The sequence below is a fragment of the Protopterus annectens genome, chromosome 16.part0 (assembly GCF_019279795.1).
Source record: "Protopterus annectens isolate FY-2018-M chromosome 16.part0, PAN1.0, whole genome shotgun sequence".
Lineage (NCBI taxonomy): Eukaryota > Metazoa > Chordata > Ceratodontiformes > Protopteridae > Protopterus > Protopterus annectens.
Window position 1 is genome coordinate 539,298,419 of NC_056750.1, and position 72,089 is coordinate 539,370,507.

Here is a 72,089-nt window from a genome sequence, read left to right on the forward strand (position 1 = left end):
AAAGTTTTGGAATGGTCCAGCCACAGTCCAGACCTAAATCCAACAGAAAATCTGTGGGGTGATCTGAAAAGGGCTGTGCACAAGAGATGCCCTCGCAATCTGACAGATTTGGAGTACTTTTGCAAGGAAGAGTGGGCAAATATTGGCAAGTCAAGATGTGCCATGCTGATAGACTCTTACCCAAGAAGACTGAGTGTTGTAATTAAATCAAAAGGTGCTTCAACAAAGTATTAGTTTAAGGATGTGAACATGTATACAACCAGCTTATTGTACATTTTTTATTTTTTAAATTTTTTCCACTAACAGATTTGCTTGTTTTTCAATTGAATTGTACAGGTTATAGGTCACATTAAAGGTGGGACAATTTTGAAATGATTTAATGTGGTCTCATATTTTTATATCACAAAAACCTGGCATTTTAAAAGGGGTGTGTAAACTTTTTATATTCACTGTATTTGCTTCTCCCAACAACGCTAAATGCAAAAACTTATTTGCTGTAATCCCCCAAGAGGTGGAGTCACCCAGGGATGGTCTGATGCACCACTGGCCCCCAGGTATCTTCTATTCCTTTCCTTTAATGCCCCAATTCACCTGTTTCAACAGAAAGCATTTGCACTGAGGGTCAAAGTAATCCTCATTACCCCTTATTGGCCTCAGCAAGTGGAGTTTCTCTTCCTCTGGCCTCATTTAGTTCACCTTTCCTTGATGCTCAACATAGACCCAGATTGTCTGACTCATGTATCAGGGTCACCTCCCCTGAACCATTAGTTCCTCAGACTAATTGCATGGTTTCTCCAGTTCCAATGATAGTTCGACAGTCCAGGTTATCATCTTCAGTTGTATACATTTTATCTTCTTCCCAAAAGCCTTTGACTGGGAAAGTTTATAACAGCAAATGAAAATGGTCTTTAATTTGGGCCATTGAAGAGAATATCAATCCTTTCTCAGCCCTCCTCCACCATTTTTGGACTTTCTTGCACATCTATTCCAAAGTGTAGCTAGCTATTCCACAATCAGGGTACAGTTAACTGCTATATCTTCCTTTCATATAAGTGAAAATAATACACCCTTTGCTTTTCTCAGATTATCCAAAGCTTTCTTCTAAGGTAACATTTTACTACCGTCACCACTCAGAAAATCATTCCCTGTATGGACTATTACCATTGTGCTGCAGGCTTTGACTGGGCTCCATTTGAGTCTGCTGCTAAAGCTGACCTAAAATTTTGGCATGGAAGACTCTATTTCTGATGTATCTCTTCTGCCAGTAAGCCTCCATACCTAATTTTTCACCAAGACATGGTGTCTTTAAGAACTAACCTTTGTTTCCTGCCTAAGATGGCTTCTGAATAATCCATAAATCAGTCCATTAATCTTCCCTAATTTTTTAAATAAAGATGAATACACCATGCACTTACTTGCTGTCCATTATCAGTTGCATTTTTATTTACATAGGATGAGCACTTTCAGGAAATCTGATCAGTAATTTGTATCCTTTTTTTCAACTAAACTGAAAAAATCAGTCTCCAAAGTCACTGTTTCCCTCCTGTTATCACAGGGTTTTTTTCATTTGTTTATCAAGAAAGAAGGCTGACATTTACTTTGACTCCAAAAGTTTATTCCATCAGTTCCAAGGCTTCCTTTAAGCTTTCTTCTCTAGTGCTCCTTTTGATGACATATATGATGCACCTACCTGGTCCAAGGTACATACCTTCATTTCACAATATAAATTAGATATATGATTCCGATCTACAGCCACCTTTTGTTCAGCTGTGCTCCAGAATATTCTTCCATAAGGCCTCTCAAGTAAAAAGGTAGCTGGGGACTGTATTCCACGTGTTGAGGAAGAGATGGAAAAGACAACATCAGATGTAAAAGTTATGTACTCACCTTAATGATAGATCTGTGTTGTTCGTTTCTGACCGTCTTCAGCTACCTTCCCACCATCCCACTCCTAATTTTTTCTTATCATGTTGCCATTCTGATATGGTTTTAGCTGACCTCACCTTGGCTCTTGAAAGTTGTGTCTTTCCCTTTTTTCATTCTCCTTATTAGTCATACAGTGCTAAGGTTGCCTATGTTATTCATCTACTGATGCCTTTATATTTAAAAAAAAAATCTATCTTTTATTAGTGGGCAACTTGATCTGAGGTAACGCATTCCTTGTACAAAGGATTATGGGTAGGGGAGGAGCCAGACCACCAAATCCAAAGCTTCAGGATAGCTGAGGCCAGATCTAAGATCAGATCCAAAACCCACATGTTGTGGAAAGTTGGAAGCTGACAACACAGATCATTATGGTGAGTACATAACTTTTGTTTATTTGAGTGACATTCTATAATGAGGGTCTTGAGGGGTGTCAGACATACACACACACACACACACACACACACACACACACACACACACACACACACACACAAATTCAGAGTTATGTGCCATTTTGCCATTATCTGAAACACTTACCCGATTGATACACTAGCATTCACATCAGCATGCAAATCTGTTTATTAGCATTATTTTGAAGGTGCAGTTATTACTGATAACTCTGTGCATGCTGATAGCATAATGATAAAGCATAAAACATGTTGTAGTTTCTGTACAGGGTAAGGTATTGCAAGTGGACATGGAACTGGCTTTACTTGTCTGACCTGTCAACCACTGTATCTGAACACTGGGCTGTTGCCCCCTGGGAAGACAGAGTGATTCACTCTTCCAGTTCATTTGAATTTGAGGCCTTTATTTGAATTGCAGCTTGACAAATGGGGCAAATTGAACATGATGGGTTGTATCTTGTCTTCAGAGCTGAAAAAATAGAGACACAATTGAATCACATCATTGCAATGTGCAGTGACTTGTAGACAGAATCAAAACAGACAGCTAGTCCATATCATAGTATTATACTTTCAGATGTGTACGTTAATATTCTTGCACTGCATTCTCACTTTGTAGAGCTTAGTAATTGAAACTTGTCTGCCACAGAGCAAGATTATATTTGGATTTACTTCTTTTTTCATTATAATAAGTGTTATAGTGAGAATTCTCCACAAAATTCTGATATATATAATTTCAGAGAAAATACTTTGCATGAACACAACCATTTCCAGGATCAAAAAGGCAGTCCATACCATAAGTTAATTTCCCTGTTACAAATACTTTGGCATTTATTTTCTTTAGGAGATGTTTATTACCTTTAAAGAAATACCGTACTTCCTTGAATATTGCTGAAATTATAGCTTATTTTAGAAAACACCTGAATCTTTTTTTCTATGTTGTTTTCACGTTTTACATCTTGGCAGTCTACCTATGAAGAATGAATATATTTGTAAACATTTGCTACTTTGTGTTAATGTCAAGAAGTACTTTGTTGTGATACCTTACTGTTCATCATATTATCACAGTACATAGTATCATTTGTGTCAGAAGCTGAAAAGAAGCAGAAATAACTTGAAACAATTTCGCCCATATGAGTGTATTTTCAATTATATTTAGCAGACGAATTAGAGTCAACCATATTAAATAGAAAGCAGCACTAAATTAGCACTAGCACATTATAAATGTCATATAATAATTTTAATATGACATAGACCTGTGCTATACAGTTATGTTCACTGTGCTGTGTGTTGCTAAAATGCAACTTTATGATTCTTTTAAGATAGTAGAGTTAAGAATAAAAAAAAAGAAGTTATGCCTTACCATAACGTTCCATCTGTGCTGTAGATCTGCATTCATTCATTACTGATAGGACTTCGATTCTGTCTTTGGAACCGACATGGCTGGTACCAAGCTCGCGCCAGTCAAAAACTCTCAGCTAAGACCTACCCACAATGCCCCTCTCATAGTCTCTTCAGATCAAGTTTGCCTGCCCTTATAGTATAGGAGGCTCTGTTTGAGCAGATACCTTAACTAATAAGTAGATCCTAAAGTCCATCAGGAGTCCAGGCAGGGGGAAGGAGGGCAGGAAGTAATGAATGAATGATGATCTACAACACAGATGGAACATTATGGTAAGACATAACTTCTTTATCTGATGTTGTAAATCTTCATTAATTTCTTACTGAGAGGACCGAGTCCCCAGCTACTTGAGTCCTGGGTGGCCCTAAGGAAGGACATTCCTGAGCACCATAGAACCAAAAGATGCTCGTCCCCTGGAGGCCAAATCCAATTTGTAATGAGTGATAAAGGTGTGAGGTCTTGCCCAAGTGGCTGCTGTGCAGATGTCATCCATAGAGGCTCTGGAATGAAAGGCCACTGAAGTAGCTATCGATCTAGTAGAGTGGGCCTTTATTTTGGAAGGCAAGGACACTTTGTTTTGATGGTAGATGAAAGTAATGGCGTGTCTGAGCCAGGAGGATAACGTCATTTTGGAAACATGTCTGAGCCAGGAGGATAAAGTCATTTTGGAAACAGACTTACCCCTTCTGGGTCCTGCAAAGACCACAAACAATTGATCCATTTTTCTGAAAGATGTAGTTCTGTCCAAGTAGAAATGAAGTTGCCTATGAACATCGAGTGTATGCAGAAGGTATTCCCCTGTATTAGAATGATGGGAGAAGAAAAATGGTAGATCAATAGATTGGTTAATGAAAAAAATAGAAATGACGTAGAGAAACGCTTTCCCTATGAAAAATCAAGTATGGTCTCTTGACACTCAAGGCCTGCAACTCAGATACTCTTCTCACTGAGGTAAGGGCTACTAGAAGTAGAGTTTTCCAAGACAAAACTTTTATATCATAGGAATTAGAAGGCTCGAAGGGAGGACTTGTTATTGACTGAAGCACTAAAGTCAAGTCCCATGGCTCTACAGGTGGCTTGACTGGAGGTTTAATATGTAATACTCCTTTCATGAAGGTTTTGCACAGTCGGTGTGACATAACAGATGAATTGTCAATTCCATTTTGAAAGTTTGCAATATCTACTAAATGCACTGTAATTGTCGATGCTGAAGCTCCTGCATACAACAGGGCAGTGAGGTATTTTAAGATCTTCTGAACAGGCATGGGAAAGGGGTCTATGTTATGTTCTTTGGCCCATCTAGAGAACCTAGTCCACTTACTGGAATAAATCTTTCTGGTGGAAGGTTTGTGTGAAGCCAGAAGGATCTCGCAAACAGGGGATGAAATATCAGGTAGCCTGGCAATCATCGGAAGTGGAGAAACCAAACTGTGAGATTGAAACTGTGGAGATTGGGGTGAACCAGACCCTAAGGATGAGACAGTAGTCCTTGGGACTGATCCAGGATCCACGGGCTGTGAATCAGGTGAGGTCATAGGAATGGGATCCAGACCTGACGGGGCCAATAAGGGGCAATGAGGATCACTTTGCTTCTCAATCTTTGAGCTTTCTGTAGAAATTTTGGGATGAGGGGAAATGGGGGAAAGGCATACAGTAGACCTGGGGGCCAATCGTGCATCAGAGCATCCCTCAGTGACTCACCCTGAGGGGGGATCAGGGAAAAGTAGCTTCTGCATTTGTTGTTTAGGGGGTTAAGCAAACAGGTCACAACAAGGCCTGCCCCAGCGGTGGAAGATTTGAGCCATTATTATTGGATTGAGCAGTCGAGTGATGTTTGAAAGACATGCAGGTGGGTACTGCGTGAATGGGTGTGCCTTTTTTGAAGGTTGGGCGTCAGGCTGGCAACTTGGCACCGTAAAAAAAATCCACTGCCAATCATTAGCAGACCAGAATTCCACTGTGGCAACCCCTGTCCGGGAAAAGCCGAAATACCATTATTATTATCGGATTGAGGGACCATTCGTGAGGCATCAAAATGTTCCTGCTCAGATTGTCTGCAATAAGATTGGAACTCCCAGGAATGTGCATTGCTATGAGAAAGCAGATGGAACCCATCGGCCAATGCCAAATTCTCATGGCTTCCCTACACAGGGGGTAAGACCTAGTTCCGCCTTGTTTGTTGATGTACCAGATGACTGATATGTTGTCCAATTGGATTGCAATGGTCCTGGAAGGAAGGGAAGTGTGGGACACTTGCAATGCTAAGAGAACTTCCCTCAGTTTCAGGACATTTATGTGCACATTGGCCTCCAAGGGGGAGCAGATGCCTTGGACCATCTTTCCCTGGAAATGTCCACCCCACCCTAACAGGGAAGCATCCATGGTCACTGTAGTCCTAGGCTGGGGAAGACAGAATGGCCGACACCAAAGATTTGTTTCTGGCTTCATCCACCATAGCATTTACGGGTGGGTTAAGATCGACCATTGTGATTAAAGGAGCCACTATAATAGTCTCATGTGCAGCCTCACCAGTGGTACTAAGGTAATGATTGCTGCCATAGAGCCAAATAGTTGTAGTACAAGATGTGCTGGTACAAAAGTCTGCGGAAGGAGAACTTGAATGTGGTTTCTTTTTTTTGAAAGCCTGTGAGGTGGAAGGGAAGCTTGATAGGATGTTGTGTTAAAGATCGCTCCAATGAATTCCAGTGCTCTTGTTGAAGACGTGTGATTTGTCCATGTTGATCGTGATACCTAGGTGAAGAGCAAGGCCTTGAGTGTAGCAGAGACTGAGGATGAGAAGATTTCTGGTCATGGTGGTAAGGAGCCAATCGTCTAAATATGGAAACACCTAGAATCCTTGTAGTCGGAGATGAGTTACCATGACTGCCATACATTTGGTGAACACTCTAGAGGCTGTCAAGAGACCAAAGAGTAGTACCCTGAACTTATAGTGATTGGCTCCCAGCCAGAAGTGGAGAAATCTCTGGGAGAGTTTGTCCATCTTTATGTGGTAATACGCGTCCTGGAAGTCTATAGAGCACATCTAGTTGTCCTTTCCCAGAAAGGTGAGAATGGACTGCACCGTGACCATCCAGAATTTTTGAAGTTTGATAAATTTGTTTAGTAATCTGAGATCCAGGATTGGTCTCCTGTCCCCTGTCTTTTTTGGCACTAAAAAGAACCTCGAGTAAAACCCGGATCCTCTTTGGTCTGGTTGGACTGGTTGGATGACTCTTTTTCTTAGCAGCTTTTTGATTTCTAAGTCTGCAGCCTCCCTCTGACTGGGTGGAACATTGGGAATTTGTTTTATGGGTCTGGGAGTAAGGTCGAATGGGATATGGTAACCTCTGGATATTATTCTCTGCACCCACGCATTCATTGTTATGAGTTGCCAGGCCTGTAAGTGCAGAGAAAATCGACCCCCGTTTGCTTCCAGAGGAAAGCAATCTGGCCACTGTTCAGGAGCACTGGAAGGGTCGACCAGAGAAGGAATCTCTAGCTCCCTGGTTGTGTGGACCCCCTCTGCCCTGAAAGGAGCGTCTTCCAGATGAGTTGCCCCCCTCTGCCCTGGGGGGATTGCTCATCACGAGTGTCATGAAATGATCCTTGGGACTTCTTGAACCGCATTTTTCCTCCCCTCTGATTCCTGGAGTAGGATCTCTGGGGGGGTGGAAAAACGTACGCCCACAACAGACAAGGTCTTTCCATTCTTCTCACTACATGATAGTGTGTCTCTTATTTTGGGACCAAAACAGGAAGATTCGTCAACAGGTGCATTGACAAAGGAAGATTTAAAGGGGTCCACAAAGTCACACAAATGCATCCAAGCATGCCATCTCATGACCATGCCTGATGTGGCCGCTTCAGCTGCCCCCTCAATAGTGTGAGAAATCAAGCCCATCGAGATGGATTCTAAGGTAGCTAGCCAAGAGGCAACATTATCACACACCTCCTCAGGCAGTACCTCCACCAAAGAGGCAGACATTTCTGAGATTAGGTTTCTTTGGAGGTGAGTAAAGTGTGCCAGGTAATTCAGCGTATAAATGGCAAAGGTCACTGAAGCATAGGTCCACTTCCCCAGTCTGTCCATAGCCTGAGACTCCCTGTTCTGGGGATGAACAGTGGAACTATCTTCTGCCAGTCCCTCTTGGTGGCAGCCATGACCATGGAGTCAACTACCAGCTGTGTGGACCAGTTGGGTTGGTCTTCAGGAGTGGACAAAAGTTTATCTGGCCTCTAGGGAACAGGTTCTATGTTGTCCAGGGCTTTACAGGCATGCTCCACAATAAGCCTAATGAGCTTATCTGCAGGTGGGGTCACCCAGGATGTAGATGGTTGAGCATGGAAAGCCTGCAAGAACACCATTCCTCTGAAGAAGGGTTGGAGGGCTTCCAGTCTTCCCTCTGCTTGAGGATCTCGAGAATGTCTCCAAATGAGATGTATTCCAGGGAAGACTGTGGGGATCCTTCTCCCTCATTGTAATCAGTGTCTTTGGTGATGGATTCCTCAGGGGAATCAAGATGCTTCCTCTTGCAAAGTTTCTTCCAGGGTGGCTCCCCAGTGGGGTCTTCTGAGGAGGACTCCGGAGAAAGGGTTACTTTCAAGGGAAGGTCTTGTGGCTCCCTTGCTCGCGATCCCAGAGTAGAAGGTTGGGACAGCTACATGCTAGAGGGGGCTTCTGGTTCCGATACCAATGGTGGCAGCTGAGAGCCTGTTGAAGCAAAAATCCTCTCCATCACCTGGAAAGTAGGCCCACCCAAGGAGGGATGGGAGCCAAGAACCGAGAAGGACAACCCCAGAACCAGGATCGCACCCAGCCCCGAGGAACGTGCCTCCAGGTGAGCAGCTCCAAGAGGACCGGTAGCTGCCAGGAGAGCCGTTGCTGTAGACTTGGTGCCACGGTGCCGACAGCTCAATCACTGCCCCGAGAGTGTGCCAGTTCCAAAGGAGCCATGGCACCAAGAGTAATCGGTGCCAACAGGGAAGCCAATGCTGTTGGAGCCAAGACAGAGGGATGGCCAATGGTACCGAAGTCTCCGAGACCTGGGAGGAGGTCGGAGGAGGTTAGACAGGTGGAAACACTGTAAGAGCTTCTGTTCCAAGAGGGAGGGAAGACCTAGTTGGGTGGGTAATCCTCTAGCTGCCAAAAGCTGGTCCACAACCCTCACTACATCTTGTTCTGAAAGACTCCTGGTGGATCTGAAGGAAGCTGTCGATGGAGATTCTGGTCTCTCAAGAAATGTACTAAATTGTTGTCCCAGAAAGGGGTCATAAGAGGAATAATACCTGGTGCCAGGAAGGAGCTCCATCTTTGAGACTGTAGGTGGCATTATTGGTGGAGCCATGTAAGACATCGGCACGGTGGCTGGGGATGGTGCCGATGGAGGTACAGTAGTTGGAGCCTGAGTCATAAACCAGGTCGGCACTGAGGGGGATGGTGCCAAAACTGGTACAGTGGTAGGAGTCTGAGTCAGAATGAAGGACGGCACCGAGGGAGAAGACAAAGACCATGGTGCCAAAGCTGTCTGTGCTGATGGTGTGGGAAAAGCCTTTATGCTTTTTCACATCCTTATGCTTAGGAGGTGGTGAGACCTCCATCCAGAAAGAGCCTCCACGAAGGGTGATTTCAGCTTACCCTTCAGAATAAGTTTGTTCTTCCGTTCAGCCAATGTACGGTTGCTGAAGCTAGAACAAATGTCACAAGAAATGTTAATGTGGTCAGCACCCAAACAATTTACACACCTGGTGTGATCATCAGAATTGGGCATCTTACGCCCGCACTGACATTATTACACACTAGTACTAACCACACAAGAAAAACTATTTCACACAAGAAAAACTATATCTAGCAAATAAGAAGATAATGAAAAACTCTTTTCTTTTCTATCTCTCTCTTTTTTTTTGTTATATATACAGATAGGAAAGGAGTACCAACAATGGTACTAAGAAATACCAAAAGGTAAGAGAAGGGCCTACTAAGGTAGGGAAGAGGCAGTAGTACCAATGATGGTACGAAAGAACTACCAAGGTAGTGGGTAGGATTTAGTCAGAAAAAGAGAATATAGAAACGAGAAATAACCTTAGTGAGAAAAACTGGCTAATAAAATGCTAAACACTAGAAATAACCACAAAAAAGCTACACTTAGCTTGAGAGAAGAATTGGCACGTCTGATGAGGAATGCGGCAAATGAGATCTGAAGAGACTGTGAGGGGGCATTGTGGGTAGGTCTTAGCTGAGAGTTTTTGGCTGGTGCGAGCTTGGTACCGGCTATGTCAGTTCCGAGGACGGAGCCGAAGTCCTATCAGTAAGGAATGAATGAAGATTTACAACACCAGATTTAATTCTTCTTCTCTTGAATAAAGAACAACTGATATTCACTCCTTTGAGTTCCAGAAATTTATTATAACTGCATTTTACCAACAGTTATGGGAAAAAAGAAGTAATGCAATGCTGTTAAAATATAATTAGTATAAATATGATGTAAAATATTTTCAGTATTTTGTTGCTGGTTTGTCAACAATTTATCATTTCTGTCACATTATATGCATTGATAATTATAGCAATGAACATATTTTTATGAAAATATATAGCTGAGAAAGAGAATATATAGCTGAATGTGGTATATCTGAGACTCATCGTTTATGGTTTGACCTGAAGCATTATTAACAAATGAATCCATAACTTCTTTAAAGAGGATGCAGGAGAGTTCTGCAACATTCACATCTTAAGCATAAAGTCGTTGAACAGTCTTGAATGAAAATATATTTATTTGAAATAAGTATACAGTTTCATTCCGATATTCTCAAAACATGATGCATCTTGGAGAAAAGAAAAAACAGTCAAGGTTGTGGTGATCTTAAAGCGGAATGGTCATTTTATTTCCTATTTCTGTGATGCAGAACTATCTCTACCTTCATCTACATTTAATGCAACTGTTTTTGAAGATGCAATTTTGCTGAACAGACACAAATGAGATGCACTTTCTATCGAAAACACTGAAATGTGTATTATATTAACTTTATGACCTTTCTGTTGATTCATTTTGTATGTCTCGTAATGGCCTCTTAATTTTAGTAATTTGAATTATGTTTGCTTCAAATAAGTTAATGATTATTATCAGTTCATAATGCCACCAGAAGCTAAAATGTAATTTTTAACACTTTTTTGATGTTTGAAATTACACAAAAAAATGAAACAGTATTGACAGCATTATGTGCTGTTTATCTATACAAAAGTAAAAGCAGTACTTTTCCCTATAACAGATCTACTAGTGAATACAGAACAAATAATACTCATCTGAGTTCATTTGGAAGGCTCAATAGCATATTTTAACTGTTTCGTTATTGCATACATTCATTAGACCAGCAGCTGTTAAAAAATGCAATGCTGTTAAAATATAATTAGCATAAATATGATGCAAAATGTCAGTCTTCTGATTTAATAGAATACTGGCTTGTCAGCATCTTATCATTTCTATCACATTATATGCTTTGATAATTACAGCCATCTGCATATCTTATTGGAAAGTAAAAAAATGAGAAAGAGTGAAAGGGAATGTTACAAAACCAGTGCTAGTTTATGGCCCTACTTCAACTTCTGCATTAAGTATCCAAGTACTGTACATAAATAATGTAAAACAACAGGCAAAATATAAAAACTATACCAAGAGGCCATAAAATAAAATGAAATAGAACTTATAAACCAAGGTCAATCCACTTATAGCACTAAAGAAAATAAACATACATGTAAGGATCATATTTGTTATTAATAAGTATGTAAGTAGCATGTTACAGATATGGGGTACATTAACTATAGACCAGCTGAAAAAGTTAGGTCTTTATGGCATAGTTAAACCTACAAAGAGTTGAGAACCCCCCCCCCCGCCAGTCAACCAGGTTGCAAGATCCACTAATAAGGACCTTAGTAACCAAAGGCCCAAATTCCAGAAGACTCAAGCCAAATTGAGTGAGCTGTTGGCAGCTCCATTAGACTTATCATGGGGACTGAGCTGGCCTGTACCATGAAACAAAATCCCATAGATATATGGGACCTAAACCACAGAGGGCTAGATAGTCTAATACAAGAAACATTAAACACAGTGTACTATTTAACTGGCAGTCAGCAGCGCCAAACCCAACACTAGGCAACCAAGGCAGTTGCCTATGCCCTGCTGGCTGGGGGGGGGGGGGCTACCAGGCTACCACATCATTTAATTTTAATTAATCAATTTAAAAAATTACATCTCTTCTTTAAGGATGAAAGAACTAATAAGACTGTAGTATGCTGGAATTTACTGGAAACAACTGAAATGAGACTGGAAGGAAAGTCTTTATCTGTTAATTACCCAAACTTGTGCTGAATAGGTGCCAGTCTCTCCTTTAAGGGCCAAGTCTATTTGTACTTTCACAATAATGTCTGCAAAGATTGTGGTTTGGTTAATAATGCTTTATTAGATGCTAACATTATCCAAATACTGTCTTCAATAACAGTGGTGATAAACAATTGCAGTCTGTAGAAATTCTGGAATGATGGATAACAATAACTGTGCTGATAAATAATATCCAAAGTTTCTGCACTTATATTCTGGTTCTCCTGCATAATATCAGCTGAAACAGTCTTTTCTTCCTGAATAGTATGGATATTTGACCTGACTTCTGTACTCAGGCTCGAGTGTCTGTACTATAAAGACCCTTTTACATATCAGTCCAAAAGCTAACTTACTGACCTCACTGGCATGTCAGAAGTATTTTCTAATAATACTAAAACCTTGTAATGCTTTACATGCCTCTTTAGCCTTGGTTTTCAAGCCTTGTCTTGCATGTGCCTCACAGTTCTTTATCTAGCATACCATTGCAAGTACACATATCTTTCCCTTGAGAAAGGAACATTCTGTAGCTTTCCCTTGAAACTATTATTTCTGCACATCACATGCTTAGCAAGCAAGATTATCTTTTCGTTTCTGTGGAACTGGCTTTCCCTGAAACTGAATCCAAACATGAAAACACAAGTCTGACTCTATATTTTCAGGCCTATTATTTTACCTTATTGTACTATAGTTAACTCACTAAGGATACCCTCAGTCTAACAAAGGACTCACTCACATTTATGGTTGGTGTGTCTTTAGTACAAACCATGCAATCTGCATCTGTGTGTGCATCTCAATAGGATATGAATTCTCAAATGTACATTTCTTTTATAGGCCTGCCAAGAACTATGCTTTGCAGAAGGCCAATAGCACACACAGGATTGAATTCTCAAAGGCACATTTGGAACTACTTATAGGGCTGCCATGAACTTTGCTACCATCCTGTTCTGCCTTTGAACCGGGAGATGAGCAGAGCAGAGTGTTCACCAGGTTCTTTTGCTACCATACCATCCTTCGAAAGAGTACTGGTGTATGTGTAATGCCCTAGCTAGGGATGGCAGGTTAGTTAATTAGCTTACTCAGGCTCAAGCCCTGTACCTTGACTATAGTAGACAAGAGCCTTAATCCTCTGCACCAACTTCCACACTGCTCACTTGTCTTTTATTGGTTCGTACATTTTGTTTCACTGATTAATGGAAAAAAGAATCTTCAAAACTACAGGAATAGATGCATTTTCAATGAATGTGAGTTTCAGTGCATTTTCAAGGAATGTAAACTTCAAGGAAAGATAATTTTACTGTGGCTCATGCTAAGATTGTTTTCAATGAGTAACTGTTTTGTTTAGCAAATGTCTGTCAGTGCTTGTGCTATAAAGTTTGAAAGCAGTGTTAGTAGCACAACAGGTAGCATATTTGCCTTTGGTGCAGAAGGCTATGAGTGCTGTTCCCACACAATGTAGCTGGATTGCTGACTCTGCAGTGCACTTTGAGAAGGGGGGCTGTAGTTCACAATCCTGAGTGTGCCATCATTTGGATGAGATGTTAAACCAAGGCTCTATCTGTCTGCATTAATGGTAAATTTTGTGAGATCTTTTATATCCAGGTGCGCTATCAAAAAGTATGGGTCCTTTATTATAAATTTAGTTACAATTTTCATTTATATACAAGATTTATATACAATTTTTTTACAATTTATACACAATATCCATTGTTTGTTTTTACAGTCAAACATATTTTTTGATAACTATTCTCATTCATTTATCCCCTGACCCTCCACTCTTTCTTCCACAACCAAAATCTTATTTTTTTCCAAAATAATAGCTAAACCCCTTTTACAGTTATGCATAATTTCTGAAACTCTTTGATTCCATAAAACACATAATAAAATGAATAATTTTCTATTTTTTCTACATAATCTTTACTTTTATCTTATCTATTACTAATTTCGGATCCACTTTCTCTCTCCCCTTCCCCTTTCTTTATATTAATCACATTTTCTTCTTGATTAGTGTCATTGTTCTCTATTTTATCTTTTTGTTGTTCATCTTGTTGCAATTTTCAAAATTATGTACCTCTTCTCTATATCTCTATTTTGTCTTTCTAGATTATAGGTTCATAGGTTCATAGGTAGGTACTAGGCTATCTGCCTGAAGGCATTTATAAGCCTAGCTGGAATGTGTTGGCTTTTGCCGCCCCCTTAGATTAGTACCCTGTGCCTCTGTCCAGCAGAGCCATTGAAGTGATCCCTGGGGTAAACTTTCTGTTTCCCATCCACTCGTCAAGGTTTCTCTTGAAGATGGTTTGTGATGAGCTCTGCCTAATGTAGATTTGAATCTTGTTCCAGAGCATGGGAAATATCTGGGAAAGGAATCTATCCCTCCAGCACGTCCTATTTATTGTTGTGGTGAGGTTTAGATCCCTGGAGCTTGTGGCTCGAGGGGATATGGTTTTCTTTAGGTGGAGCATGTCCATCAATTCTGGGTTGGACATGGCCTTGTATGTCAGGCAGCGATCACCTCTGAGTAGGTGGTATGCAACCGAGTACAGCTGGAGATTCTTCAGTCGAACTGCATAGGGCATCTGCTTGAGGCCAGTGATCCTCTTGGTGAGGAGCTTCTGTGGTCTTTCCAGGTGTTGCAAGTGTCTTGTAAGGTACATCCCAAATGGGGCATTGTACTCTATGATGGGTCTGATGAGTGATGCACAGAGGGGCCCAATGACCTCTTTCGATCTGGATGCAAACCCTTTTGTGATTAGGTGGTCCACATAGGAGGATTTTCTAACCACTTTGGCAATGTGATTATCAAAGGAGAGGTTACTATCTGCTTGGGTCCCCAGATCCCTTATTAAGTCTTTTGTATTTAGGGGGCTACCACCTATGTGGTAGCTTGTGGGTACTTATTTTTTCCAAAGGGGATGACTATGCATATTTTGGCATTTAGCTTGATGCCATGGTTTTGACACCAGGTATCTGTCTCAGTGAGACCCTTTTGGAGGATGTCTGTGTCAGCCGGTGAGTCAATTATAGCCCCTAGTTTGCAGTCATCTGTGAACTTGGTCAGCCATAGTCCTCCTGTGCTTGCCTGTACCTCTGAGAAGTATATGCCGAACAGGAGGGGTCCTAGGACTGAGCCCTGAGGAATACCACTTGTAACTGGTATAGAGTCAGACCTAGCTCCTGCAACTCTTACCATGTGGGTTCTGTCTGTGAGCCAGTTGGCAACCCATCTCGTGACATAGGGGTTTATGTTCAGGCTGGTGAGCTTGTTTATAATACCTGAGTGGGGAATGGTGTTGAAGGCCTTTGTGAGGTCTAGGTAGGCTGTGTGGACCACCTTTCCCTCATCTATGGCCTTGGTAACTGTCTCAAAAATGTCCACCAGATTTAGGAGGCATTATCTGCCCTTAACAAAGCCAAACTGGGTGGGGTCCAGTGTTTGGAGGTTTCCAATGTCTCTGTTAATGAGATCCATGATGATGCGCTCCATAGCTTTGCAGACCAAGCTAGTCAGGCTTATAGGGCGATAGTTCCCGGGGTCCGTTGTGGCTCCACCTTTGTGGAGTGGAATAACTGTTGCTGTGTGCCACTCTGTGGGCACATAGCCTGTGGAGAGGCTGAGTTTAAACAGTGTGTTTAGGTGAGGGGTTAGTTCATCTTTGAGTTCATGTAGGACGCAGCCTGGGACACCATCCAGTCCCATTGATACTGTGTTTTTTGCTTTGGAGAGGGCTATTTTAACCTGAGTGTCTGTGATTTCAGGGGCACTACATTCTTCTGGTATAGTTATGGGTCCTTTTGGGGGTGAGAGGGGGGTGAAGTTTGCACTGAATCTGTCTGCCAGGATGTTGGCTATATTGGTCGGTTCAGTGTATTTTGTACCATTCTGCACTAACTCTGAGCAGATCTGAGAATTGCCACTTAGATTTTTGACATAGCTAAAGAATGCCTTGTGGTTATCTTTGGAGTCCATGGCAATTTTTCTTTCGAAGCTAGCCTTGGCTGATTTTATGAGGGAACATAGTTTCTTGCTGATACTGATCAGGGATGTCTTCCCTTCTTGGGATTTTACTCTTTTCTGTACTAGTTTCCTCCTTCTATTGTATAGCTTGTTTATGGCAGGGGTCCACCAGTTTGGTTTCCTTTTCTTGGAGGGGTGAGTCTTGGTTTTGTTTGGGATAGCACGATCCATGCATTCTTGTATGTGCCCGTAGAGTGCATTAGTAAAGGATTTTGCAGCTTTGACAGCATTATCCTTTAGCATGGGAGCTTTGAAACTTCCCACCTTGGTCTTAAGTAATGTGAAGTTTGCTTTTGAAAAGTTTTTCACGGTGGTTTCTTTGACTGGGGGTGGTGGCGGAATGTGGATATCCAGAGTGATTAGTTTATGGTCAGATCTAACCAGCGAGGGGTTGACCTCTGGTGTGGAACTCCGGTCGTCCATGTTGGTGATGACCAGGTCCAATATGTTGTCACCTCTGGTGGGGGTGTTGACCAGTTTATATTCTAAACTTCTCTCTTTCTCACAATCTATCCATAAATGTCCTTGGTTATTTGTATTTATAATATTTAATCTGATATTGTCAATTTTTCATCTCGTCGTCACATATGGCTCCGGATCTGATCCATCAGATCTGACTCAACTGTTACTAAGCTCGTGGCAACCAAAAAGTTCTTGCATGCCTCCCCTTACCCACAATGCATCTCTCCCTGTTACCTCAGATCTTGTTTGCCACTTTGCAAAGATGTGGTCCGATCAGCTAGCTCTTGGATTTTTAGGTTGTATTGTTATATTTCCTTCTATAGTCTTATTTCTATACTTTGTTAATGCATTTAGCCTTTTTTTATCTTCTCCTTGTTTTTGAAAACCCTTTTTTGACAGTAACTGCTTTTTATTAGGTTACTTTCACTTTCTATATTTCTCTCTCTTTCTCTCCCTTTCCCACTAGTAACCATTTTTTATAGGTTATTCCCTTCCCCTTTTACCTTTAAGGTATTCCTTAACTACTATAATTAGTTACCTCTTTTTTCTGCTTTCCATATATATATATATATATATATATATATATATATATATATATATATATATATATATATAACTTTTTTATTTTTTCTCTGTCTTTGGCCATAATGTGAGTGTGTGTGTGTGTGTGTGTGTGTGTGTGTGTGTGTGTGTGTGTGTGTGTGTGTGTGTGTGTGCATGTCTGAGTGTGAGTGTTTTTCTCTGTTCATATCTTTTACAACATGGCAGAGAAGCAAGATAAACCAGCAGGATTCAAAAAATGCACAAAGTGCGGTCATAAGTTTACTTTTAGTGCCTCGCACTCCCTGTGAATTTATTGTCTTGGGCCCCTTCATTTACAAGAAGATTGTGTGATCTGCCATTCTTTCAACTAGCAAGCTTTGGTTGAGAGAAAAAAATAAATTCCTTTTGAGGGACATGTTGCCATCTGCTTTTGAGGAGGCAATTTCAGGCAGTCAGTCTAAATCTGGATATTCTACTAAATCCAAATTGGCTTATTAGAGCGCTGCTTCTTCACTTTCTCCAAAACTGGTGACAGAGGAAAGAAGGGGCCTTCCTTGGCTCCGACAGACCCTTCACAGCTAAAAACTAAAACATCAAAATCTCTCATGTCTGTGGAGTCTGTGACTCGGTCAGAGCCATCAACATTGAGCACTCCTAGGTTAGATCCTGCTTCTTCAGTTCCAATTCTATCGAGTAAGGATAGATCAGATCCATTGATGTCAGATCCAAAAACAAGTCCATTCAAGCCAATATTGACACTTCCCAGGACTCTGTACTCCCCTACATTTGATCATCTTCTGTCAAGGGTACCGTCTCCATTCTTAGCTAGACCAAAATCCCTATCAGCGACTTCTTCCCATTCAACTAGGAGCCTTACTGAAGAAGATGTGGAACAGATGGTGCAGAAGATTTTGTGGGTGCAGGGCATGACTGTCTCCCTTGGCCTTGACCCGTGTCGTTCCAGGTCTGTCCAAGCCATTTTCTCCCCCTCTTCCTCCTCCTCCTCAGTCCAACTTCTGGGCAAGTTTCAGAGTCATTGGATCCAATACACATGGTGCCTTTCAGCTCTAATCCAAAGATGTTTTCTTCCTTGGATCAGTCTTTGCTTGGAGCTCTTTGGCCTTTCCAGAGCTGGAGATTTCTCAGAGCTGCAATGAACCCCATGAACCATGAGTGTCCTTAACTCCTAGGTCTTTGGAGCAGTCAATGCACCTCGAGGCTTAAGCAATAGTGAACTCAGCTCTGGTTTCTACCCCTGGCGAGCTGTCTTCTGGACTGGAGGGGAATCCCCTTCCAAAAGCATGGCTTGTTGGAGCTGAAATCCACCTCTATTCAGCAGCAGTCAGCCTTTGGGGATCTGGAGAGGGCTATAGCTGTCACTGCATCTAGAAAGCCACCTGCCCCCTTGGATCCTCAATCCATCAGGGTACCCTGTGTTCTTTTTCTGACCAGGATGTTCCACAGGGACAGTGGAACCTCAGGCACCAGGCTACCCATCCAGGTTCCCTTACCTCTCTTGATACTTCACCAGACTACCCCACTGAGGAGGTCCCATGAAGAGACTTTGCAAGAGGAAGCATTTGGACTCCACGAATGAGTCAGTCATAGAAGACACTGACCTCAATGAGAGAGAAGGATCCCCACTGTCATCTATTGAGGATGTTTCATTTGGGGAGACTCTGGAGATCCTGAAACAGAGTGATGATTGGCATTCCAGTAATCCTTCACCTGAGGAGTTGGTATACTTGGCAGGCTTTGGTTTCTGCCCATCTACCTCTTGGGTGACTCTGCCCACTGATGAGCTCATAAGGCTGTTCTCTTGGTGGGCATGGGAGACCCTGGATTCCATCAAACCTATTCCCTGGAGACTGAATAAAATAATCACCGTCCCATATGACAAGGCCTTCAAGATGAAAGGGGTTGCAGTAGATGCCATGGTCATGGCAGCGGTGACCAAGAAGGAACTTTCAGAGGAGAGTTCAACTATTCATCCTCCTAATAAAAATTCCAGGATGATGGATAGATGCAGGAAGTGAGTGCTTTCTTCAGCAACCTTTGCCTTGTGATCACTGAATTACTTTTCTCATTTTACCAGGTTACAAAGGGATCTGATCAAGGAACTGTCAGATACCCTTGAAGGAGCAGTAGCTGAGGGAGCAAGCGAGACAAGATAGCTTTCCATTTAGTAACCCTACATTCTGTAGCTAACTCTTCCATTAGACTCATCGTGCATGTAGTCAAAGGAATGAGAAAAGGGAGGTTCTGGCATCTCTATGAGGAGGCATGACTGATGCACCTATGAGATTTTGTGGAGCCTTTTAAGTCTTTGCTTGTCAATGCACAATTTGACGGCACTTCACTTTTTGGCCCGAAAATCAAAGATATGCTATCCAGGTGTGAAAAGGAAGATAAGACTCTTTCTGCCATGGGCATGCATTTTTCTGTTCCTCAGAGGCCTTACCCTAAAGGTCAGAGAGGCAGTGGAAAAATGTGTTTCAAAAAGTCTTAGGGGTCCTACCAAGACACACATGGAGAGTTTTCCCCCAGAGGCAAAGGAGGGAACAATAATGGAAGACTCCTCCCTCATGGCAGAAGACATCCAAAGAACCAAGGGTTTCATGCGTCTTTCTTCAGGAAACCCTTTCAGCATTCCTGAAAGGAGGCCTGATTGTCCACCTCTGGAGGCAATCAGGGGTTGACTATCCCTACACTGGACAACCTGGCAAAAGATAACTTCCGATACATGGGTGCAGAATATAATACCCAGGGGTTACCAAATTTCCTTTTCTCAACAGCCCCCCAACAATGAAATCCCAGATATTCCACCTAGTCAGAGGGATCAAGTAGTCATTCAAATTCAAAAACTGCTGGAAAAAAGAGTCATCCAAGAGGTTGCCTGAGATCAGAGAGGATTCAGAACTTATTCAAGGTTCTTTTTGATTCCAAAGAAAACAGGGGACTAGAGACCAATCCTGGATCTCAGCATATTGAACAAGTCAGTTCAATGTTGCAAGTTCTGAATGGTCATGGTGCAGTCCATACATCATTTTCTGGAACATGACGATTGGATATGTACTATAGATCTTCAGGATGCGTACTACCATATAAAAATGGACAGACACTCCAGAGGATACCTATGCTTCCTGCTGGGAGACAGTCATTACCAGTTCAAAGCACTGCCCTTTGGTCTAACCACCGCCCCCAAAGTGTTTACCAGATGCATGGTAGTGGTTGCAGCTCACCTGAGGCAACAAGGATTCTGGGTGTTTCCTTATTTAGATGACTGGCTCATATCCACCCTGACCAGGCATCTACTTATCCTCGAAAGAGACTCTGTTCTTCCAATCTGTACTGAACTAGGCATAACCATAAATTACCAAAAATCATGTCTGGAACTTTCTCAAACACTAGAGTTCATAGGAGCACTACTGAACACCACTCAGATGATTGTGAAACGTCCTCCCTCCAGCATGTTAATAATCAGATAACAAACATACAGATTAATCAGAAACAAGAAGGTAGCTGCTCATCATGTTCTACAGGCTTTAGGTTCAATGGCTGCGGCGATAGTGTTAGTTCCATTAGCCAGATGTCACATGCAGATACTGCAATGGCTACTGGATGCCCAATGGTTGAGTATCCACCAACTAGTATCTCACCAAATTCTCATAACAGACACATGCAAAAGTGACCTTTCATGGTTGATTCAGTCAGCATGGTTGATGCTAGGTTGACCCTTTATCCCACCTTAACCACAGGCTATGGTGAGCACAGATGTTTCCCAGATAAGGTGGGGGGGGGGGCATTATCTGGAGAAGACAATCCAAGGAACCTGGTCCACAGATGAGGCTAAACTCCACATAAACATCCTGAAGATGAGGGCAGTGCTTCTAGCATTACAGACATTTCAGGCTTCTCTTCCTCTGGGAACAATGGTGTGGTGATTCAATCAGACAAAATGTCAGTGGTCTGGTACAAAAACAAGCAAGGAGGAACCAGATCATACCCTCTGTGTTGAGAAACACTCAGAGTGTGGCAATGAGCGATCTCATCCAACCACTTTCTTATAGCAACGCACATTCTAGGAAAGTCCAACATCATAGTGGACAACTTGAGCAGAGCCATTCTTATGCCTCACGAGAGGACCCTCAACCAGACAGTAGCGGAAGACATTTTCCACAGATGGGGCCAGCCTTGCTGCAACCTCTTTGTATCTCCCCTAAATAACAAATGCAGCTAGTTTGTCCTAATCCCCCCACTGGGGCAGTCCCTGAGGGATGCTCCCATACATGATTGGCCTCCTAGTCTATTGTACAACTTTCCCCCAATTCCCTTGATTCCCAAATTCCTTTAGAAAGCCAACAGGTTTCTAGATCGGTGTTTGTGATATACCTTTAAGAAGCTTTCCAGTGAGTCAGCACATGCATATAAGTACTGAGCACGTGCAAGCAAGAGTGCCATTTTGAGTGAGCAGCCAGAGTGTGAGCATGCAAGTATGCAGTTAGTCAGTTAGATAATTTGTTTAAGTTTAATGTTCCTACCATCTCTCCTGATGTATTTGTATACAATAAACTACTTAAATGAACATCTGAGCCTCAACGTCTTCTTAATGCACATAAGAGCAACAAGGTTGAAGGGAACAGTAATCCTCATTGCCACACATTGGCCTCGACAAATCTGTTTTTTATTCCTCTGGCCTCATCTATAAAAGGAACCCTGGATTCTGGAACCTTTTCTGGACCTTCTGTCACATCCAACAGGAATGATTCATCCAAACCGTCACAACCTCAAACTGACAGCTTGGTTCCTCCAATTTCATTGATTGCCAGACAACCTATGCTCTCCTCACTGGTCCGTCATATTTTGATGTCCTCTTGTAAGTCATCCACTCAAAAACTCTATAGGGGTTAGTGGAAGAGGTTTGTAATTTGGGTTCAACAACATAATGAAGATCTCTCACAGCTCCTATTCACTCTATTCAAGAAGTTTTAGCCCACCTTTTTGATACTGGAGCAGCTGCAATTAGCAGCTATTTCAAATTTTCACATTCAGATAGATAATTAATCTCTCATTTCCCACAAATTTTGCAAAGCCTTCTTGAACGGGATCCTGTTGTAAAGGCAGCCCCAGAAGGATCCTTCTCCCCCATGGGACCTTAATTAGGTGCTATGTCCTATTGTTCAACCCCCATTTGAACCTACAGTGACTTGTGATAATTAAGTTTCTATTTTGGAAAATTATTTTTTTGGTGACTATCACATCTGCAATAGCAGAAATTCAGGCACTATCTTCCCATGCACCATATTTGATCATAGGATCATAACTGGTTAGTAGGCTAATGGCCCTGAGGCCCTTACAAGCCTAGCCAAGAGTTTATCCCCAAAAAGAAACCTCAGTCAGCACCTGTCACCCCTGTCAATGAGGACATAGGTGGAACCTCCGGGACAAATTTGTGGTTTCCCATCCACTCATCAAGGTTGTACTTGAAGAGAGTCAGCAAGGTACTCTGTTTGATGTGTATGGGAAGTCTATTCCAGAAACAGGGCAGCTTGTGGAGACAAACCTGTCTCTCCAGCAGGTTTTGTTGATGTTGCATATTAGATTCAGTCCTTTTGAGCGGGTAATGTACGAGGAGTTAGACTTACAGATATGGAGCATCTCCAGTAGGGCAGGATCTAAGACTGTCTTGTAGGCAAGACACAGATCACCTCTGAGCAATTTGTATGATACCGAGTACAGTGACAGTGATTTGAGCTTGTCCACATAGGACAGATGATGGAGGCTATGTATTCTCTTTGTGAGGTATTTCTGTGGCCTTTACAGTTGGTGCAGATGTTTGGAGAGGTACATACCAAACGATGCATTATACTCAATTATTGATCTAATGACGGAGGAGTATAGAGAAGTAATAACCTCCTTCTTTCTGGATGCAATCCCTTTACTTATGAGGTGAACCAAGTAAAAGGCTTTTCTGACCACTGCTGCTACATGATGGTCGAATGTGAGATTGTTATCAACCTGAGTACCCAGGTCTTTCACCACAAGTTGTGTGTTTAAGGGGTTGCCATTGGTGTGGTAATCAGTAGGGGCCATGTTTTTGCTGAATGGTATGAAATATTTTTTTGCATTTAGCCTGAGGCCATGACTTTTGCACCAATCATTAGTTGCTTTGAGACCCTCTTGTAGTATGTTAACATCATTTGGGGAGTCAATGACAGTACCCAACTTATAGTTGTCTGCAAACTTGGTCAGCCACAGGCTGGGGGACCTCCACTAGTGACTGGTCTGCTATCGGAAGTAGTGGCACCTATTTTGACCTTGAGGGTCCTGTTGGTGAGCTGGTTGGCCACCCAACTGATGAGATAGGGATTTATGCCAAGTTATGTTTGCTTTTCAATGATGCCTGAATAGGGAATTGTGTCAATGGCCTTGGCCAAGTCAAGGTAAGCTGTATGTACTGACTTTCCCTCATCCAGTGCCTTATGACAGTCTCAATGAAGTCAACCAGGTTCAACAGGCAAGATCTGCCCTTGATGAATCTGAACTGGGTGGGGTCAAGTGCTTGGAGATTTTTTCAGAAAGACAGCGTCTCTTTGCATACCAACCCCTCTTTGCTGCCCAAAGTAGTTTCACAAACATATATTAATCAGACCATACATTTGCCTGTTTTCTTTCCTAACTTCAGCAATAAAAATGAATGCGTTCTACATTTGTTAGATGTTCATGGACAATTATGTTTCTATTTGCATAGGACTAAAAATTTTTGGAAAGCAAATCAATTGTTTATTGCCTTTGAAGGCCCTAGAAAAGGCCTACCAGAATCCAAAGTTACTTTGTCAAAATGACTCTCTCATTGCATTTCTTTTATTTACAACTCAGAAAGTATAAATCCTTCTAAATCTATTTGTGCTCACTCAACCAGGGGATGGCCACATCTGCAGCCTTTCAGACCAATGCCTTCATGGATGTTATTTGTGCAGCAGCCACATGGGCAAACCATCATACTTTTATCACTCATTACAAGTTAGATTTGGTCTGCAGGGGAAGAGCCTCCTTTGGGTCAGTGGTTCTGAGAAACATCCTCCCATGAGTCTGCCCAGGGTAAAGGTAGCTGGGGACTTGGTCCCATATGTAAGGATGAGATGAAAAATTGACAATATCAGATAAAGAAGTTATGTACTCGCCATAATGTTCCATCTGTATTGTCAATTTTTCATGCCTCCTCACATCCCCTCCCTCCAACCTCCTTCCTTTGGGTTTCTGGTTGAACAGGAAATGAATTTCAGGTCATTTTTTTTGGTTATCTCCAATACTCAGGAAGTGTTCTCCTTTAAAAAATTTTCAGCATTATATTTTAATTCTTCTATGGCAATATTTCCAGCAAACAATATCTGAGGTAACAGTGAGAGATGCATTGTGGGTAAGATGAGGTATCCAAGAGCTTTTTGGTTGCCATGAGCTTAGTAATGGCCGAGTCGGATCCGATGGATCGGATCCAGGCCCATATGTGAGGGACAGATGAAAAAATCGACAATACAGATGGAACCAAACAAACTCCAAAAGCAAAGGCTTCCGATGGCCAATAAAGGCTAGAAAAAACTGGAAAAAGTTTTAGCGTACACACTCTTTATTCCACGCTTTTGTCTGAAACAGACTTCTTCAGAATACAAGTTAGACTACAAAAAGCTCACACATAAATATATATATATATATATATATATATATATATATATATATATATATATACACACACACACAGCAGAACCTAATGAACTAATTAAAACTAATTAAAAATTAAAAAAAAAAATGCTTAGAAAATGTAATAAAAGAACATTTTTTAAAAGTGAACCACATAACAACTTATTATTACAATTTTTTGTTTCTCACACTCCTACCATTAGAACTATAATACAAAGGAATTGGAAAATTTTGGAAGGAAATGTAGATTTGATTAAGGTACTAGGAGAGAAACCCAATTTTGTTTATAGAAACAACTGTAATAGTAATAAAATATTAGAAAAGGGTCACACCAAAACCTCCTGGGGTATTATACATTCTAGCAAGAAGTTTGGAATGTTTAAGTGTAGACAGTGCAATTTCTGCAGATATGTTTCCGAGGGTCCATACGCTATGTTAAATCATACCCCATAAACTTTTAAGGTGCCAGGTCATCTGACTTGTAAAACAAGAGGGGTAGTTTACATTGGGTTATGCAGTGGGTGTGAGGCATTCTATGTTGAGATGACTACCCGTACCTTAATGGAGCATATGAGGGAACACTATTATAGTATAAAAAGGAGAGACACTAACAATGCATTATTTAAACACTCAGTGGAGTGTGAGAAATATAAAAAAATATAAAAAAATATAAAAAAAATGTATTTTCTATATTGGAGGCTGCAGAAGTTGATGTTGGGGTGGAGATTTTAAAAATTACCTAGAACAAAGGGAAATCTTGTGGCAGGTGAAATTGGAAGCCAACAAAAGACCTGGATTAAATGAAGCCATCAACATTAAATGCTTTTTAAAATATAGAAAGTTAAACATTAGAAAATTTTAACAGAGGCTGTTTTATCAGCACTGTAATAATGGGTTGTTATGTGGTTCACTTTTAAAAAAAAATATTTTATTACATTTTTTAAGCATTCTTTTTTAAATGTTTAATTGGTTTTAGTTCATTAGGTTCTGCTGTGTATATATATATATATATATATATATATATATATATATATATATATATATGTGAGCTTTTTGTAGTCTAACTTATATTCTGAAGAAATCTGTTTCAGACGAAAGAGTGGAGTAAAGAGTGTGTATGCTAAAACTTTTTCCAGTTTTTTCCAGCCTTTATTGACCTTCGGAACCCTTTGCTTTTGGAGTTTGTTTGGTTGAGTACTGGTTTCACGTATTTTTGGAATACAGATGGAACATACTTGTGAGTACATAATGTCTTTTTTTCACATTTTTTAGCATTATGATCAATCTCCCCACATAAATAACATTTCTTATTATCACAATTACTTACAAAATGTCCCTCTTTCCCACAGAATAAAACATGTTTTTGGTTGACCCCGATACTTAACAACAGCAATGTAACCATCAGTATTAATTACACTAGGACGATGTGCAATTTTTCCATTTTCAAAATTGGCATTACAGTCCCAAGCCACTATCCAAAGTCCACTATTATCAAGTACTTTAGAAATGTCCTTCATGTCTTTGCAAAAGTTCTTTAATAAATATTTTAACAGTCTCTCTTTTAGTCTATGTCTGAAATTGTATATTAACTTTCTTTTGTGCATTGGGGAAAAAAGTCTTTCCAATACATTTATTCCATTGATATGTTTCTTTCCTTCTTTCATATTTTCCCCCAAAAAACTTCTAATATTTCAGCAATCTCAAAAAAAGTGTCACATTAAGTCTCTTTTTTAATCAAAATACCTCTTGTGCCTTGATACCTTGTTCCATATTTTGCACCTGTCCATTTCTAATGCTTCTTTACTTTGAATTCTTACTACATACTTATTTCTCTCCATTTTTTATGTTTTCTTCTTCTCCCTTCTTTCTTCCTACTGTTCACAGACCAGTTCTGCAAATGTCCTTTTCTTCAATTCTTGCCCCTCTTCCATATTAATCCTCTTGATCATGACTCCCAATGACATATCCTTCTTTGTTTCTGGCTTGCTGTGATTTACAAGATCGTGGCTAATATATCATCCTACAACCTTCCTGACTGGAGGGTTGTAATAACAGTATTATCCTTCCTTCACTCCAAAACCCTCGAATCACGAAACAAATTCTTTTGAAAGACTTCTTCAGTGTCTTCTCTCTAATCTCCTTCTTGCTTCTCCAAATCAAAACTTTCCACCTAGGCTTACAAAACAACTCTGAGGAGCTAGAATTCACCTCTACTCCACATTCCTCTGTTGCCATGTTTTAAGTGCCTTTCTCCCATCCGCCACTGTGCCACAATCTGCACAGACACTCACACTCATTGGGTGCATACACCATGAGTGTTGCATTGGTAGAAATTCCCCAATGCCCTGGCCAAATTTCCCTTGGTAGTATAAACCACCAAGGGTCTCACCTGAAAAAATGCTACTTACCTAGTGGGAGTAACCTTGTCAACAAAAGATATTTAAATTAAAAGTTTTAAGTTAAATCCATATAAATCCACATCTCTGCCTTCACTTCAAAAGTAAAGAAGAAAAATAGAATGCACTCTGACAGTTTTGAACAGTGTTTATGGTAATTGGAGGGGAGTGAAAAACAAGTAATGGCTGCTGGGGGGGGGTCCAATCCCCAGCCTAGGGGCCCATTTGACCACAATCCAGCTCTGGCAGTCAGCACAGTCTCCACAGTAGTGATGTTATATTTTGGTACACCAATAACCAGACCACAGATCGTGGACCTTCAGTGTCAGCCTGTCATGAATGATCACTTCCAGATCACACACCTTGGATGCAAAGCACATCTTGTCTGTACTATATGAGATATACAGAGACAAGACTTGGTAGGGCAGGGTCTCTTAAGTGTAGCATAGGTTCATAGGTAAGTACTAGGCTAGCTGCCCTTGTGGGCCATTTTAAGTTTAGCCAGTTTCCCTTATTCTGCTCAAAATAACCCACCTATTTGGTTACAGACTGGCCCTACCCATCCCATGGTTGATAATTATAAATTACCCCTAATGAGAATAAATGGAATCATACCGTAGATAATTTGAGGGGACCCATGCAGGGGATAAAGCATTCAGGAGCTGCTTCTGTCCATATCAGGGGCATTCCTGGGGTACATTTTCTGTTTCCCATCCATAGATCTAAGTTGTGTTTGAATATGGACAGGGATGAACTTTGTTTTATGTAGACGGGGAGTCTGTGCCATAGTAGTGAAATCCTCTGCAAGATATACCTGTTCCTCCAAACCATTCGGTTAATGTTGCAGAAGAGATTTAGATCTCTAGAATGAGTATTTCTGCTCTATTGCTGATGTGCAGTAAATCCATAAGTAGTGGGTCAGAGGATGCCTTGTATGCCAGACATAGGTCATCTATTACACTGTGTAAGATACCAAATATAGTATAAACAGCATTAGCATGAACAGCCATCACTTTCTTATTGGTCTTAAGTTTGATGCAATTATTAACCATCCAGTTATGGATACATTACATGTCACTTCCAAGATGGATTAGAATAGACATAGATTCCTGAGGAACATAAGGCATATCTGTGTGTCATCAGTATAACAATAATATTGCAATCCGCTGAAACAAATAACAGCTTACAGAGCCAATATGCATAAAGTGAAATTTAGTGAAGCAAAAATGGCGGCACATCAAATGTTAGAGGATGGGAGGAAAATTAGTTTATTCGAGACATCACCCTCTGGAGCTGCCCAGACAGGAAGTAGGAAGCCCAGTCTATGCCAATACCAGAAATACCACAGTGATTCCCCAAAGTGGCTGAGGAAAGAAACAGAACAAAAGACTATGTCTAAGTGACTACAGAGTTTCAGACAACAGCAAGGAAAGATAAGGGGGCATTGTTAAATGAGTAGTAAACAGAACTGGCAATGGATAATAGAATGGAAAAAAATGACAGTAGATTGGCAATATAAAGGGAAAACTCTACGTAAATATGGACATGATAAAAGAGAAAGATGGGAGAAACCTAGAAAGATCAGTAGATATTAAGAAGAAGTGGCAGGAATAGACAGAAAAGCTATATAAGAAGGATCATAGTGTCACTAATACATATGATGGTGTGCTGTCTGATCTAAAGGCAGACATCTTGAAAAGTAAAGATAATAGACCCCAGAAAGCCTTGCTAATAGGAAAGATGCAAGAAGTGATGGATATCCAGCTGAATTGTGTAAACTCCTATAAAATTATACCGTTAGCATTAGGACTGCAAAAGTATCAAATCAGTCAGTACTTAAAGAAATACACCTATGCTTTTCAATGGACGGTTTTATAGTCAAACTAAAGCTCAAATACTTTGACCACATAATGTGAAGATAGGATTCCCTACAGAAGACAGTGATACTGGGAAACATTGAAGGTAAAGGAAGGGTAGGAAGTCTAGGATGGGAAATGGCAAGACATAATGGTCATAAGACTCATCACAAAACTAATCTGTATAACAGTAAAATAAATATTTAGCAGTCAAAAGTTACAGAGAAACAAACGTTGATGAAATAAACTACAAAAACTACTTATGTATTGTATCAAATCTTCCAGACCACACTATTAACTCAGCTTTATCTCCGAGGCTGAAATCATTACTAAGATGTTTCATTATATCAAAAAAAATTGAAAAGTAAATTTGTAACTGTCACAAGTTGTCAATAAGTTAGCAGAAGAGCTTAATGAATTTACTAGCAGAATAATTTTAAGCAAATATTATAATAAGTAAGCTATAAAGACCTGGCTAAAATACTATTTCTTCACATCTAATCCTATATTAACTCCTTAGGCTTGTTTTTCCTTTTTCTTTTTTCATTTAGTCCCAGTATACACTTTATTTTATATGGATGCTCCTACCTATCATATTCTACTCGTGATCTAGAATCTTTCTCAACTCACTATGCAATATGCACTCATATTATTATTGTTAAATTTTGCTGAATATATGTTGTGCATATGTATTTATAAATAGCTGAATTTCTTCTGTACAACAGTTTGAAAATTGTACAGTAATATATTATTTATTATGTTGTGTAAATTCATGAGGCGCTTTTCTCTCTGGGCCTCCACTGAAAGGGGGCTGCACCAGTTGGATCATCCTAGTAAATAAATACATAAACAAATAAATAATGGGAGTATTCATTTACACACATATAAGCATGATAATGGCTCAAAAAAATTAAAGTTTCATAAGACAAAACAACATGTTTATCTAGGCAGACTCAAAGGCAGCTTATTAGTTAAAATATAGGACACATCTCTGAGCAGTGATGACTGGGAATAGTGGGATCAGTTCATAAAAAGGGAATGACATTAAACCAATGCAATTTCTGACTAAGCAGCCTATTCAGTATTCCATGTAATGTTATGAAAATAATCATAATGTTATCGAAAATAAGACTGGGGAGGGATCTGTTTTTAAGAGGAGCTCTTGCCTTCTGAATCTTCTGGCATTTCTTGAGGAGTTAACACCTGCACTTGAGGAAGGACTAAAATTGCATGCTGCTTCTTTAGCCTCACAAAAGCTTTCATCATTATTTATTATGAGGGAGTAATTTGCAGATGTGATAACAGTCCACTTAAAGTCCAAAGGCAAGACAATGATGAAGCAACAGAACACAAGAATACAGGTTGGGGCTATGTTGCCCATCTTGATGAGAGTTATCAGTAGTGTCCCACAGAGGTATTTTCTAGGACCTCTAAATTTTCAGAATATTCTTCTCAGATAAAACAACAGGAAATGAGCTGTTTGTAACCAACCATACAGATGACCTATGCCTTTATTTTTTGTCTCAAGGTAATTTTGAAGCCAACAGTGACAAACCGACTGATTATGAATCTAACACAAACCTGGATAAGGAAAAGCCATAGTCCATTGATTTTAGAAAGGACAGTCTGGTTGCAATTACAATAAGGATTGTCTGTAGGGTCATCTGGGGTTTATAGTATGTGCAAAAAAGAGGTGAAGTGAACAATGACAAAGTAGTCTGCAATAATTTCCCCATGTTTTTTCTGGCTTGTAGATCAATGTCAGTAGAGTTGGTGCAGTTGTCAGTTGTATCATTAATCACAGTTTGTAAATAAGTTAAATAACAATTATGCCATATATATTTATGTTTGGCAGATATATCTAGAAGAGAGAGCATATGTTCATTGGCATGAACTAGGCTAATGACCACTAGTGCCTTTTTAGTCTAGCCAAGTTTTGGTACTATTGATAAGTGTAAGCAGGGCTTAGGAGATGAAACGTTTATAGGCTACCTGTGTCCTTTAGAGACATAGTTGCTAAAGCAGGAAAGAATTTTCTGTTCTCAATCCAATAGTCCAAGTTACACATGAATTGAGTTATGGAGGAACTGCTTAACATGGATGGGGAGTAGGTTCCAGAGAAGGAGTAGTCTGTGGGATATATAACTGTCTGTCCAGCAGGTTCTATTTATATCACAGGCAAGGTTTTTAGATCTTTAGAATGGGTAATTCTGGTGCTGTTTGTTTTCCAGATATGCAGGAGGGCCATCAAAGTGGGGTCTGACAATGCCTTGAATGCTAGGCATTGATCTCCTACAGGCGGTTGAGAAGAGATCTATGTCAGGCATACGTCTCCCCTCAACAACCTGTAGGAGACACAATACAGGGATAGGGCTTTGAGGTGGTCTGCATAGGGCATGCTACTTACATCCTGTATTCTTTTAGTGAGGAACCTTTGTGGATGTTTTAGTTGTCCAAGTTACACTTAAATTGGATTATAGAGGAACTGCTTCACAAGGATGTGGCGCCTGTTGCAGAGAAGGTGTAGTCTCTGGGATATATACCTGTCTCTCCAGCAAGTCCTATTTATATCACAGGCAAGGTTTAAGTCTTTATAATGGGTAATTCTGGTGCTGTTTGTTTTTGGATATGCAGGAGGTCCATCATAGTGGGGTCTGACAGTGCCTTGTATGCCAGGCATAGATCTTCTACAGGCGGTTGATGGGAGATCTCTGCCAGGCATACATCTCCCCTCAACAGCCTGTAAGAGACACAGTACAAGGACAGGTCTTTGAGATGGTCTTCATAGGGCATGTTACTTACACCCTGTATTCTTTTAGTGAGGAACCTCTGTGGATGTTTCAATTGTTGTATGTGCCTGGTGTACTCGATGATAGGTCTGACAAATGCTGAATACAGTGGAACAATGACCTGCGTGGACCTAGACATCATGCTTTGTTTATAAGTCAAACAACATAGAATGATTTCCTCACTACTGTAGTCACATGATAGTCAACGGCTAGATTACTGTCTATGTGTGTCTCCAAGTCCCCGACTAATCTTAAGGGTTTGTTGTCAATATGATAGTTACCAGGGCTGGATGACTTCCTAAAGGATACTATTACACACCTCTTGGCATTTAGTTTTAGTCTGTGGCTTTATCATTTCTTTGACAGATACTCTAGGATGTTTATTTAAAATATTGCTACATTTGTAGAGAAATTTCTCAAAGGTTACCTGTAATGTAAATTTAAATGATATAACCTGATAACCTGATAGACTATGTGGAATGTGCTATTATTAACAGATGGGTATAATTAACAAAATATTTAATTGATAATTAAAGTAATTAAAGAAGAAAAAAATATTTTGGTGGAAAAGTAGAATTTGCATTAGCAGTTAACTGTCTTCAGTACAAACTATAGAAAAAGATGTGTCTTATATCTTCTGTGGATTTTTGTTGTTGAAAAAAATGTCAGTTTCATCCAAATATAAGAAAATCAGATGTATAATACAGTACTCACTGGCATAAATACAAGTATAATTATACCTCGGGATATTATAACTCCATCATGCTGGCTACTGATACAAAATATAGTTATAAGTACGAGCTGTATGAGATTAATTTCAGTAAGTGTGATAGTATAAATAAACTAATGATTTAGATGATTAATGCACATAATGCTAGAATATAAACATAGAGAGCTATAACAGGACTTTGAGGTATTTTAACTGTTGTTGCATAAAATGAAATACAAGGCAATCAAACCAAGAGGCTAAAATATTCGTTTATATACATATATCATTTTTATGGATGTTTTATTGATAATTGGTTCATCTTTTGGAAGGGGACAATTGATGATTTTTTTCAGCTTTTTTGACCACCTGAATGACAGTACGTCTTTCTTGAAATTTACAGTCAGTGATATTGGTAAAGACATCAATTTTTTTAGTATTTTCATTTCCTTGGAAGAAAGCAGTGGCAAGCTTACAAGTAAGATTTTTATAAAAGAAACTTTTGTTAATACATACTTACACAGGAAAAGTCAACACCCTTTCCATATGAAAAAGGGTGTAATAAAGGGTCAGTTTATTAGACTTAGTAGGTTGACCAGTGAAGATCAAATATTTTTCTTGGAAGCTGAACATCTTAAGACACTTTTCTTTAACAGAGGATATGAGGTTAGCTTGCATTCTGATATCATACAAGAAGTGGCTCTAGTGAGACAGGATAAAGCAAAACCAATTTTACATAAAAGTATAACTGCTACTATTAAAATAAATGACAGTACTTTAGAAGTCAACAACTGTTCATTAGTTTCAAGGTATGGGGAGCATTCCCACTTCCCATCACTTCAGATATGACTCTTTTATTAGGAATATTTTGAAAGACAACTGGAAAATTATACTTGGAAATAAAGAAATGGCCAACATCATAGAGAAGCAGCCATTATTTACTTATAAAAAAACTGTGAATGTCAAATCTTTTATAAAAAAACATAATGTTTCAATTTCGAGTGGTAGAGGTAATTGTGGTACATTTAAATGTGGGACATGTGAGTACTGCAGGTATATTTATGATTCATCAAGTATTTATTTAAAAGCAGTTAATGAAGTTATTACAGTTAGGGACAGATTTGTTTGCAATTCCTATGGAGTTGTTTATTTGGCTACCTGTGATTCGTGTTCCAGTTTTTATATTGGTAAAACTATCAGAAAACTGGCAAGGAGTAAGGATTTATGAACACATCACAGTGATTAAGAATAAAGATTTTATAGGTTCATAGGTTCATAGGTAGGTACTAGGCTATTGGCCCTTGGGCCTATATAAGCCTAGCCAAATGGTACCCTGGCTTTTGCCACCCAAGAAAATTATTTTCCTGTGCCCCTGTCAAGCAGAGCCACAGAAGTGATCCCCAGGGTGAATTTCCTATCTCCCATCCAATCATGGAGATTTTTCGTGAAGAGTGCTAATGAGGAGCTTTGTTTGATATAGATAGGTAGTTTGTTCCAGAGTATGGGAAGTCTCTGGAACAGGAATCTATCCCTTCAGCATGTTCTGTTTATTGTGGTGACAAGGTTTAGGTCCTTAGAGCATGTAGCTCTGAGGGATTTAGGATTTCTTTAAGTGGAGCATGTCCAACAGCTCTGGGTTTGACATAGCTTTGTATGTTAGGCAGAGATCGCCTCTGAGTAGGCGATATGCGACAAAGTAGGGCATCTGTTTGAGGCCGGTAATCCTCTTTGTGAGGTATTTCTGCGGCCTTTCCAGTTGTTATAGATGTGTTGTGAGGTACATACCAAAAGGGGCGTTGTACTCTATAATGGGTCTAATGAGTGATGAGTAGAGAGGAACAATGACCTCCTTTTTCCTGGATGAGAAACCTTTTGTGATGAGGTGTGCCATGTAGAAGGATTTCCTGACTACTGTGGTGATGTGATTATCAAAGTTGAGACTACTGTCCACCTGTGTTCCAAGGTCTCTTATCACACTTTCAGTGTTAAGTAGACTATCACCTATGTGGTAGTTCATGGGTACAGAGTTTTTACCAAAAGGGATGACAATGCACTTTTTGGCATTGAGCTTGAGGCCATGGCTTTGACACCAGGCATCTGTCTCAGTGGGGCCCTTTTGTAGGATGTCCACATTATTAGGAGTTTTGATTATGGCTCCTAGTTTGCAGTCATCTGTGAACTTTGTTAGCCAAAGACCTTCTGTGTTAGCCTGTACTTCAGAGAAGTAGATACCAAACAGGAGAGGACCCAGGACCGAACCCTGTGGTACTCCACTTATCACTGGTCTGAAGTTGGATTTAAACTCTGCTACTTTCACAGTATGGGTTCTGTCAGTGAGCCAGTTGGCAACCCATCCTGTGACATAGAGATTTATACCTAGTTTAGTGAGTTTATCTATAATTCCGGAGTGGGGGATGGTGTCAAAAGCCTTGGCGAGATCTAGATAGACTGTGTGAACCACCTTACCCTCATCTATGGCTTTGGTGACCGCTTCAAAGAAGTCTATAAGGTTTAGGAGAAATTATCTGCCTTTTACAAATCTGAACTGGGTAGGGTCCAGAGTTTGGAGATTACCAATGTCATTGTTTATAAGTTCCATGATGATACGTTCCATAGCCTTGCAGACCAGGCTCGTTAGGCTGATGGGGCAGTAGTTCCCAGGGTCCGTGGTGGCTCCCCCTTTGTGGAGTGGGATAACCATTGCTGTGCGCCATTCAGTGGGCACAAAGCCTGAGGTGAGGCTATGATTGAACATGGTACTTAAGTGGGGTGCCAGTTCGTTCTGTAGTTCATGTAGAACGCAGCCTGGGATGTTGTCAGGTCCCATGAATGCTGTGTTCTTGGCTTTGGAGAGTGTGTTTTTCACCTGTGCAGCCATGATTACAGGAAATTTGCATTCTTCCAGTATAGAGATGGGCCCTTGAGGGGGTGAGAGAGGGGGGTAAAGTTAGCACTGAACCTGTCTGCCAGGATGTTGGCAATATCAGTTGGTTCTGTATATTTAGTGCCATTGTGCTGTAACTCAGGGCAGATCTGAGTGTTGCCATTGAGATTCTTGACATAGCTATAGAATGCTTTGTGGTTGTCTTTAGAATCAGTGGCAATTTTGTTTTCATAACTAGCTTTGGAGGATTTTATGAGGGATTTCAGCTTCTTACTGAGGTTGACCACGGAGTTACTCCAGTCATGGGATTTTACTCTTTTTTGCAACAGTTTATTTCTTCTATTGTAGAGTTTGTTTATGGCAGGGGACCACCAGATTGGCTTCCTTTTTTTGGAGGATAGCATCTTGGTTCTGTTAGGGATTGCACGATCCATGCACTTGTGTAAGTGCTTATAAAGTGCATTTGTATAGGATTCAGCAGTTGTACCTCTATTGTCTGTCAGCATGGGTGTCGCGAAGTTTGCCACTTCTGTCTTATGAAGCGTGAAGTTGGCTTTGGAAAAAATTTTTACAGTGGTTTCCCCAATGGGGGGTGGAGGTGGGATGTGGATGTCTAGGGTGATTAGCTGGTGGTTGGATCTGACCAATGAGGAACTCACCTCTGGTGTGGAACACCAGTTGCCCATGTTGGTAATGACCAGGTCCGAAGAAGACCTACTAGAGTTAACTATTCATCCAGAGATGGAAACCCAGAAGGACAGTCAACATTCTTCGATGACAGCACTTGCCACTGAACTTAACAATATCCAGACAGCTTTACAGACTGTTTCCTATGACAACTAGCAGTTCGTGTTCTATTAACACAGATAGTAATGGTCGTTCATCAGCAGCAGTTAAAACCAATGTAAGTGCAGAAACTAATACAACTTTGTACAAAGATGTTTCAGCTGCTTTGAACTGTTCTTTTAGCCCTTTTGTGACATCGGAATTACTGGAGAACAATGTTATAGATGAGAACTATGATGTTGGTTCCATAATTGACCAGTTATTTGAATTAGAAAAAGGTTTAAAGAAATACAGAGCACTTACAGTTGAAAATAAATACTTTGAGCGTTGTATAGCCTGCAAAATTGTCCCTAAGGGGTTAAGATTTTTTAAAACCCCCAACGGAGTAACCCAAGATGAACCATTTTTTGAAAAATTAACAAACTTCTTTAACAACTCTGGTTTAGCCTTTCTTAAGTTGTTGATTAAACGCAACAACAACATTATTCAAGCCTTAAAATCTGATCTAGAGACTTTGGACAGTGAAATTAAGGCTAAACTGGGAGTTCAAAATGATGTTCAAGTCAAGGGTTATGAAGAAATGCTGCAAGCGGTAGATAAATATGAACATTTGGTTGTGGAAAGGAAATTAAAAAAAGATAAACCGTGATATTATTGCTTACAATAATGGGCAGGCTTATTTCCTCAATCAGCCAAGAAAGCGACCCTTAAATGTACAGAATCATCACTTTTCCACCAGACGTACTTATAGTTCAGCAGTTAAAAACAGTAGTACAGCTTTAACTGCAGCTGATAAAGGACCTACAAAGGCCGTCAATGCATCAGAGAATGAACGTCAACTAGGAGGGGTTATCAGCAGTGAACCTGTATCTCCGAAACCGTCCATGTCGGGTTTGAATAATTCCACGGTGAATTCTTGTAACAACAAGACTACTGATTCAAAAAACATGAAAGGTTTAGCCAACACATCAAAAACGAAACAGAACAGAGGCAGAAGTCGATTTCGGAGGTAACAACAGACTTATTACACAAGGGAAGCAGTTGTGGTAAAATATATGATTTGACTGATTTGGTATTAACTGACACTGAAAAACTCGTTCTTGGTTTAGGACTTAATTTCATTCCTAGTAAAAAAGCTGATTTAGCTCGTACGCTTTTAGAATTGAAACTGTACACTAGAAAGATGAATTTAGCTTATATTATGAAGGATGTTCATGTTGCACATTGTGAAATAGTTAAAAGACCATCAGTATTCAATCCTTTGCTTCACAGTACTTTAAAAGTGTTTGAAATTTTTGTACAAATGACATTAGGTCCTTACTTTCCAGCAAGCCGGTTCATCCACTCTTTAATTTAAACAGTGAGGATAGGAAAGGTTTGTACAACCTAGCAAGGACCAACGAGCTGAGATTCATGAAGGCCGATAAGGGGGAGGATTAGTCGTGATGAAAACAGATGATTACATCAAAGCCATGGAAAACATTTTAAGTAACCATACGGAATACAGTGAAGTGAATGTAGAGTTTATAGAAAGAAGTTATAGGTTCATCAAGTACGCCTTATATGATCAATATATGAATGGAGGTTTTTCTACAGAAATATATAAATATTTGACAGTAGACAATCTGAGGATAGGCGTGCTTTTTGGTATACCTAAAAATGCATAAACATTTGACCAACCCCCCTTTTCGGTCTATAGTTTCAGCAGGAGTTAGTGTGACAGAGGGTATTTCTATTTACTTGGATAAATTTTTGAACCCTCTAGTCCATGCACTGTCTTCTTATATTAAAGATTCTTGGTCTTTTTTAGAACATATTCAGAACTTTCACCTTTCTAGTGCTTTTCAAGAGATGAAAGCTGAAGGTACATATTTCTTTATGATAACAATAGATGTAGTGTCCTTATACACGTCAACACCTCAAGTTAATGGTTTGGAATTTTTAAGCAATTTTTTAAAGAAGTACACGTCATGGTCCACCCCTCAGAGAGACACCTGCTGTTTTTTGTTAGAAGTTTTATTGGAAAATAATTTTTTCATGTTTAACAACAAATATTTTAAACAGCTACAGGGGGTGGCTATGGGTGTTACAGTTGCACCTGCTTATGCGGGTCTTGTTATGGGTTTGAAGGAAGTCGAAATTCTGTCTAAAATAGAAATGTTTTCTGAAGTCTTGTTTTATAGGAGGTTTATTGATGATTTGTTTTTCGTCATTAAAGGGAATTCCGATAGAGCAAAACTCTTTTTAGACCAACTTGACAGTAGTACAGATTTTTTACAATTTACCTTGGGAGACTTTGGTCATCAAGTTAATTTTTTAGACATTACATTAACTTGGGATTTTGTTAACAGCAAATTTTCTAGTAAGATTTTTAGAAAAAGTACTTACGTTAACAATTACTTACATTATCAAAGTAACCATCCCAAATTCATGAAGCGGAATATACTCAAGGGGCAATATATTAGAGCTTCACGTATAACTAGTGAAGATACTACTTTTTTAAAAGAGTTAGATTTTATTACTCATTTGTTCCTTGAAAGAGGATATTCTGAATCCACATCAAAGGATTTAGTTACAGAAATTGTCAGAAGAAGAAGTACAGACTTCCCTCCTATTCTTATTCACAGTTTGCATAATAAACAAACTAGTTCTGATAACTCTTCTACTTTTAATGTTCCAAGATTTGTTTAGGACATTTCTGTAGATAATGACATGATTAGAACCATTATTGGTAACAACTGGAAGATTATTGTAGGTAACACAGAGTTAAATTCCATTTTAGGAAATGTACCTAATTTTGTAAACAGGAGAACAAACAATATTAAAAGTTTATTAGAGAATGATGAAAATAAGGTTTTGTTACCTAAATCTGACAAACCGAAGGGCATGTATAAATGTTTCTCTTGTAAAGCTTGTAGATACATTCATGAAGGACCATATTGTACTGTATCACATTTTAGTCGAACTATTACGATACCTGGAAGGTTCACATGCCAGAGTTCTAATGTTGTGCATATTGCATTGTGTTCAGGATGCTCAGCATTCTGTACTGGTATGACAACTAGGCATTTAAATGCACGTATTAAAGAACACATTTATGCTATTAAATGTAAAGATACTAATAACGCCTTATATAGGCATACACTTAGCTGTCCATCTAGTAAAAAGTTCACTTTTTCTGTGCTTGAACATGTTAAAAAAGATTTGAGAGGTGGTAACAACAAAAAGAGAGTTGAAAGGAAAGAAACTCTGCGGCAAATTAAATGTGGAAAATTCACCTGGTTTGAATGAAAGTATAAATATAAATTGCTTTTTAGGCAACAGACTTTCTTAAAACTAAAAGTTAGTTCAGAATTTTAGATTTGTGATTTTAGAAGTTTTTTAATTGTTTAATTAGGGGGTGTTAACTGTTTTAATTGCTGTAATTAATTTGAATTGTTTGGGCTTATATATGATGTGTTTTGAGTGTAACATTATCTTTTCCGAAGAAGTCAACTAGACGAAAGTGGAGATTAAAGGATTTTTTACGCTAAAGCAATTTCCAGTGGGTCTTCTCTGGTTCTTTTATCACAGTGTTTTTCAGTAGGACTAGGATATTGCTGCCCCTGGTGGGGGTGTGGATAAGTTGATCCAAGGCATTGGAATTTATGAATTCCAGAAAACGTTGAGCACCAGAGTTGGTACATGAGTAGTTTTCCCAGTTAATGGTGGGGTAGTTGAAATCACCCATTATTAGGATGTTAGGTTGTACCCTAATATTTTCCAGTGTATCAAGAAATGAGGAGTGGGAATCCTGGGGCATAGTGGGGGATCTGTAGCAAGATACAATTTGGATTGCGGTCTTGCCCAGAGTTAGTTGCACTTGGATAATCTCGGATGCATTATGCTGAGCAACTAGCCTGGAGGTGTGGATATCCTTAATGAATATGGACACGCGTCTGCCTTTAGTGTTTCGGTCCAGGTTAGGTGGCCAAAAGGTGTGGTACGAATTGTGGCTTGGTAATGCAGGGGTGCTCTCTTGAGCCTTGAACCAGGTCTCTGTCACTGCACAGATGTCAATGTTCTCCATTTTAAGGAGTGCCTCGAGTGAGTGCATTTTGAGGTTTAGACTTCTAGCATTAAGTAGCATTACCCTCAAATTTTGCTTGCTTGTACCTGGTACAGTGGTGAATTTGTCATTTGAATCTTCCCTAAAAAATGCACTATAGGGGTGGCAAGAGCCTTAGCCAGTATCTGGAATCCCAAGGGTGACAGGTGCCAGCCATCTCTGGCAAAGCATTGTGGTTTGTCGATCATGTCATCCCAGGCAGACAGATACTGGATCCCCTTAGAATGACACCAGAACCTTTGCCAATTGTTGAAGTCAATCATTTTGTCCTTGTACTGTGGTATCATTCTGGGTGATGGCAGGATGCTACTCAGGGCTAGGGTCATACCTGCCTAGGCTACAAGATCGGATAGCTCCCCATGTCTCTTTTCATGTAGTCCAGGGTCATTCACACCAAAATGGACAATGACAGAGTCATAATTTGTACTTGTTGTGGAGTGACCTAAGTGTGTGCATTATGTCACAGATCCTGGCACCTGACAGGCAGCTGACAGTAACTTTCTCCTTGTTTGGCCTGGTGAGTGGAACATCAGTGTGCCTGACTATAGAGTCACCTATGACTAGAGTGTTGGGTACGTTGTTATGCCTTATGAGCTGTGGTTGAGTGGCATACTGAGTTTGTCGGCTATGTGTCATTTGGGTTGTGTTGGGGGTGGAGGTTGCTTGCTTTTCTGCTTTGGAGGTCCCTGTTGCTTGGGTAGATTTTTATTGAGAGCCTCCGCGAATGTAGGTTTGTGTTTTGTGTTTCTATGTGTGTGTTTTGGTGGTGTAGGTTTTGAGGGACTTTGTGATGAGTGTGGTGTGGCATAAGTGTTTATCTTCTCCTCTTGACTGTCTAGTCCAGTCTTGGGTGAAGAGAGCTTTGCTTCCAGTTTGGTTATATAAGTGCATCTCTCACAGGTTGTAGTGTTGTGTGGTAGGAGGAGAGGGTTGTCTGTGTACATGAGGCAATTGCTGCATTGTCCCAAGATGCCCAGATTCATCAGGCAGACATGAGAAAACAGCAGGAGCTGACCGTTAGACATGCCTGGATAGGTGCTTATTTATTAAGTGCTAAAAACTGTTTTCCTCTAGACAAGTGAGCAAAGTTGAGTGCTGTAGTAATATGTAGCTTATTTAGTGCTTACAATGAGTTCTGAACAAGTGCTGAGCTCAAAGAAACAGATTTGAGTGATGAAACTAGAAAACTGGATTGTTCTAATAAACAGAATTAAGCTAGAAGGCTTCCCTCCAACACAGAAAGACCTGGGGGCTCAGAAGCTTACAAACAGTCCTGGATACAACAAATCTGTATCTGGACAAGGTGACTTACAGGAAAGGCAGGAAACAAGCTTAGAATTTTTTTTCTTTTCGTAAAATGGAAAGTGGAAAGGAGGAGCAGACACTAAGTGGGTTAGCCTTCTCAAATGTTCTCCCTGGATTAGGTAGAATGAGGTAATGACACTAGATTAAGAGGAGTGTCCCAGATCAAATTTACAGTAGGGGCGGGCAACTGCAAAGCCAACAAGTATAAAAACAGGATACCAACAGGGAGAGAGGATGGGAAACAACAAACAAACCCAACCAGATGCTTAACAATTGTAGAAAATTTCTAGTTAATACCTCACACACAGTGAAACTAGCTAGAAAAGTATATGCAGACAATAAAAGTGTTATAAATAACTTGTAAAAATAAGCAAGAAAACAGGATACTTAATATTATATATCACAGATCAGCTTCCTTCCTCCGAGTAGCTCAGTGCGAAATTATTAAAATGTATGAAATTAACAACTCTTTAGCCAAACATGCAAATATATGTCCTGATTTCAATAACTTTTTATTTTTTGTAGTTGATAAAGTAAATATTAGTGAGTTTGCAGTGAATTTCAATGTACTTTTAGAATGTCGTGAAGCTGAGTAGCAAATAATATTAGCAGCTGACAAGAAACCGGGACTGAATGAGGTCATTAATTTAAAATGCTTTTTATTAGCTCAAAAATTATGATCTTTTATGTTAGGAACATAATTATTATATGTTTATTTATTGATTTCAACCAAAATGTTAATATTTATTGCAGTATGCTTTTAACATCGCTAGTGATTTGATTACTATTTATTGCTGATTGGTCTTTTATGTCACATGATTGAATGGCTTGGGTTTTAAATTTTGTAAGAATGGTTACAGTGTATTTCGGATGAAGTTCCTATCAAAGAAAGAACTTAAGTGCTAAAAGGTTAATTCAGAGCATCCGGTGTGAATCATTTTAAGTAGAACAATTTGCTCAGTATTTTGCATACTTGCAACATTAGATTTCAAAACATTCCTTTGCTCTCGCCTTTCAGAGATGATATGGAAAGTGCACTCAGTTTATTGAGCCACAACAATGTTTTGCCAACACCACTTTTTGTGAACCCATGTAGTTGTATCTCAGCAAAGTTTAACATCTGTTTACCTTCCATGATAGCAGTGCATATATTAATTTGCTAACTACCTTTCTTGCCTCTCATTTTTCAGTATAGGCAATTCACAATCAGTTTTATCAGGCTGCACACAATTAGTTCTTATTACTTTACACAGCAGTGAGCCATCATTTTACTCTTAGAGGGGTTTCTTTTAGAATCAATACTTCGTTCTTCCTTTACACAACAGACTTCACTTTTCCCTATCTGAGGGCTTAACTTTTAAAAGCAACATAACATATTTTTTTGTGATTTAAGCAGCAATGAAGCACAGCTCCTTTTCCCTGTGAGAATGTTTTACTTTCAGAATCAGCACCATATGCGAATCTTTAGTTTAAAAAAATGACATCAGAGCTTATTAAAACAACCTTATCACACATACACATATCTCCCTCTCTCTCTTTGTTTTGCTAATTTTTAGTTCAGTACCAACAAAGAACATTCATTACTAAGCTGCCATTTAATTACTAAATCACCCACATTTATTGCTGTAGCAAGTGACCATATAGGCACAGCACAAATACCGTAGGTATACAATTTCTGTAGTGTAAACAATTTCCATTTAAGAGGATTTTACTTGGATGTAATATGCACTTTTCTATGACTTTCTTGTCACTTTTCAGACTGCAGCTAATATGATCCAGTGTTGCTTTAAGTCATGTTTTATCCTAGACATAAACTAATAAAAATCAGTGCTGTATACCCTAAAAAGATTCAGTGTTCTATAAAGTAATGCACTTTAATAGACAACACCTAGTAAGAATCAATGATATATAACTCTCCACCATTTTGAATACTTCCTTGCTTTTACTTCTCAATAAGCAAGATTTACAGAGTTGTCAGCACTTAATACTGAAAAGTGCATTTCAGAAGTAATATAGTTCTCTTTAGATTGTTAAAACCACTGTTGAGTTTCTAAGGTCAAATTGTAAGAGGGAACATACTTTTTGTTGAAGGTTGGTTAAATGAACACACCAACAGTGAAGATATACTATGCTAGATAACATACTGTGCTAGACAATTACGCTGTGACTAAAAAAATGCATAACACAAACAAAATCTTTGAAAATAAACAGAAAACTATAAAAATTAAAATTCAATGTTTGGTGGAGTTGCAGTCCCCCTCCCCATAAAGATTCCACACTGACTTCAATCATAAGACTTATGATAATTGACTATATAGAGAAAGTAGCCATAATATACAAGGCAAGTAGCATATCCAACAAGATATCTCCTGTGAATGAACACTTCTATAGAAAATCTGCATAAACAAAATGCATATCCAAAACATACAGAAAATTTAGAATGCATTACATCTTGCATTAAAGTCTAGCATTGCCAACGTAATTGAATAGTCCTTTTCTCTCAAGGTAACATGCTCTTGGCAATGACCTGACCAGTCCTGGTCCCACATGGCCTTGATGAAAAAATATACTGCAGTTAATTGTATGACTTGTATCATTATTTTTGTGTCTCTTATTACATAATCTACTCATATGATACTTTTTACACTGCATTAGAAAATACTGCATTCACAGAAAAACAAAAATAAAGTCATTTTTTTATGTTGTTGTTCATGAAATAAAATCTAAACCTATGTATATAACATTGCAGATTGCTGTGTGCTAAAGAATTGTGCACTTGTTTTATATCAATGTCTTTTGTTTTGACGTTGTTCCCATTTGTTTGTTTAAAATTAAGGATTTCTTAACATTTCCCATTTACAAAATAGCTGGTTGCTACTTGCATATTAAATGTCTGTTGTTCTGTAAATAATGATATGCTAAAAATAATTGAAATTCAGAATAGCATGTTTTCAAAATTTAGTTTAAAGTTATTTGTATATTTCTTATGAAAAAAGGGGAACAGCATTTATACTTATCTTAGAACCAGTAAAATACAAACGCATGTAAAATGCTGTTCATTTTATGATAATTTCATGTAGAACAACGTCAGTGCTCAGTCTTATCTTGGCAATTTTTGCTTATTAATTTTATTTTTTTTTTTTGGTAACTTTCAATCAATTGATGAAAATCTTAGGTCTATGGTTATCTGTCAAACAGCATGTTCATCGAACGACTGTTCATTGAGCACTAACCATCAAAGCAACAATAAATTGAAAGGCCAAATCATTGTAAAACTATATGCTGAAAAATGATAGTTGGCCAACATCAAGGAAGCCAAATGGAGCAACTGGCAAGTTAGCTATAATTAAACCTGCCCTTTTCCCACTGTAGTGCAACCTCAGAGTTATGATATATAATTAGCAGGGGTGTGGGGGCACAGCTGCCCCACATAAAGAGTGTCTAATGAATACTACTTATGTGGGGGACTGTGCCATGTGCACATCATGCATCACTAACATACCCCAGATCTTGTTTGCTGTAAAGAGAAACATACAGAGACAAAGACCAAACCAAGCTGAAAGGACTAACAAAAGGCAGTAGACACTCTACCCCCAGGTCCTCAAGGAGGGGGCAGGAGGGTGGGTTTGTAAGAATAAAGGGCGAGATGGACTACAAACATCGAATGTTATGGTAAGTACATAACTTCTTTATGTTCTGTAGTCCTATCTCATCTTCATTCGTACACTTGGGACACCTTCATCTTGGGTGGCTCATTGGAAAATGCTCCTGAGTACTGTGGAACAAAAGGAAGACCTGTTCCTAAAAGCCATATCCAATTTGTAGTGAGTAATGAATGTATGAGGTGAAGCCCATGTTACTGCAGCACAAATGTTGTCTATTGGAATTTTAGCCTGAAAAGATACCAAGGTAGAAACAGACCTGGTAGAATGAGCTTTCACCTTGAAGGGAAGATCTTTACCCCTGGATGAATAGACAAATGAAATGCAACTGGAAATCCAGTGAGATAATGTGACTTTGGAAACAGGAAGGCCCCTCCTAGAATCTGAAAAGGAAACAAACAACTGATCTGACCTTCTGAAATCTTTAGTTCTGTCCAGATAAAAACACAATTGTCTATGCACATCCAGTTGGTGAAATTTGTACTCTGCCTTGTTAGAAAAATTAGGGAAGAACACAGGTAATTCAATAGACTGATTAATATTGGCTTGAGAAGAAACCTTAGGAATAAAGGAAGGGTTTGTCCGCAAGGAGACCCTGTATTTAAGAAACATCAAATAATGGGGCTTTATGGAAAGAGCTTACAGTTCAGAGACCCTTCTTGCAGAAGTGACAGCCACTAAAAATATAGTTTTCCAAGATAAAAACTTGAGGTCACATGTTGCTGAAGGTTCGAAAGGACTTGACATAAGTTTATGGAGAACAAAGTTCAAATCCAATGGTGCCACGTGATCCATGACTGGGGGTCTTAGCAAAGTGGTCCCTTTAAGGAAGGCTATACAAAGATTAGGTTCATTAGCAAAATGAAAAGTGGAAATGGCTGCCAATTAAACTTTAATAGTGGCCGCTGCTGAGCCTTGGTTGAATAACTGCAAAAGGAAGTCTAAAATGGCAGAAATAGGAGCTGTGTAAGTATCGAGGTTTCTCTCATGGGCTTAAAAGGAGAATCTTTTCCATTTACTGGTATAAATTTTCCTGGTAGATGGTTTCTGAGAAGATGACAGGATGTGTACAGCCTCGGGAGAAAAGTCATGAAGCCTGACTAGGGATGGAATTGGAGCAGCCAAGCTGTCAAGTTGAGGGTGTGGAGAGAGGGATGGAAAGCCCCTGACATGTGTGTCAGCAAATCTGGTACTGGATCCAGAGTCCATGGTTCATCCATTAGATGAGGTCTGAGAAAGGGGAACCAAATCTGTCGAGGCCAGTAAGGAGCACTTAGGATCATTTTGCTTCCCAAGGATATTGCTTTCTGAATTACCTTCGATATGAGGGGGAAAGGAGGGAAAGCGTAGAAAAGTCCCGAGGGCCAATCATGAACGAGTGCATCTCTTGGTGTGTCCCCTTCCGGGGGAATCAGGGTGAAGTAGCTGCTGCATTTGGCATTGAGAGAGGTGGCAAAGAGATCGCAGCAAGGCTGACCCAATTTGCGAAAAATTTGTTCCACCATGTATGTTTTCAGAGACCACTCATGAGGCATCAGAATAGCCCTGCTGAGCCTGTCGGCTATGACGTTGGATTTCCCCGGGATGTGCATTTCTAACAGAAAGCGCTGGGAAGACACTGCGCACTCCCACACTCAAAGGGCTTGTCTGCGGAGGAGGTAAGATTTGGTCCCTCCTTGTTTGTTTAAGTACCATACCACCGACATATTTTCCGAGTGGATTGCAATCATCCCAAGAGGGAGAAAGCTGTGAAGTGCACGCAACGCTAGAAGCACTGCTCTCATCTCCAAGACAGTGATATGCAAATAAGCCTCGTGTTCTTGCCATGTGCCTTGGACTGTTCTCCCTAGATAATGCCCCCCCACCCTATCTGGGAGGCATCCATGGTCACAGTGGTAACTGAGGGGGGGGGGGCAAATGGTCTGCCTGTGTTTAGATTGCTGGTCTGGGTCCACCAACGAAGATCCTGTTTGCACAAATCTGTTATCAGGATGGAATGAGACAGATAGTGTCTTCGAAACAGAACTGAAGTTTATTACTCAATTATTTGTGGAAAGGGGATACCCTATAGAACCATTACATCAGGCTGCCATTGAAGTCTCCAGTAAAAGGAAGACTGTTTCCACCTATTTTAAAGAATGGATTACCTAGCAAATTAAATGAAGTGGATATTTCCTGTGATTTTACTCGGTGTTGTTTGGAAATGTCAGTAGACACATATAACATCAGGAATATTATAACACAAAACTGGTGGATTATTAACAGTCATAGAAAATTAAGTCAGGCTTTGAGAAATAAACCACAATTTGTTAACATTAAAACACATAGTATTAAACAAATGCTTGAAAAATCAGATACTAGAATTCCCATTGCTTTTAGTAGTAAAAACAAAGGGACATACAAGTGTAATAGTTGTTCCAGCTGCAGATTCATACACGAAGGTGCTTTTGTGATTTTGCCCCATTTAAATTACTATATAGATTTTAAGGAAAGGTATAGTTGTAATACTTCTGGAGTGGTTTATCTTGCCTGTGCTCCACCTGTGATTCATTCTATGTAGGTATGACTATAAGAAAGCTGAGAGACAGGATTCAAGAACATGTAAGGGCTGTTAAGAATAAGGATGTAAACAGTGCACTTTACAAGCACTCAAAAGTATGTAAGAATTTTAGTAAGTTCTTGTTTACAGTTCTTGAAAAAGTAACAATTGATATAAGAGGGGGTAACTTCAGAAATGAAATTAAAACTAGAAAAGTGTGTTGGCAAATAAGTTTGTGTGCTGAAGTTCCCCCTGGTTTGAATGAACATGTTAACATAAAATGTTTTTTTAGCAAGAAGGAAACTTAAGGGTTAAAATTGTTGATTGTTTTTAACTATGGTTAACTGATTAATATATATAAACCAGTTGTATTGTTTGATTAGATTTTTCTGATGAAGTGTTTGTACGAAAGCGGAGATTAAAACATTTTTTACGCTAATACAGCTTGGGGTCCTTTGTTGCAAAATTACCTGAATCACTTGGCTGGGTAAATCCATTACTGCAAGCATTTCTGGCCAATTAGCATAGGCCTCTTCCCTGGAATGCCTCATTAACATGCAGCACAGCTGTGGAGATGGCCCACTGCGGTGATCCTACAGACCATGTAGAATCACAGTCATGGCATGTCTCTGAATCATAATTAACCTGTGATAGCAGCCTGTGTTAGGGCTTACCCCTGGAGATGGCTCTTTCTGAATCCTAGCCTCAGACTGAATAGTAGTAGTGCAGAGGCTGTGAAACTTCTCAGTGCTTCAACAATCAGTCAGCAGTTGCCTAAGAGATGCTCCTACGTGACTCATTGCATAATTTCATTGCATTATAGTTACTGATGGCACATAAAAATGGAAGCATTCTAGACAGTTACTCCAACATGTATTTGTTCATAATAGATGGCCTTAACAATAAGGTGATGCTTATCCCCTAACAGTTTCTTTCTGTATATCACCAAGTTATTTTTCTTTGAGCAAAAAAAAAAAATTACTTCTAGTGTGATTTCTAAGCTTGGGCTATCAGTAATTATTTTGTTTTGGGTGATTTCTCTCTTCATATTTGTGCAGCAGGGAGCTGGCATATATAAACTGGGGGTTCTTGGAGGGGCTTGCCCTCCTATATCATTAAGTGCTGATGGGGTTTCCCGCCTTCAAAAAATACTTAGTTTATTTATTCACACTTGTGTGTTTTAGGCATATGTTTTCAGCACTGTGTCACATCAGGTTTTGGTGTTCAGGTTCCAATAGTGAAACCTCCCTAAATTTAACTGTAAATATGTAAGTAAGGTCAGGCTTCACTTGAATCTTTTGGTGTGAGTATTCTGTGACAGTCTACTTGCAGTGTCCAACACATTTAACAGTTTCTAGTTTAATTGTTTACTTTGATTTTTATCTTTTTCATTTTTCTTCATTAGGTTCAAGAGAGTTGTAGACTTAGAGAAAGCATATGACAGGGTGCCTAGAGAGGAGTTGTGGTATTGTATGAGGAAGTCGGGAGTGTCAGAAAAGTATGTAAGAGTGGTACAGGATATGTACGAGGGTAGTGTGACAGCAGTGAGGTCTGCGGTGGGAGTGACGGATGCATTTAAGGTAGAAGTGGGATTACATCAAGGATCAGCTCTGAGCCCTTTCTTATTTGCAATGGTGATGAACAGGTTGACAGACGAGATCAGACAGGAGTCCCCGTGGACTGTGATGTTTGCAGTTGACATTGTGATCTGTAGTGAGAGAAGGGAACAGGTGGAGGAGACCCTGGAGAGATGGAGATATGCTCTAGAGAGAAGAGGAATGAAGGTCAGCAGGACTAAGACAGAATATATGTGTGTGAATGAGAGGGAGGATAGAGGAATGTTGAGGATGCAAGGAGTAGAGGTGGCGAAGGTGGATGAGTTTAAATATTTGGGATCAATAGTTCAGCGTAATAGTGAGTGTGGAAGAGAGGTGAAGAAGAGAGTACAGGCAGAATGGAGTGGATGGAGAAGAGTGTCAGGAGTGATTTGTGACAGACGAGTACCAGTAAGAGTGAAAGGGAAGGTCTACAAGAGGGTAGTGAGACCAGCTATGTTATATGGGTTGGAGACAGTGGCATTGAAGCTGGATGTGGCAGAGTTAAAGATGTTAAGATTTGCACTGGGTGTGACGAGGGTGGACAGGATTGGGAATAAGTATATTAGAGGGTCAGCCCAGGTTGGAAGGTTTGGAGACAAAGCCAGAGGCAAGATTACGTTGATTTGGACATGTGCTGAGGAGGGCTGTTGAGTATATTGGTGTGAGAGAAATATGTATTCATATATATAGTAAAACATGTATTCATATATGTATTAGCATTATACTTGCTGCATTAGAAGCCTAAAAGGGTTAACACATTTATTCTGCTACAGGCTTGAAAATAATTGCATGTACTTTCTGACTTTGCTTCTTGTCAGCTCAGTGAATGACCTTGTTCATACACTGAGAAAGAGATGATTTTGCTAACGTTAGGAAAAGGAACAATACAGTATTCTGAAATGTTACTAGACTTAAGCGAATAACCTTGTTCATACTGCAGCTGTAGATAAGATTATAGGCTGAAATCAGAATATGCTTTGTGCTCAAAGCAGGAAAGAATCACTAATTGCAACACTGAAATATGAGTGAATTGTTACAGACCGGCAGTTAGCGAGGCCACGTTGATATCTTAGGAAATTTTCACATGGGAAGTTTATACTTGCTATATCAGCAGAAAAACTTAGTAAACACCTGTCTTAGAACAATGCTAAGAGTTGTATTTTATTACGTCAGCTTAGAGAGCAATGGCTTACAAAACAGTATAATAATGAAGTATTTCCTGTATAATGTCAGACAAACCTCTGAACTGCATTTTTGTCTCCTTGTACAAGAATAAAGGAACCTTAACTGAACCTTGGCTGCATTGATCTTTGATTTTTCCTTTTACAAGTTGGTCCTTCTTTGACCGGAAGCCTCTTGGTTGACCTGGATCAGACAGGCCTGGTGGCTGAAATCCGTAAGGAAGAAGTTACCGAAATGGTTCTTCTTATTTGAAAAGCCCTCCGACTGAATTGTCGTATAAATAGAGGCCGGCCACTTTCTGATCTGCGGCTGACGAGCAGGTTTCAATCGGACCAGGGTGATCAATTTCTGAGGCTCAGGTAAGGGGATTCTACTTTTTTCTGTTTTAGATCAGGGACTTGATTGTATTTGTTCAGTCAGGATTTTTTATGTAAATCCAGGGACAGAAAAATTGCTATCTTGTCATAGATCAGGGACTTGATTGTATTTGTTCAGTCAGGATTTTTTATGTAAATCCAGGGACAGAAAAATTGCTATCTTGTCATAGATCAGGGACTTTTTTCTGTTTTAGATCAGGGACTTGATTGTATTTGTTCAGTCAGGATTTTTTATGTAAATCCAGGGACAGAAAAACTGCTATCTTGTCATAGATCAGGGAAGCAGAATAAGTAGGCAGGTAGTCTGAAGGGACTATAAAATCTTCGTGGTACCACGTTAAAAAAACAAGAAGGGTTACGTAACATTCATAAGGTTAGGTCAAAATGGGTAATAAATGTACAAAACAACCCCAAAATCCACTGTTAACCGAAGACGCAGAATACATGCGGTCACGACGTGCTGATAACGTTAAATACTAGACGAAATGGGTTAATAAATATGAATTTGATGGTAAACTAGAAAAATCCTCAGAAAAAGTTGTCGGACAAATAGTAGATCCAGATTGGCACATGATCAGTGGCAACTGGAATCCCCGTGACGCTGCACTTATGCCCCTCCCACATAACAGCGCAGCGTTAGACAACAGAGTGAAGGGTCTAACAGACCGAATTTCTGAAAAATGGAAACCTAGGGCAGACTGGACTTGCATTAATCAATGCATCCAACAAGAAGGTGAAACTGTTGATAGGTATTATGCCAGATTAATAGAATGTTTTAATAGCCATTGTGGAATGCAGGCTCCTGAAGACCAGACACAAGATTCCCCATATGAGCAGCAGTTAAAGAATGCATTTTTAAAAGGCAGTATTGCACCCATAAGTAGTTTTATTACGAAGCATATGGTAGACCATCGTACAAGCAGATTACAGTCACTGCTTGAATATGCTAGGAATGCCAAAAGGCATTTTAATAACAAAAAAAAAGAAAGCCCAAGTATTCGCTGTAGATGACGGAGAAGTTTATTTAGTACAGTCCGGAAAGAAGGGCAAGAAGAATGCCCGGGGAAATAAACAATCTGATCAGCGATCAGAGGACTTTGAAGGGAGAAAGAAAAGGGGTGAATGTTTTAAATGCAGTAAAAAGGGACATATGACAAAGGATTGCAAGAAAAATAAGAAGGCAGCAATGAAGGATAAGAATGAAGAAGGTGAGGACTGACTATATGGTAGTCAAGAATCACTAGATGGGAATAACGGAGAAAGGACAAATGTGATAGAGAGAGCAGAGAATGTCATTGGAGAAATAGAGGAAGTGCAGGAAGCTACCGATAGTAAAGAAAATGAAATATTAGACTTAGCCTTGTTGAGCTTGGAGCTCTATTTGGCAGACACGAAACCAGAAGTTACACTCCTGGTAGAGGGGAGGGAAGTCAAGTTTCTGTGCAATTCAGGGGCATCATGAACCCTGGTACACCCCTCCAAACTACCAGAGAAGTCAGAGTCACATGATTACATTTTGGTGAAAGCAGCTAATGGGCAGCTGTATCGGGAGCCTCTCTCCCATAATATTGCAATAACAGATCCTGTTTCTGGATTAACCCAGAAAAGCAAAATTGTTGTTTCTGCAAAATGCCCAGTGAACCTTTTGGGCAGAGATCTTATGCAACTATTTGGCATAGCATTAGTTCCAACCATGCAGGGTATGGAAGCACAATGACAAATGAACACTTTTGCAGTGCAATCGGAGGGTAAAACATTTTATTGGTATAGCCAGGACTTGGTTCCGACCGGTCCTGGGGCAATAACTGAAGAGTTAGTGAATGTGGCTATCAGTAAGTTCCCCTCCCTTTGCATTGATGTACAACACCTGTTGCACTGTAATACACCAGGACCTGACAAAGAATATGAGCAAAAATTGTTTAAAAACCGTGCAAACAGATTAGTATTGCGTAATCTGTACTGGGACATGAAAGGGAACAGTGTAGTTAGCTGTTCATTGCCCCAGGAGTTCTTTGCACTTTATAAATCAAATCGATTACCACATGTTAGTTTACCTAAAGACAAAGATGTGAAATGGGCAGACCTAGGAGAAAAGGTCACAAAATGGGAAAAGCAGACAGAATTAGAACTGTCAGAACAAGGAGTACATAGACAGAAATTAAATTGGAGCACACAGACACACCCAGCTGTACACTTGCAGTCAAGTGAGGGCAGCTGAGAAACACTCTTACTAGAAGAGGAAGAAAAAGCTTTATTACACATACCAGAGACCCTCTGGTCAATAGGGAAATCAGATGTAGGACTTATTCGTACAGCAGGACCAGTTACCATCACGCCAAAATCAGCCTTTAGACCACAGAAAGGGCAGTACCCCTTAAGAAAAGATGCAGAAGCAGGTATTAAACCTATCATAGCAGCTTTACTTAAGGAAGGATTACTGGTGGAATCTCCCAATTCACCATGTAACACACCCTTATTTCCAGTTAAGAAAGTAAACGGAGAATGGCGTATGGTCCAGGATTTGCAAGCTGTAAATGATGCAGTAATATCAAGGGCACCTACAGTGCCAGATCCACATACCCTATTAAATGATTTGAAGCCTCAACACAAATATTTTCCTGTGGTAGATATTAGCAATGCATTCTTTGCAATACAAATACACCCTGACAGCCAGTATTGGTTTGCATTTACATTTCAGGGGAAGCAGTATACATATACGTGACTACCACAGGGATATTGTGAAAGTCCAATGATATTCTCACAAGAGATGGCAAGTAACTTGGCGGGGTTTACCCCACCGAAAGGTGGTCAGATTTTACTTTATGTTGATGATATCCTGCTGGCAGCCCCTACCCAGCAAGATTGTAAGGAAGACACTATAACATTATTGAAATTCTTAGCTGTTGAAGGACACAAAGTAAGCAAAAACAAATTGCAGCTTTGGAGAAAACAAGTTAAATACCTTGGATATGTAATATCCAAAAAGGGTAGGACATTAGATGAAGACAGGAAAATAGCAATCTTACAAGCACCAAAACCCACAACCAAGAAGAAAATGATGTCTTTTCTTGGTACGACTAATTTTTGTCGGAGCTGGATCCCAAATTATGCTTTGGAATCTGCACTGTTGAACAACCTGATCTTTCAGAAGCCTATGGCAGCACAAGATTTGATATAATGGACACCAGAAGCAGAATTAGTTTTCTGTAAACTGAAACAATTGATAGCATCCTCATTAGTCTTAGGATTACCAAACTATCATAAACGTTTTTTCCAAACTGTAGATTGTAAGCAAGGTTATATGATGTCAGTGTTGACATAACAGCATGGGGACAAGCAACGCCCCATTGCTTACTATTCATCGCAACTGGACCCAGTGGTGCGGTCTTTGCCCCACTGTGTACAAGCAGTAATTGCTGCTGCAATGGCAGTGCAGGCTTCGGCCTCAGTAGTATTATCTACTGGTAAACTGATTAATCATGCACAGTTTATTTTAAATTTGTTAAAATCAATTCAGTTACCTCAAAAAGTAGCTATTTGTAAATGCATAGCTCATACCAAGCAACAAGATAGGATTTCAAAAGGTAATGCTAGAGCTGACACAGCTGCAAAGCAAGCAGCCTCAGAAGCATTTCTTTTGAACGAGGAATTACAACCTTCTGAGATTTTAGACTTAGAAATGTTAAAAACAATGCAGACACTTACTACACGAGCTGAGAAACAAAAGTGGGAAAGGCGAGGAGCACTCCTCAAGGAAGGACTGTACATCTCCAAAGAGGGAAAACCAATATTGCCATCTAATTTATTTAAATATGCAGCTTTGTTGAGCCATGGGCAATGCCATGTCTCAACAGGGGGGATGGTACAGTCAGCCAGGTATTCACTACATACGGATTTAAAAATTATACTAAAACATCTTTTTGCAGTTTTCTGTTTCAGGTAAAGAGTCGAATCAACCGTTGGAAGTGACAGTAGTCCCAGAAAACTGAATCTGGGTAAAGACTACAAAACATAAACACTGGAGTTCGCCAAACTGGGAGGGACCATACCAGGTCCTCTTGTCGACACCCACGGCAGTCAAGATTGATGAAAATCCTTTTGGATCCAATTGATAGACTGTAAACTTTGCAAAAACTTTGAGCTAGATACAAATCTTGCTGTTCCACAAAAAGACTAAACATGACAAAATCTAGAGCAAACAGGAATGCAGAACAACCCCAGAAGTATTGCATGGTTATCCTGTTGATTGTACTGATGACAATAATCTTTTTGCTGTGGCCTATCCTTTTTTCAGCCACATCAGCTGAACTGAATAAACGTGATGTGTCACCCATAGACTGGCACCCGAACTTTATCAGGCGATTACACGTATGTATGCTGAGACTTTTAATGTTTCAAATTGTTGGATTCGTACAGCCATACCAACAGCATACGGGGGATTATTAATGACTGCGGTCCCCCTAGGGGTCAATGGGACCTGGGAAAACTTGGTTTATGAGACTGTACATTATAAATGTTATATCAAAGCAAACAAAATGGGTACAGTTTGTAATTCAAATTATGACTCATTTCTTGAGTCCATGCAAAAGACTGTTAGGGATATACATCATAACCCTATTCTTTTTAAGCAACTGTCTATAATAGATAGGAAAATGTTTCATGCAGGGCAGCCATATCTCAGTAAAGTAACTACTAAGGTAGAGGATTGTTATTTTGTGTGTAATAAGAAAGCATATAAATGGTAACCTGAGAATTGGTCCGGCAGTTGTTTTTTTTGGGTACCTGGTTCCGGCCATGCGACACACTGCAGTTTTGCCTCAGGGAAATATTCGAAACACCCGAGATGTAGCCAAGAAACCTGTCAGAAAGCCTGAGAATCCAGTGGGACGAATCGAGGTGGGCTGGAAGGGCCATCATATCATGGGTACCAAGCTGACGCACATGGACTTGAGTGATGCTGTCATATCGTGGGCAGGCATATTACCAGCATATGGAGCGGCAAAATCGATTTGGGAGCTGCAAACCTGTCCAAACTTCTCGAAGTAATGAGTAATGCAACTTTTTCTGCTCTTGAATTGATAACTGATGAACTGAATGCTATGAGAACTGTAGTACTCCAAAATCGTATGGCTTTCGACTTCACCCTAGCGGCGAGAGGTGGTGCGCTTTAATCAAAAAAGAATGTTGTGCATGTATCCCTGATTACCAGCATGGGATTAACGACCACCTTGAGGTGATACAGCAAGTGTCGACTATGACCAAACCAGGCCCAGCCCACTGACGGACTTTTTCCAGAATCTGTTTGGGGGGTGGGGTACCTTCATAATGAACATATTAATAGCTGTCTGTGTGGGAATACTCCTGTTGGGAGTGTGTGTGCATTGTGGCATACCCTGCATGAAAAAACTGATTAAAGAATTGATAGACATGTCAGTATCTGAAACCTTGTATCAAAACACTGAAGTTGATAAATTGCTGGAAAATGAAATGCTTTCAGAAGTTTAAACTATATGACTTACCTAACCGCAAATCCCACGTGGAAGAGGTTGGGGGAAGAAATTAACTGTTTATGCTTTTAATGGGGGGAAATGTGAGAGAAATATGTATTCACATATATAGTAAAACATGTATTCATATATGTATTAGCATTATACTTGCTGCATTAGAAGCCTAAAAGGGTTAACACATTTATTCTGCTACAGGCTTGAAAATAATTGCATGTACTTTCTGACTTTGCTTCTTGTCAGCTCAGTGAATGACCTTGTTCATACACTGAGAAAGAGATGATTTTGCTAACGTTAGGAAAAGGAACAATACAGTATTCTGAAATGTTACTAGACTTAAGCGAATAACCTTGTTCATACTGCAGCTGTAGATAAGATTATAGGCTGAAATCAGAATATGCTTTGTGCTCAAAGCAGGAAAGAATCACTAATTGCAACACTGAAATATGAGTGAATTGTTACAGACCGGCAGTTAGCGAGGCCACGTTGATATCTTAGGAAATTTTCACATGGGAAGTTTATACTTGCTATATCAGCAGAAAAACTTAGTAAACACCTGTCTTAGAACAATGCTAAGAGTTGCATTTTATTACGTCAGCTTAGAGAGCAATGGCTTACAAAACAGTATAATAATGAAGTATTTCCTGTATAATGTCAGACAAACCTCTGAACTGCATTTTTGTCTCCTTGTACAAGAATAAAGGAACCTTAACTGAACCTTGGCTGCATTGATCTTTGATTTTTCCTTTTACAAGTTGGTCCTTCTTTGACCGGAAGCCTCTTGGTTGACCTGGATCAGACAGGCCTGGTGGCTGAAATCCGTAAGGAAGAAGTTACCGAAATGGTTCTTCTTATTTGAAAAGCCCTCCGACTGAATTGCCGTATAAATAGAGGCCGGCCACTTTCTGATCTGCGGCTGACGAGCAGGTTTCAATCGGACCAGGGTGATCAATTTCTGAGGCTCAGGTAAGGGGATTCTACTTTTTTCTGTTTTAGATCAGGGACTTGATTGTATTTGTTCAGTCAGGATTTTTTATGTAAATCCAGGGACAGAAAAATTGCTATCTTGTCATAGATCAGGGACTTATTTCTGTTTTAGATCAGGGACTTGATTGTATTTGTTCAGTCAGGATTTTTTATGTAAATCCAGGGACAGAAAAATTGCTATCTTGTCATAGATCAGGGACTTTTCTGTTTTAGATCAGGGACTTGATTGTATTTGTTCAGTCAGGATTTTTTATGTAAATCCAGGGACAGAAAAACTGCTATCTTGTCATAGATCAGGGAAGCAGAATAAGTAGGCAGGTAGTCTGAAGGGACTATAAAATCTTCGTGGTACCACGTTAAAAAAACAAGAAGGGTTACGTAACATTCATAAGGTTAGGTCAAAATGGGTAATAAATGTACAAAACAACCCCAAAATCCACTGTTAACCGAAGACGCAGAATACATGCGGTCACGACGTGCTGATAACGTTAAATACTACACGAAATGGGTTAATAAATATGAATTTGATGGTAAACTAGAAAAATCCTCAGAAAAAGTTGTCGGACAAATAGTAGATCCAGATTGGCACATGATCAGTGGCAACTGGAATCCCCGTGATGCTGCACTTATGCCCCTCCCACATAACAGCGCAGAGTTAGACAACAGAGTGAAGGGTCTAACAGACCGAATTTCTGAAAAATGGAAACCTAGGGCAGACTGGACTTGCATTAATCAATGCATCCAACAAGAAGGTGAAACTGTTGATAGGTATTATGCCAGATTAATAGAATGTTTTAATAGCCATTGTGGAATGCAGGCTCCTGAAGACCAGACACAAGATTCCCCATATGAGCAGCAGTTAAAGAATGCATTTTTAAAAGGCAGTATTGCACCCATAAGTAGTTTTATTACGAAGCATATGGTAGACCATCGTACAAGCAGATTACAGTCACTGCTTGAATATGCTAGGAATGCCAAAAGGCATTTTAATGACAAAAAGAAAAAGAAAGCCCAAGTATTTGCTGTAGATGACGGAGAAGTTTATTTAGTACAGTCCGGAAAGAAGGGCAAGAAGAATGCCCGGGGAAATAAACAATCTGATCAGCGATCAGAGGACTTTGAAGGGAGAAAGAAAAGGGGTGAATGTTTTAAATGCAGTAAAAAGGGACATATGACAAAGGATTGCAAGAAAAATAAGAAGGCAGCAATAAAGGATAAGAATGAAGAAGGTGAGGACTGACTATATGGTAGTCAAGAATCACCAGATGGGAATAACGGAGAAAGGACAAATGTGATAGAGAGAGCAGAGAATGTCATTGGAGAAATAGAGGAAGTGCAGGAAGCTACCGATAGTAAAGAAAATTAAATATTAGACTTAGCCTTGTTGAGCTTGGAGCTCTATTTGGCAGACACGAAACCAGAAGTTACACTCCTGGTAGAGGGAGGGAAGTCAAGTTTCTGTGCAATTCAGGGCATCATGAACCCTGGTACACCCTCCAAACTACCAGAGAAGTCAGAGTCACATGATTACATTTTGGTGAAAGCAGCTAATGGGCAGCTGTATCGGGAGCCTCTCTCCCATAATATTGCAATAACAGATCCTGTTTCTGGATTAACCCAGAAAAGCAAAATTGTTGTTTCTGCAAAATGCCCAGTGAACCTTTTGGGCAGAGATCTTATGCAACTATTTGGCATAGCATTAGTTTCAACCATGCAGGGTATGGAAGCACAACGACAAATGAACACTTTTGCAGTGCAATCGGAGGGTAAAACATTTTATTGGTATAGCCAGGACTTGGTTACGACCGGTCCTGGGGCAATAACTGAAGAGTTAGTGAATGTGGCTATCAGTAAGTTCCCCTCCCTTTGCATTGATGTACAACACCTGTTGCACTGTAATACACCAGGACCTGACAAAGAATATGAGCAAAATTGTTTAAAACCGTGCAAACAGATTAGTATTGCGTAATCTGTACTGGGACATGAAAGGGAACAGTGTAGTTAGCTGTTCATTGCCCCAGGAGTTCTTTGCACTTTATAAATCAAATCGATTACCACATGTTAGTTTACCTAAAGACAAAGATGTGAAATGGGCAGACCTAGGAGAAAAGGTCACAAAATGGGAAAAGCAGACAGAATTAGAACTGTCAGAACAAGGAGTACATAGACAGAAATTAAATTGGAGCACACAGACACACCCAGCTGTACACTTGCAGTCAAGTGAGGGCAGCTGAGAAACACTCTTACTAGAAGAGGAAGAAAAAGCTTTATTAGACATACCAGAGACCCTCTGGTCAATAGGGAAATCAGATGTAGGACTTATTCGTACAGCAGGACCAGTTACCATCACGCCAAAATCAGCCTTTAGACCACAGAAAGGGCAGTACCCCTTAAGAAAAGATGCAGAAGCAGGTATTAAACCTATCATAGCAGCTTTACTTAAGGAAGGATTACTGGTGGAATCTCCCAATTCACCATGTAACACACCCTTATTTCCAGTTAAGAAAGCAAATGGAGAATGGCGTATGGTCCAGGATTTGCAAGCTGTAAATGATGCAGTAATATCAAGGGCACCTACAGTGCCAGATCCACATACCCTATTAAATGATTTGAAGCCTCAACACAAATATTTTCCTGTGGTAGATATTAGCAATGCATTCTTTGCAATACAAATACACCCTGACAGCCAGTATTGGTTTGCATTTACATTTCAGGGGAAGCAGTATACATATACGTGACTACCACAGGTATATTGTGAAAGTCCAATGATATTCTCAGAAGAGATGGCAAGTAACTTGGTGGGGTTTACCCCACCGAAAGGTGGTCAGATTTTACTTTATGTTGATGATATCCTGCTGGCAGCCCCTACCCAGCAAGATTGTAAGGAAGACACTATAACATTATTGAAATTCTTAGCTGTTGAAGGACACAAAGTAAGCAAAAACAAATTGCAGCTTTGGAGAAAACAAGTTAAATACCTTGGATATGTAATATCCAAAAAGGGTAGGACATTAGATGAAGACAGGAAAATAGCAATCTTACAAGCACCAAAACCCACAACCAAGAAGAAAATGATGTCTTTTCTTGGTACGACTAATTTTTGTCGGAGCTGGATCCCAAATTATGCTTTGGAATCTGCACTGTTGAACAACCTGATCTTTCAGAAGCCTATGGCAGCACAAGATTTGATATAATGGACACCAGAAGCAGAATTAGTTTTCTGTAAACTGAAACAATTGATAGCATCCTCATTAGTCTTAGGATTACCAAACTATCATAAACGTTTTTTCCAAACTGTAGATTGTAAGCAAGGTTATATGACGTCAGTGTTGACATAACAGCATGGGGACAAGCAACGCCCCATTGCTTACTATTCATCGCAACTGGACCCAGTGGTGCGGTCTTTGCCCCACTGTGTACAAGCAGTAATTGCTGCTGCAATGGCAGTGCAGGCTTCGGCCTCAGTAGTATTTTCTACTGGTAAACTGATTAATCATGCACAGTTTATTTTAGATTTGTTAAAATCAATTCAGTTACCTCAAAAAGTAGCTATTTGTAAATGCATAGCTCATACCAAGCAACAAGATGGGATTTCAAAAGGTAATGCTAGAGCTGACACAGCTGCAAAGCAAGCAGCCTCAGAAGCATTTCTTTTGAACGAGGAATTACAACCTTCTGAGATTTTAGACTTAGAAATGTTAAAAACAATGCAAACACTTACTACACGAGCTGAGAAACAAAAGTGGGAAAGGCGAGGAGCACTCCTCAAGGAAGGACTGTACATCTCCAAAGAGGGAAAACCAATATTGCCATCTAATTTATTTAAATATGCAGCTTTGTTGAGCCATGGGCAATGCCATGTCTCAACAGGGGGGATGGTACAGTCAGCCAGGTATTCACTACATACGGATTTAAAAATTATACTAAAACATCTTTTTGCAGTTTTCTGTTTCAGGTAAAGAGTCGAATCAACCGTTGGAAGTGACAGTAGTCCCAGAAAACTGAATCTGGGTAAAGACTACAAAACATAAACATTGGAGTTCGCCAAACTGGGAGGGACCATACCAGGTCCTCTTGTCGACACCCACGGCAGTCAAGATTGATGAAAAATCCTTTTGGATCCAATTGATAGACTGTAAACTTTGCAAAAACTTTGAGCTAGATACAAATCTTGCTGTTCCACAAAAAGACTAAACATGACAAAATCTAGAGCAAACAGGAATGCAGAACAACCCCAGAAGTATTGCATGGTTATCCTGTTGATTGTACTGATGACAATAATCTTTTTGCTGTGGCCTATCCTTTTTTCAGCCACATCAGCTGAACTGAATAAACGTGATGTGTCACCCATAGACTGGCACCCGAACTTTATCAGGCGATTACACGTATGTATGCTGAGACTTTTAATGTTTCAAATTGCTGGATTCGTACAGCCATACCAACAGCATACGGGGGATTATTAATGACTGCGGTCCCCCTAGGGGTCAATGAGACCTGGGAAAACTTGGTTTATGAGACTGTACATTATAAATGTTATATCAAAGCAAACAAAATGGGTACAGTTTGTAATTCAAATTATGACTCATTTCTTGAGTCCATGCAAAAGACTGTTAGGGATATACATCATAATCCTATTCTTTTTAAGCAACTGTCTATAATAGATAGGAAAATGTTTCATGCAGGGCAGCCATATCTCAGTAAAGTAACTACTAAGGTAGAGGATTGTTATTTTGTATGTAATAAGAAAGCATATAAATGGTAACCTGAGAATTGGTCCAGCAGTTGTTTTTTTTGGGTACCTGGTTCCGGCCATGCGACACACTGCAGTTTTGCCTCAGGGAAATATTCGAAACACCCGAGATGTAGCCAAGAAACCTGTCAGAAAGCCTGAGAATCCAGTGGGACGAATCGAGGTGGGCTGGAAGGACCATCATATCATGGGTACCAAGCTGACGCACATGGACTTGAGTGATGCTGTCATATCGTGGGCAGGCATATTACCAGCATATGGAGCGGCAAAATCGATTTGGGAGCTGCAAACCTGTCCAAACTTCTCGAAGTAATGAGTAATGCAACTTTTTCTGCTCTTGAATTGATAACTGATGAACTGAATGCTATGAGAACTGTAGTACTCCAAAATCGTATGGCTCTCGACTTCACCCTAGCGGCGAGAGGTGGTGCGCTTTAATCAAAAAAGAATGTTGTGCATGTATCCCTGATTACCAGCATGAGATTAACGACCACCTTGAGGTGATACAGCAAGTGTCGACTATGACCAAACCAGGCCCAGCCCACTGACGGACTTTTTCCAGAATCTGTTTGGGGGGTGGGGTACCTTCATAATGAACATATTAATAGCTGTCTGTGTGGGAATACTCCTGTTGGGAGTGTGTGCATTGTGGCATACCCTGCATGAAAAAACTGATTAAAGAATTGATAGACATGTCAGTATCTGAAACCTTGTATCAAAACACTGAAGTTGATAAATTGCTGGAAAATGAAATGCTTTCAGAAGTTTAAACTATATGACTTACCTAACCGCAAATCCCACGTGGAAGAGGTTGGGGGAAGAAATTAACTGTTTATGCTTTTAATGGGGGGAAATGTGAGAGAAATATGTATTCACATATATAGTAAAACATGTATTCATATATGTATTAGCATTATACTTGCTGCATTAGAAGCCTAAAAGGGTTAACACATTTATTCTGCTACAGGCTTGAAAATAATTGCATGTACTTTCTGACTTTGCTTCTTGTCAGCTCAGTGAATGACCTTGTTCATACACTGAGAAAGAGATGATTTTGCTAACATTAGGAAAAGGAACAATACAGTATTCTGAAATGTTACTAGACTTAAGCGAATAACCTTGTTCATACTGCAGCTGTAGATAAGATTATAGGCTGAAATCAGAATATGCTTTGTGCTCAAAGCAGGAAAGAATCACTAATTGCAACACTGAAATATGAGTGAATTGTTACAGACCGGCAGTTAGTGAGGCCACGTTGATATCTTAGGAAATTTTCACATGGGAAGTTTATACTTGCTATATCAGCAGAAAAACTTAGTAAACACCTGTCTTAGAACAATGCTAAGAGTTGTATTTTATTACGTCAGCTTAGAGGGCAATGGCTTACAAAACAGTATAATAATTAAGTATTTCCTGTATAATGTCAGACAAACTTCTGAACTGCATTTTTGTCTCCTTGTACAAGAATAAAGGAACCTTAACTGAGCCTTGGCTGCATTGATCTTTGATTTTTCCTTTGACAATTGGGAAAAAGATGCTAAGTATAAAGCTACCAGGTAACAGGGAAAAGAGGAAGGCCTAAGATAAGGTTTATGGATGTGGTGAGAGAGGACATGCAGGTAGTTAGTGTGACAGAGCAAGATGCAGAGGACAGGAAGAAATGGAAACAGATGATCCGCTGTGGCGACCCCTAACGGGAACAGCCGAAAGAAGATGATGAGGGTCAAGAGAGTTGGGCTACCTTGGAGCAGACCACCTGCTGGGAATATTTTCTAGTCATATGACTCAAGGCTCTGCTACTTTGTTTCTCATTTTAGCTTTTACACATTTATGCTTTTTTTTTGATAATTTTGTAACACCAGCTTGATATATAGAAGCTTGTAATAGGAACAAACTTAACCTAGGGAGCTTGAAGAGTGAGGTGTTCACAATGTAATTTTAAAATTCAAAGATACACAAGCATTTCCTGGCCTTAGTAATAATGTACTTAGGACTGAAAACTGTTGTAGTTTCACTGTCTGTTACTACTCTTCCCAAGCCTTTTGTAAAACTCAGCCTTGTTTGAACTCATTGCTTTCACTAGATAAAATGTTATGTCTGATGAAGTCTCTTTTCAGGATAAAAGCATAGTTTTATTACCTTAAACTGCAGCAATGAAATCACATTTCTAGAAAAGTGGACTGAATGAAATTCTATTCCTCAGTCATCAACCATAAAAGAGTGAGGAAAATGGACCTGCTATCCGTTAGAATCTATATTAAAGCCATTTGGAGTGTTCACTGGTTTGTGATTCATTGTCTTTTGGTTGACATTCCAAAAAGCATTTAATTATTCTGGATGTAATCTCTGTCGATATATATATATATATATAGTTATAGATATCTATAGATATCTATATCTAATCTATATCTATCTATCTATATATATATATATATATATATATATATATATATATATATATATATATATATATATACACACACACAGGTGCTATATGTTTTGTTGGTATAGATATATCTATATCTAATCTATATCTATCTATCTATATATATATATATATATATATATATATATATATATATATATATATATATATATATATATATATACACACACACAGGTGCTGTATGTTTTGTTGGTGAATGCTTTTATTGTGGGCTAATTTTGGTGAGAAATTTCTCTGTGGTGAAGTAGGCTGGATTATGCTACAATCAAACCTCTTCATGATGTTGATAACAGCATAAATAAATATTCCCCTTTCTGTGTGGTTTAGCATGTCTGAAGATAATTTATTTAAGTTCTGGAGGGAGTGGAGGCAAGACACCAAGCTGAAGCAATTGAGTGTTTGTGTAAGATTGCAAATGTAATTCCATTGTTTACATTTTGATCAGTTTGGTTAGCTGATTTGGTTTTTCGATTTTGATTATTGTAGATGAAATTGCTTGATGTATTGTGTTTTGACCCTATCCCATTTAGGATAATTTGTAATATGCTCATTTGTATGGTACAGCAAGTGTAATACACAGGAGACTTTTTCTTTCTTTAAATTCCATTTATTTACAGTCCAAAAGCTTCACATTTGGCTTTAAATAAAACAAGCATACTTCTGTTTAATATAATTTCTGGTCACTTCTAGTTCCGCATTTAAAGTCTCAGTATAAAACACATCAGTCCTTGGTACCTCAGGTCTGGTCATGCTGCCTCTCAGTTTCCAAACATCTCCACAGTTAAGCTCTTGACACTCCTTGAGTAAATCTTAAGTTAGGCTCCTGGTATTCCTTGAGTATGTCCTCATTAGACTCCTGGTACTACTTGACTGAATAAACAGTTGAGGTCCTGATAATCCTTGAGTAACTCTTAAGTTAGGCTCTTGGTACTCCTTGAGTAAATCCACAGTTAATCTCGTGGTATTCCGTGAGTAAATCCACATTTAATCTCCTGGTAGTCCTTGAGTTAATCTTCATCTAGGCTCCTGGTACTCCCTAAGTCCTTGAGTAAATCCACAGTTAGGCTCCTGGTACTTCTTGAGTGAATCTACAGTTAGGTCCCTGGTACTACTTGGGAAAATCCACAGTTTTACTCCTGTGACTCTTTGAGCAGGACCAGAGGACTTTTCTTGATCATCATAATGCTTATTTACATAGTTTTTTTTCTGTCCAGAGTCCACCAAGAGTTTCCCTTTCTTGGTCTCAAAATAACTTCTTTTAATAACCTTTCTCCTGGTGATTCACATTACATTATACTATTATATGTTTTTTACTACCATAATATGTTGTCTAAATAAGCCACCATCATTTTGCACCATAATATATGATGTATATATATATATATATATATATATATATATATATATATATATATATATATATATATATATATATATATATATACCACAATAAAACAGTATTTCTGATATATTAATAGCCAGTATGCCATAATGTACGTATGTATATGGGATAGATGATTAAACACAGGAGACATAAACTGTCAAAAGACAAACTATCAAAAACAAAACTGAGTACATAATCCAATTAAATTAAATCACAAAGAAACACAAAACCATCAAACTTTATGAAGAAAACACAAAATCGCACATCCTACAACATGGATATAAATATATGTAAATATTCATCAAAACATCATGCACTCCTGGAAAAACAGATGAAAAAACAAAATGCATGTTATCAAAATGCAAAAGCTCAAAACACTCCATAAAACAATAATATAAGTAAATTTCACGATTCAAATAATTTAACAAACGATCACACTAAAATACTTAGCTGCATTTCCATTAGTACATACAGCTACTAACAAAATAAGGATATTGCTCTGTGAAATGTCTAAAAATTTCCACTGCAGAACATCAGTAATTTGGAAAGTACTCTCTGTTGTCTCAGATGTTAAACTTATGTCATGCAGCCTTGAAAACAAGCTTGCAACAGCCACAGATTAACACAAACTCATCTATGCTGATGGCTTCCTGTTCAAGAAGTGCACCCTGGCCAGCTTACTGATGCATGCTATGCCTAACCATAAACCTACACATACCTTAGAACTCTTTCTGTAACATTACCTCTACTGTGACAAATTTGGCCTGAATGTAGTATTAAGAGATTTCTGTTATGACTGGAAAAGGAAAATGTGTTTTTCTTTTTTCTTTTTGTATTTTTTTTCCCTTTTTTCTTTTTATATTTTTTGGTAGGTGTGTTTTTCAAAATGTCAGTATCAATCAACTGGAATGTGATGCTTGTGCATTTCCATGATTCGACATAAACCCATTTGTTTAATCAACCACATTTGGTCGACATATGCAGATGATCAATAGGTACTTGAGACTGACAGTCCCTGGGTAGGGGAATATTTCCTTTTCCCAGGGGATTGTGCAGTTTCAAAGTTAGTATGTATAATTTGCAGGGGGTATGGGAGAATGCAGGACTGCTTGCTTCCCTCCTTTTTTTGATGACAGTTGTAGATGCCAAGGTTCTGTCTTGGCACATGTGTGGTAGCATGCCAACGTTTAGTGTTTAAACTTTTTGTGGTTGATGTTTTGACCATTGACCATTGGATTAGTCGATGTAAGTATATATATATATATATATATATATATATATATATATATATATATATATATATATATATCCAAAAACCCTTTTTCCCATTTTTGCACATGTGGTCGGGGTGTTACTTTAACAGTGATAATCATCTACAGCAAAGGTTTATACCACAGGTTGGCTATCCCTGTCATGGTATTTCTTCCACACCACACACTCACATGGACACTCACACCTATGGCTAATTTAGTGTGCCCAATGCACCTACTGCATACCTTTTGAATGTGGGAGGAAGCCCACACGAACACAGGAATGACAGAGAAATGAACTGGACAACCTCTCTGTCTCTTTCTCTCTCTCTCTCTCTCTCCCTCTATATGTATTTATAGTATACACTAATTGGAAGAGAGAGAGAGAGACACACACACACACACACACACACGTATATATATATATATATATATATATATATATATATATATATATATATATATATATATACACACAAATTATTATCTATGTATATTTTGTGTATATATATATATATATATATATATATATATATATATATATATCTATTATTATCTATGTATATATATATATATATATATATATATATATATACACACACACACACACACACACACACACACACACACACACACACACACACACACACAAACACACACGCACACACACGCACACACACGCATACATATCTGTCCACATATCAAAAATGTAAAACATTGAACTACAAGTTATTGAACAAAACAAAAAAAGTAAAACAAGTGTCTTTGGAGAAGGGGCAAGCCCCCTTTCACCTTCCACAAGCCCTGCTAATTATATATACTCACCTGAGATCACAATGCTGTGAGAAAAGTACAAATTCCGCTATTCTCAAGGTATTGCAGCCCTGCACATACAAAGTCAGTAATGTGCGATCAGATGATGTATTTGATCAGCTGTACCAGTTATAGTTCTGTTTGTAAAGGGAAATGTCAAACACATGCGTATATATACATATACACCACATGCATATATAAAAATGTAGTTCATAATATTGACAACTCAAAATATCTACATCTCAGGATTGAAAACTTAAAATATTAAAACCGTTTTAATGCAGTGGACAAGCTCCCCCTGTATCTGATCAATGTGGTGGACTGCACCCCCCCACAACCCCTGATAATTATATGTACCACCTCTGAGATCACACAACAGTGGGAAAGGGGCAAATTCCCCTCTTTAATATGTCTAATTTTTAGCATTCTGACTTTGAATTTTAAGTCAAAGGACTGATAAATAGTTGTATATGGTTTCATGCCATTTGGTTGAAAGTCCAAAATGATGGAAGTAATAAATGTTGAAACAACAAAAAGTTGAAAACTATTTTATACAAGGTGGGGGGGGGACAGCCCTGCACCCCTCACACCCCATGCTAATTATATATACCAACTGCAGGATCACACAACAGTGGGGAAAAGGCAAATTCCACTTTCAACATTTTGTACTTAACCAAATGGGATGGAAAAAAAAAAAAAAATATATATATATATATATATATATATATATATATATATATATATATATATATATATATATATATATATACACATACACACATGATTGTGGTATGTATGTTCAATCATAGTTAATGTTGAATGTAAAATAGCACCATTAAAAGTTCAAGAGTACACAAATATTGAAACTACCCCCCACAAAACTAGCCTCAAATTTCTCTTCACTGCCCCCGTACCACCTTACTAATGGGTGCTAACCCTAACTCTGCCCCTTCACTTACCCTAAACCTGCACCATTCCTTAAACAAAGCTTCTCATAACACTGTCACTATACAAGTCAAACTGTGACACAAGCACACACAAACATGGACTACTGACACTGCTTCTATCCCTTTACCTAACCCCAAATGTAACCTTAAAATACAGACACTTGTACACAAGCATTCAAAGCGTATCCCCTCACCTATCCACAACCTTAACCCTAACATTCAAACACAGACACAAACACTATCACCCCCCCAAACCCCACTGAACTGTCTTGACAAAACATACTGTGAACATTTTGGGCATTAGGCTAGCCATATGTTTGGCATTCTGCACCACTCCTAGCATTTGTCGACTAAATGTACATTAGACAAAATGTATATTATAACAAAGAATGGTGATTTTGCTTAAAAAGAAGTGAAAAAAAATAACATTATTTTTCCTGATATTGAAGCTAAACTAAGTACAAAACTGTGATTTTTTTCTATTGTATCATTTGAAATGAGCATAAGACTCTAGTTAGTATTCACAGCCGTTATTCTGATGCAGAGCGGGTAAATGTGCTGGTTGCATACAAGCACAAGCAAGCATGATTCAGTGACATAAGCTGGTCTTATGTGCAGTAGTTACAAACTCAGAAAGAAAACCTAGATGTACTTGGGAAATGCGTGTTAAAAATTAGATTTAGTTATGTAACTGAGTCTGTCTTCCCACATAATTTCTTTTTTATCCTCAATAGTCCACTCTGTCGTCTTTAGGGCTCTTCTTTGGCCAATCAATTTTTGTCGTTTTTGTGGACTACTACTTGCTTTTACAACAGGGGGGCCATCCTCCCCCTGAGCCTGACCTGGCCCCATTGTAGAATTGTTTCCATATTTTGAGGATTCTACACTGTCATTTTTTCCAATCCTGGCACCAGTGCACCTACCAGGATTGGGCACTTTTTTATCCTGGGTCTTGTGCACCTAACTATCTTTTTTATTTTTGATTTACTTCTGTCCATGATATATGCGATATAAATACAGTCTATATATCAGTGTCACCTTGGTGAGATTTTGTGAAAAACAGGGTCCACCTCGCAAAGGTACTCACCAAGACTTGAGGATGAATTAAATTTCAGCACCACTACGCTCCTTTGCTTGCTGAATTTTCATCTCTCCATCAGGGCCCCTTGGGTGTCAGTGTGTGTGATACCATTGGCTACCAGGTTATGTACATAGGTATAAAAGGCCTTATGGTTATCCTTGGCAATACTTGCTAGGTTTCTGTCAAAGGAGCTCTTGGAGGATTTAACACGTTGTCTTATTTGTCAGTTAAGGATGAGGAGGGTGCTTTTCCATTGTTAGGTCCTTGTCTTTGTTTTCTTGGATAGCAGCTTTTTGCATTTATTGTAGAGTTTATTGATGCTGGAATTTTACTTGGAGCTCTGGCTTTGAGTCTATCTGGTACAGCTGAGTTTATACACTTATGCTAGTGATTGTACAGAGCTTTAGTGTAAGCTTCGGCGTAGTTACCACTTTCAGCTTGGGGTGGGGCTTGGAATGCATTTATACCTTCACCTAGGAAGGTACAATTTGCCTTGATGAAGTTTTTCAGTCTGATTTCACCCTTTGTGAGTTCTGGTATTAGTGTCAGTTCAAGGGTGACTGATTTGGGGTCAGTTTTAACTAATGAGGGTCCAACAATTGCAGCAGTGCATCTATTTGACATGTTGGTGAGGACCAGTTCTAGAAAGTTTGTTCCTCTTGTCAGGGTATGGACAATTTTCTCCAGGGCATTTAAATTGACAAAGTCAAGAAACTTTTGTACTAGCGAGTTTGTGCTAGAGTAGGTTTCCCAGTTTATTGTGGGATCATTAAAATACCCCATAACCAGTGTGTTCAGTAAAATTTGGATTGTCTTCCATTTGGTTAAGTAGTCTTTGTGGGTGTCATGATCCATGGATGGGGATCCATAATTGGCTAGGATTTGACTGGGGATCTACCCACCATAACCTGGACCTGGAGTAACTCCATGGAGTTGTCCAGTCTAACTAGACATGAGATGAATTTATCTCCAATATAGATTGGTTTTCATACATTCATTTTGTGGTCTAAAGGTGTGGAAGGCATAGTAGCCTTGCAAGGCTGGGGTACTCTCTGAGGCCTTAAACAAGGTTTCTGTGACTGCACAGACACACAGACATCTACATCTTCTAGTGACAGAAGTGCTTCCAGGAGTGCAGTTTTTGGTTTACACACCTAGAATTTAGCAGCATGACCCTTATTTTGTTCTGATTGGTTAATTTTACATCGGTAATGTTGTTTTTGAGTCCTTGCCTAAAAAAGGCACTATGGTGAAGGCAAAATCCTTTGCCAGCAGCCAAAAGCCTAGGGGTGCCAGGTGCAAACCATCTCTGGAAAAACAGCAAGGTTTGTCAACCATGGTTTCTCGGGCAGACAGGAAATGGATCCCCTTGGAATGACACCAGAAACTAAGCTAATTATTGAAATCAATGATTTTTTTTGTTTATACTGTGGTATCATTCTAGGTGAGGGTAATAGGCTTCTCAAGGTTAGGGACATACCTGCCTAGGACACATACTCAGAGAGCTCGACAATGTCTCTCTTCATATAATCCATTGAGGTATGTTTCAGGTCATTCACACCAACATGAACTATGACAGCATCATAATGGTACTTGTTGCTGAGAAACCTGAGTGCATGTGTGATTTGGTGAATCCTGACTGTGACTTTCTCTTTGTCCAACCTGGTGAGTGAGAATGTGTCTTACTACTGAGTCTCCAGTGACAAGAAAACCTGGTTTTTGAGTGTTATACCTTACGGGCTTGGTAGGTGACATACTGGTGTTGTTATGTATCATGGGTGCTTTGGAGACTTTGTTAGCTGTAACAGACTTGTGTTTTGTAGGTCCCTGGTATTTTGGTAATTTTTTGAGAGAACCTCCACGTAGGTGGATTTATGTTTTTGATGTGTACTATATGAATAGTGGTACTGAATATGTAGT